Here is a 72,089-nt window from a genome sequence, read left to right as displayed (position 1 = left end):
AAGGCCAGGGAATCTCTTTCCCATCATTTTCCCTCACTGTGTATAGTGGAACTAAGTAGCTGGACACTGTTTGTCTATTTATTTATTTATTTATTTATTTATTTATTTATTTATTTATTTATTTATTTATTTATTTAGCATAATTAAGTTCATATATTGACATCACATTTGTACAATACCATTTTGACTTTGCACCTAGTGTCATACAATAAGTAAAATGTGTTGCCATTGGTTGTGAAGATTTCACACAGCAATTAAAATCTGAAAGAGCTTCCTAAAGTTTTCAGGAACTACATTAATAAACATCACGTTAAACGTTAAACGAATAGAAAAAGCTACATAGCATAGACATATAAGACGACAGATACTTTTTGTTAATACAATTGTTTTGATAATATTCAGGTGGAAATTATATAACAACTATTCGTTCTAGGACAGGTGAGCCAAAAAAGATTTTACACTCTCTTGGTTTTTTTTGAATAAAGGGAAAGAAGAATGTTCTGTAAGTAGCAAGAACAACAGTTCTTCCACAGAGAACAATAATCAATAAACTGCACCACGATCATCTTTGCTCCTACACTCCATATTAAATCTCCTCTGCTCATAAAAGAAGCATTAAGATGCACATCTTAAAGTATTTAGACAAACCAGGACTAAGCAGTATATTCAGGTCAAAAACAGATCTCTTACCCAAGACATAACCTCAGTTAAGTATGGAAATAGAAGCATTGAGATATTGGGCTCAGCAAATGGTGTTGTGACTGAAGGATATGTGAATGGAACAATGTACCAGGGTATGTTACTGAAGAATTTATTCTAATCTGCTAAGAAACTGAATCTTTTGAGAAGATGGATATCACACCAAGATGACCACAATCATACAGCCAAAATAACTCAAGAAAGCCTTTCACTGGCCAGCTTATCTCCTGATCATCCAACATTTAATCCATTAGACGGACCTTTGTAACATTGTGAAATTGGGAGCATTTTGCTTACAGGAATAGACCAAAATTGAACCATAATGCTTTGCAATAGATTACTAATATTGGTAAATTTTGGTGTCTATACAATTTTTTCCTTTAAATCCCATTTTACTAAAATACAACAAAATCTATTAAACATTAAACAGGATCGATTTATACTGTTTTAAGTGTTTGATCCTTTTTCTTTTACATCTAACAAGATAAGAATCAAACACTTAAAACTATAAATCGATCATGTTTAATGCAAATGTAATCTTTATTTAAGTGCACACATTCCTGCCATTTTCTGGAACACAGCACACAGCACTACTCATAACAATAATGAGACAAGGCAAAAGAAAATTCATGAAACTTTTATGTGTAACTTTAAGTCTGCTAAGTAGATAAATGTAAGGATTTGTGAAAGGCTTGTTGGCTCCGGCACCCACAAAGCAAAAAGTTTTCTTATACTTGATTGGCAAGAATGTCCTCACAATGCAAACTTGACACTACCTGGCAAAGTGAGCCCTGACCGGGCCTAAACATAACATCTCTAGATACAACAATGCATTATTTGGAGCTCTAAGTCAAACTGCCTGTGTTCCTTTCAGTGACAAAGTCCTCAGATTAAACTTGCTTGCTGCAAGTGAAGAAATGTCTGAACTAAGGTTTACAATCAATGCTAATATTTTATATACTGGCGTTATGTAATAAATTAGATAACATGAATGAACTAATTCAACATCACACCATAAGTATGAATGCATTAAGTACTGTTACTGTTTACTGTTGTGGTGTTCTTACTTTTTTAGTCAAAAGTTACATTTATATTTGCAGATAATAATTTAAAACGTTTTCTGCAGAACTTTATTTACTTCTTTTCACTTCAAATAGCCATCAACTATATCACTTAGCCAGGGCTGCCCCAACATTTGCATACAAATGTGCCACTTTGATGATACAAGAATAAATAGCACAAGCTTGAACAAATCACAGGGACAAACATAGTTTGCAATAATTTTGTACTCACCTTCCACTAACAGCATGATGGTATTTTTGTCACTATGAATAAAGTTGTGAAGAAACTTTTTATAGTCTTAGAAAAGTTAGAATTTCATGAATTGTATCAAGGAATGAAGCACACACCTCATATGAGCTATATGTTTTCTAAGATACTAAGATAACATAGAGATCACAGAATACAGCCAGAAGAGCAGCAGACGAGGCTCACAACTAACCACAAGCAAAAAGGAAGCTGTCACTATGGCAACAGATGAAATGGAGTCACTGAAAGCATTAAGAATACAGAACTGAAAGGTCAAACCGTACACAACAAAAGTAAGCAATGTTCAAAGCATAGTAAAATGATCGCATACAGAATCATATAGAATGTAAATGTGAAATTAAAAACAAATCGTGACTGCGTTCTTAAAACAAAAACGAAAATAATGTGTCACATGGTTTTACTTTAGTCATTTCAAAACTGTATAAAAGACAATGAAAAGCTGACAGTGGACCTTAAGGAACACAGTTTTATTAATCATAATGCAAGAATATATTTTTGAAACTGATAATTAATTATATAACACAAAAATATTTGGTTACGGTTGTGGAAATATTTTAATAAATACTGTAGCTTCTCTATGAATTGTTAAACTTTACCATTGAAGGTTATGTGTTAAACTAAAATCTATATGAAATTCCCCAATCTGTAATTTAACATGATTGGTGTATGATTGTTTGAATGAATATGTGTGTATTTATTCTATTTATTAATAACCAGCTTTTTACAAGTTATAAAACAGAACCCCCTTTTTTCCCTGCACTGTTGTCTTTAGCTGTAGTGTGCTATAATAGATGAGCAGTGATGCAATGCCTTGTAAATGTGAATGCTTGGAGGGGGTTCAATTCAAATGAATCATGCCGGCTGGCCTATACAGCATTATATATTAAGTGGTTTTGTTTGAATAATTATTTCCCACACAGGTGGAGTTGGCAGCCAGAGTGTGGTGACTTGGAAAATGCATTTTGATGAGGTTTGGATTGAATAAGCAGGGGGAGACTGAAAGCCCTTTAATTAATGTAGCTCTCAGTTAGGCTGCTTATGTGTTTCCTGTGTCCACCCCGTTCAGAGATGGTCCCGGTCCATGAGCTGATGATGGCTTTTTAGACTTTTAGACTACCAATTCTTCCTTTGACCAAAGTAGGCTTAATGGAATGAACAAGCATGCCAGCATTCTAATGAAGAATGGTCACGCTCACTTATTAGCCTAGGAGGTTACTTCACTTACCTTGAGGCTTATATAATAAATGCACTTTATGCATGAATACTGATGGACCAATTAAGATTTAAACCTGATCTGTGTATTTTAATAATGTGATGAGGTAAAGGCTATGAAAATAATTAGCATACGTTATGTTTACAACTATAATGCTCGTTAATCTCTAACTGATGACAACTTGTATCTTATAAATAAAAGTATAAAAAAAAGAAAAGTATTTCTGTATTTCCGCTCCCAAGAATTTCACTCACCATGGCACATGTGCTGTGGTGATGTAACAATAAAGGTGACTTGACTTGACTTGACTTGACTTGACTTGACTTGACTTGAAAGTGAAAATGGCTAAAACTGATTAGTAACTAACCAAACTCTAATCACTGAACACATTGAGTTTGTCTGGTATTCTTTAATTGACAATCATAAATCAAAATATTGTTTATGTAAATACAAAATATTCTAATATCCAAAATAAGTTTGTGGAAATGTGGTCATTACCCCTTTTGTGGGCCTTTTCCAAACTGTTGACACAAAGTTTTTTATGCACAATTGCATAGGGTGTTTTTTTGTTTGTTTGTTTGTTTGTTTTGCTGTAACATTACATTTTCTCTTTAGTGGAACTTAAGGAACTAAACATTTTCCAGCATGACAATGCTCTAGTCTACAAAGTGTGGTCATGGTTAAAAATTAGTTTATGCATTTAATTACTGTAACTCACTGCCAAAGAAGCTAACCATGGCTCTGGTTCTAACAGGTACCTTGATCTATAATGTGTCACATCATATTTCATTTGTACATAGAGATATTTTTTATTAATTATAGCTCATTTAAGCACAATAACTGCTTGTTTTTACTGTTTACTAATATTTGTTCAATCTTAGTTTAATTACCATTTCACAATTATATACAGATTTTTTTAAAATGAATATTACTGTACCTAACCGGTACACACACGCACGCACGCAGACATGCACGCACACGCACACACACACACACACACACACACACACACACACACACACACACACACACACACACACACACACACACACACACACACAGAGAGAGAGAGAGAGAACATGATTGTGGTTAAATTACCAGTAACAGTCATGACACTTGGCAGTATTTGGAAGCACAAATAACCCATTAAAACCTCCGATGGAAAAAAAAAAACATTTGCACTGCCAGACATTGTAAAGGAACTGGAAATTAATGGTATAGAAATAGCTAAATACATAGAATATAGCCAATCCCTAATTTAGGTTAAAAGACATTGGACACCAGCTGTCATGGAGTTAGTACAAGGAGCACTGGCACTTCTGCTTGGTTCTCAGTGGTTTCTTGTTCGCCGATCCCCATGTTATTCATGTTTCACACAAGATATTAGATGTTCATCTAGGAGGTATTCTGCTCATATTTATGAATTTCAACAAATGTCTATCACAAAGATATAAGATTCAAGGGAATAATGGTTTGCAATTGGGTAGGAATAGAAAGAAAAAAGAGACAAAGTTAGTCAAATCCTTCTATTCAAATCCTCTTATGCCACATCTGCCCCGGAAATGTAAACCACTTACAGCACATTTATAATGTAGAGCAGTGTGGTACATCTCTTAAAATTCTTAAGACTGTTAACTGGTTCATGTTCAGAAAGCCAGAGTGACACAGCAGGAAATGAACTGAGATATAAAGAAAAAAGACACATTAGCTCATTAGCTTCCTACCAGCAGCAAATCCTCCCCGTGAAACTTACTTTGCTGTGATGTACTGTACGTGTGGTCGGCATGTCACAGAGATGTGCATTCTTACAGGTGAAGGGTTATTGGTGCAATTCTGTCTCTTTTTTGCCTTCCTGTGTTGCAAGATCCTCACTCTGTCAGCTACTACAGTGTGTTCAGCTAAGTAGAGGATAAAAGTGATGGTACACAGTGTGTGATGCACTTCTCCTGAATGGAGATTGTTTCGTTCCAGAATCTATGGAAAGCTCTCACAGGGTCTTACTTTTGTGTATAATGCCACTTCTCCGTGAACTAAACAGCGTCTAACAAATGTAAGTCATTGAAAAAGCTAGAATGGTCCAGTATAAGCCCTCTATGTGCCCACTATCTGTGAACATTAACACAAAATAACATTTTTGCACAGAGCTGTAAAACAAGAAAACATTTGCATGCATGAGCAAAGTATTCATCTTTTTTTTCTAACTGAGAAGAAGAATGTAGACCTAGGAAGTTTTCAGCAAACCTGCAGACTTTTATCAAATTTCTAAACATATCACACTGCTGTTTACATGGGCAAATATATATATATATTTTTTTATAAAAAATACCAATCTCTACATTTTTTACATTTAACCTAAAGATAGACACTTCTATTTCCCCATGGTGTTAGTTCTCAGGTTTTCGGCCTCAAAAGACAACCCATAACTTTTAAAAGCATCAATTAGTAGATATGTATGTAAACAAGACTGCAGAGACCAAAAAGAGTACCATAAGGTACAACATTATCTCTCAACTTGCCCTGATTATTGGACATGCAGCAGAAGCCTAGTTCTGAAAACCAGCAGACTACCAGTGATGTGACCATTTTGCTGTTTATGCCAAAACAAACCCAATATGGTCTTGAATCCAGACAGCACAGCATACCACTATTTCTCCACAATCTGTGACATGTCAGACAGGCTCTGTGAAGAGTTAGGGCTTTCCAGGATCTTTGCTCTTTGGAAGACCAAATCCTCTTAAATTAAATGATCTTAAATCTGTAGGGAGGATGATCGTAGACAGAAGTGCAGAGTTGACAGGGTGTCATTCACAATCCAGTTACTCTCTCTGGCTTGAGAGATAAATGTAAATCTGTATATCTATAGGGCCAACGAGTCATTCAAATGACTCAACTGCAAATAGTGCATTGTAATACAGAATATAATTATTACATATATAATGTAATTATATAATAATATAATTATATATTATACAAAGTGGGCTTGGAGCACCTGTTGTGATTAACCCATAATTTAAGAAGTACTCACAGTATTTTTGTTGAAATGCTGCTTTCATTTTTGTTGGCAGACTTAGATTCTTCTGCTGTGTCTTCATTGGGTCTTTCATCCTTTTCACAGCACATTTGTTTTTTTTTACTCATTATTTCTAGGGTTAGCTTGTAAGCTTAATTTATTCGTGCATGAAATTAAAACCGTGACAGATTTTTCTATATAAAACACCCTGCAGACTGCGATAATCAGTAACATGGGAATAAATGAAAAATGTAATTTTTTAAAACATTTTATTATTTCTGTGCGGCTCGGTAACAAATTTGCATGTTTCCTGTTAAAGTCCATTGAATCCTTATGACTTCTTCCCAATAGAGGAAAATGATTTTAATATGCTCTTCTTTTGCAAAGGCATTCTTAAAGATTAAAGGTTGAAAAACAATAAATATAAGCTATGTGTGAACATTTTTTGAATAGATTTTGTATAAAATTTTATATATTTTTTTAGATTTTATATAAAAAATGTTAATTTTTCTAATGTTTGAACACTTTCGGGACACACTGTAGTTTCATAAAATGTTTATAGAGCTGCATACATGGGATTTTCTGTACTTTGTGTGAGTGTTATCTCACAGGCAGTGTGAGAGGATGGGCTCCATCTCGTATCAGGATTACTGCTCATATTTTTATTAAAATGATTACTATTGAGGTCTTTTGTCCCTGTTTGTTGTCTGATTAAGTTCTGACTTATGAAAAACTCATCAGATGGCAGAGCAAGCTCTCTTAGGATAAGAGATGTTTATGAGACTGAGGGCAAAGAGGAAAAGGTTTGCTCTATTTAAGTATATGCAAGCCTGTGGTAATGCTCTCTGCATAGATCAGATATTCTACTTACAAGATAAACCATCATGGCTGTGACACATACATAAACAGAAGTGTATGACAGTGTCTCTCACCTCATCACACACTTTTGACATTTTATTTTTTTCTAGCTAAACAGTAAATTATGCAGAATGAAGAACATAATTCAGCTTTATACAGTATGTCATGACGCCTGAGATAGGCACAGGCTCCCCGTGACCCGAGAAGTTCGGATAAGCGGTAGAAAATGAATGAATGAATGAATGAATGACAGTATGTCATTTAAAAAAGGTTTAGTGAAAATATTCATTCCTTGCTGATCTGAGGATTTCATATGATCACAAAACATATGCAGAACCGCAAAAGCTTTCATAATTTCTATCGGTTTCATTTTGTAAAGTGCCCTTTTCTGATCTTTATCTCTTGTGATTCCTCCTTGCTCTGATTGCTTAAAACCTGGTTTGCTCGCTTCTCATAAAAATATTAGAACTTGCAATATAAAAAAGACAGTGGTGGTATTATCATCTTATAACAAGGATTCAGAGACAAATGAAAAATGTCATGTATAATCTTCTTTGACCAAAATTACCAAGTGCAAGTGGTGCATGTTCTTAAATCTGTGTCCTGATCCCAGATTTTACTGTGTTAAGCCTCAAGAGGGATCTGGATGCTCATAAATCCACGGTCCTGATTGTGTCCTAGAGAAGATTGGACACAAAGCAACACACTCGTTTTTACCTACTAGAGATAGGGACAGCACATAAACATTGGATAATTATTGTCTGTTCTCATCCATCTTAAATACACAGTGTATGATTATACATATGCACACACACACATACACACACACCATTTCAGTAGATAGATTGATCTGCAAATAAGCCCTAGAAAAAAAAAGAACATTTTCAAAGCAGACACTCAGATTGTTAGGGATGAGAATGCTCTAGTGCTCACTTCCTCTTATCATTTGAATCAAGGCCAACATGGAATTATACATGAGAAGAACATAAATATCATGCGAAAAATTGTAAGAGCAAGAAAACGCAGAGGAGCACAATGGGGCTCAAGTATATCTATTCACCAAACCGTCAAGGATGAGAATGAATAAGGAAATAAAAAGAGCGGCAGATTATAACTGCCAACCTTCATTTATTTTTGTTAATCCTAAAGCAAGCATTCATCAATGAATACACAGAGCTTGATGAATAACATTGCTGTGCATATTACTTTATTGTATTTCAGAAATATAAGTAGGAAATGTTCATTTATGATTCCTGCTTTTTGTACTAAATGTCATGATAATCACATCTCACTTCTCATTCTTATGATTGTTCACACTGTTTCATGTATTTGTTTATAACCTCATATCATGGAAGAAATGAGTAAATACTGTCTAACAGTATTCTCCATACTATGCTCCATTTGAATTGTAATCTGTTTATCTCTATTAGAATATAGTGCAACAAATTAAAACAGGTTTGAATTGCATGTTTGTTTTTTAATGGAGCGGTGCTTTAAATGTACCTTGTTTTAAAGATTTAAAAAGACTTTTCTGGTTCTTATGATTTATTAAATAAGTATTAAAACCTGACTTCAATTTCTGTTTTAAACAAACAGCCCCATATTTGAAAGCATTCCAAATTTCTGACTAATTTACAAATACCTTTCACTGAAGAATTAAAAAGAATGAAAGCATTTTACAAACTGTTTTTCAGGTAAATGTTTATTGACTGTCTTCTATGACTATGATTATACTTCCATCATAAGTGAATTACAAATAAATGTGTTTTCTGTCCACGGGGAAAACTGTGGTAATTGCTCATACAGTACATTATAGACACAACAGAGATAATTGGGAAAACCACTGGAGTATTCTATTAATAAATGTCATGGTCCCACATTATCCAGTCTTCAGTGACAATTAAAAACACTACAAACTGATATATATTTTAATTATACCCCTATTTTTGTCATGCTAATTTTCGTCAAATTATTAACATACAGTATGATATGCATCGATTTTGAGTGTTCTTTGTATTGTAATGCCACATTGTTGCTATCTAAAATACTCTTCTGCAATTAAAGGGAAGTGATGATAGATGTCCATATAACTTTCTGAAGGGTAATGAAAGATATTTTCATCTGCTTTGCAAGGATGGAGTCATTTTAGGACTAGTAATAGCTATACAAGACATCATCATTAAAAGGACATCAATAATCTAATCCCAGCGAGCAGAGAAATATCTACATTTATCAAAAAGACGTAATTGTCACTATTAATTGGATGTTTATATTTTTGCCAGAGGGGAAGCCTGATGACCTGAAGAAATATGGATGTACAGTACAAAAGCTGTAAAATACCAATAAAAATTAATTAATTAATGACAAACAAGGAATATCATGGTCAAACATAGACCGTAGAACATGGGGCAAGTTATGCTAATGCAGTCTTGCCCACCAATGGATGACTCTGTTCCTTCTGTGCCCATTAGCACTGCTATTTCTGCTATTTGTGATAGATAGGTAAAAACTTTTTGATCGCTATTTTGCATCAATTCAAATCAGATTTATTGTAACTGATTGAACTGTAACTGAAGCAAATAAAGCAATAGGCCAACTGAGTCAGTAAATGTGATATAAAGCTTTTGAAATACAATGAAAAGCATTCAATGTTTTAAGGCAGTGTACAGTGTGGGGTCAGAGAGCAAAGTGCTCTACAGGTGACCACTTGATGGTGCTGTCAAGCAGTCAATAACTGTGAACTCTGGCTCTGACTTTTGAAAGCCAAGGATATTTAGCCTTATTTTAAGTTTAAACTGTTATTATATTGGTTCATATCCTCTTAGGCTCACAATAAACAATGAATCCGAGCATTTACAGTATATGGCTTTGTCAATTTCTACTTTTATAACTATAAATAAATGAGATACAGATGACAGTGTGAAGCAAACAGTTTAGGCAGATGTAAAGACTAAATTAAATTCTAATTTCACAATGTGAGTACATGCTGATATGTAATTATGTGCCGTTATCTACTGTAGCATATCAGTTTATAAATATATTTTTCATATTCATCTTTTGTAAGCACTTTGAGCTGCGTAGGCTCACAGGAAATCATGGAACCTATCCCATAAATACTAGGCATGAGGTGGGAACACACCCTGGAATCCACCTACTAGACTATTTTTGAAAGATGGGAGGAAAACCAACAACTTGGATAAAATTTACAAAACTTAAACAGCAGAACAAAATAACATCTGTAGACAAAAACTGTTGAAAAACACACAAAGTTTGCCAGAAGATCCTAGCCAGGAATCTTATGGTTAGAGTTTGGTGTGAGCAGATTCCCAGAAGCCCATTTTCCCCACACAAAATATACTTATGGTACTCAAAGAACCCCCAACTACAAGCAACTTGAACAAATCTTCTTATTCTTCTGGTTGTACATTATTCTAAAGATTATATGACTGTTATTAACTGGTCAAATGAATTAAATAATAATAATAATAATAATAATAATAACAATAATAATGACAATAACAATAATATTAATAATAATAAGAAGAATACTATTGATAATAGTAATAACTGTAATAATAATAATAATAATAATAATAATAATAATAAGAAGAAGAAGAAGAAGAAGAAGAAGAAGAAGAAGAAGAAGAAGAAGAAGAAAATAAACTAGATTTGTAAAGTTCGTCACGGCAAACTTTGATGTTGGCTTTGACAGTGCAAGAATTCGCAAAGGCCGGTGCATTTTGGAGGCGAGTGGACAGAAAGATTGTGAAAGCTACTGGACCGCTAGGGTGCCAATACTTTTGGAGGTGAGCAGACATGAGCATGTGACGTGATCGGAATACCCGTGAGGTAGTTCCCCTCATTGTGCTGAGTGTTTTGATGTCACATGTCCATGTTGTGCAAATTTTTAATTTTCACGTGACCTCACGTGACGTCACGTGACGTGAGCAGAATACCCGTGGGGCAGTTCCCCTCATTGTGCTGAGTGTTTTGATATGTCACATGTCCATGTTGTGCAAATTTTTGATTTCGCTTGTTTTGGAAGCGGGGCTACACGTGACGTCACGTTTTGTCGAGTGACGTCACCAGAATACCCGGTGGGGTGCCAATACTTTGGGCAAAAAGTGGCTACTGAGGGTTTGGGCATTTCATGTCAATACTGCAGTCATTATGGGATTCTGCTTATTATACTGCATAGAACAGTACATGCAATTCTTAATGTTGGATGTATTGTGTGTGTGAGAGCTTAGAGGACTTTTCGGAATTCCCTATTCAAGTCTATGGGATGTTCGAACGTCGACTACGGGAAAACCAAAAATTCCGTCGGAACTCCGAAATAAAAACTTTGTCCCGAGTAAGGTCCTAAAGAACCTGTCCGAGTTCGGTGTAAATCGCTTGAAAACTTGCCGAGTTATAAACCTAAACACTTTATAATGGAAGTCTATGGGAAAAAAGGCCATTTTGAGCTTCCGAACTGGGAATGCCGGAATTCCGATCGCTTAGAAAAATAGAAGCAACAAACTTCAGACCAGGGTCAACGACATATCCGAATTTGGTGCATGTGGCTCGAACGCCCTGGGCCGCATTTTTTAAAATAAATTTTTGTCTAATAATAATAATAATAATAATAATAATAATAATAATAATAATAATAATAATAAGCTTATAACGGAAATCAGAATGTTGGCTTCTACAAAGCCAACATAATAACCTTCAAACTATTATAAACAATCTAAAAATGAAACAAACTGCAATTTTATTTCAACTAGGAAACACAAACATTGATTCAATAAATAAATGATGTTTAATGATAACTTGATGTTCCATGTGCCCGGTATATACACAGTTGTAAAACATTTTCAGTCTCTAATTTGAGAAAGTTTGAGAATCCACGAGTTACTCGATCTTAACTTGATTTGTGTGATTCAGATCACTGCCAAGATGTAAACCAATAACATCACATGATTTCCATTCATACGCGCTGTTTGTCAGTAATAAACTCCAATCACAGGTCTCAGTTTGAAGATATTTCCGCCAATCAGAGAGCTCCATCACATACTCCCTCCCCTTCGCGAGACTCTGACCCGATGAAGAGCTTGGCCCTCTCTATGGGAGAAAGATCATTTTCACAATCTGCACAGTTGTTTATTTCACACCGGGAACCTTTATTCATGCCAGACTTTCAATAATTTCATGTTTGGGGCGGTGAGTTATTTAGGGGCGCCAAAAACTAGCCCTAAAATGCCAAAGAATTCACGCTGTGAAACACCGAAAACGGAATTAATGGCTCTCCTGTAAAGTCATATTTGTTTGATTGTTTTTTTAAAGAAGCGAATTGAAGAAATTGGGATAAAATATCCAGAGGTTATAAACAGAAGACGGAACGGAGCCCGTATATCAGTGGTATTTTATAAGGTAAGTAACGTTAGCTAGCTGAGTATGACTCATTAGCTCGCTTGTTAGCTTGTTAGCTAGCTGGCTCTGTCAGTTTATTTAGCGCTGATGCTAATACGGCCTGGTTTTCAGCATTACCTCAAACAGGTTAGCCAGTTAGCTGTAGCGCTAACACACACACACACTCGCTAACTGGTGGTTATATGGAGTGTGTAATAACGTTAGCAAGACGGGGTGTTGTGTAACAACGGATATCGAACGAGTCGCTTGTTTGTCATTTTCTTTGTTTTTAATTCACCGTTTTGTGGATCTACATATAAATATCTAACGTCGCGTGAAATAAGACACGATATTCTACTTTGCTTGAGGTGTTTCGTCGCTTTTGTTGTAAAGCGCCCGTCAGAAATTATTCCACTGCTCAAGGAGTGTTTATCGGGACTGTTTAGTAATAAACTGCGCCTGTTTCTAGAACAATCCGAATCACTTAAAACGCTGTATCGGGTTGATTTTTTGTGTATTTTACACCGACGCGTTTGGTGCCCTGGTACTTAGCTAGTTAGCTGCTTGGTACACATTATATTATACACTACACGATATTTGACTTGAGGTAGATTGCTCACTTTAGCTGTTTTCCACCGGTTGCACTGTAAAGTTATTAAACGTGTATTATTACACGTGTATTTAAAACGATATTTAGTAAAATAGTCTACGTGAGAATTTACCGTCCTTATGATGTGTCCAGGCCTCCGAGGCCTTAACTCAGACACGCACTGTTTTTATACACTACAGTGTGTAATGTACCAGTGTGTAGACGTTTATTTACCTTTTTTGTTATTTAACTGTGACACTTTAATCAATTTAATTTAAACATAGGAACTCTTTGTTTATTCAGCTGTATATACGTTTGACTTTTGTTATGATTAAACAACATTCAAGACCATTAAGTTACATTTTCTTTTATTTCTATTTTTTTTTTAATTCTGTGTTCATGACGTTTATAATCTTTTATACGATTTAATCAATAAACACACAAGTAGAGGCTTAATGCACTGGTTTTATTTTATCCCCCCCCCCCAGGTATATCCACCTTTTTTAATCGTGCACCAGTCAATTTTATGAATATAAATATTTACTTTTTTGTAGTCATTAAAATAATGTTTTATATTGTTATTAGTTAGCTGAATGTAGCCCTATTTGTCAAGGTAGAGCAATAAAATGAGTTTGCTGTGTCTTCTAACAGGTGATAAAATGGATTAACACTTACACTTAACATTAACATATTTAATATGGTCGTGTGCAATTTCTTGAACATAGCACTTGCTGACAAGCATGTTCTTATCTGTGGTGTGTGATAGGATTGCTGAGTCCACTCTGATTGTGTGTCTTCAGACTTAGCCTGCTTATTTAGTGTACAATGTGACTTGGGTCAATAACGTCCAATATGTTAACACATCCAAAAAGAACATCTTTGATTTGACATGTTGGTTAAGCTGTAAGAAACGTGTGATCGGTTTCGAGCATGATAGCACAAACAACTGAAAAGAGAGGGACAAGGCAATGTTAGCAGCTAGTAACAGAGTTAATTTTTCCTTTCAATCAATTTATGATAAATATAAAATATGATGGTTAAAATGGCGGGGAGGGTCCTGAGAGGTTCAACAGAAAAGCTTTTACCCTCTTATTGGGCAATTTTGACAATGCTGTCTGAGTGGGAGGGATGGCATGTTCTATCCCCATGTAAATCAAATGTTATCTAGCTAATCAAGGGTGTCTGAGCATGTGCAAGAGGGCAGATAGTGCTTTCCCCCAAGGGTGTTGCTCTGCTCTGTGATGCAGCATGAGCAACAGTTTGAAAACATGTTGCTGACCGGGAGGAGGCATGTTCTAGCTGTACTAAGAAAATGAAATAGGCTATAAGTAGAGGAAGTAGACTTTAGCCTTATCTGGATGGGATTCCATTTATTTGGGGTGTTGAGGTAACTTCCAGTTTTACAGGTGTTCCTCTGTGACTATTTCTATCTGGATCAGCTATGTATGGGAAATTTTCCTGTCCTCCTCAGAGAAAATTACAGGCAGAATTTCCTTTTTTTTTTCTTTCACCAGACTCAGAGGTCACCTGATTATTTTAGAACTGCTTCATTACGTGTGTCCGTAATTTTCTATGCCGGTGTCACCTCACTTTTTTTTTTTTTTTGGGTGGGTGGGTGGGGGTGTTTAAGTACTGCCATGTGCCATGGTTTGTTACGAAGTGCATGCGTCAGGCACTCCAGAGATGGAGTCTTGCTGAATCATGGACAAAAAAATAAATGCATCGTGTAAACTGTATAAAGATTGTTTCTAATTATTGCTGGAATGTTGATTCTCACTAAGTGAAAAGTCAGTATCTCTATTCTACTGTTGTGAAGAGTATGGTCACTGAGATGATGTTTTTAGAAATTGAAAGTTATTTCAGTGTTGCTATTACCAATAACATCCCCGCCCAGATAAACTAATCAAGTACGAAAAGGGTTTTTGTCATTGCTGTTCGGCTAAATTAGCACCTTAACCCCTGAATAAATATGTGGCAAGGCTATCACCTTGGTAACAGAAATTGTGATCAAATGTAATTGTTAGGTGTGTTTAATTTCAGTTTAAAAATAGAAATCCATATCAGAATGAACTTTTGTGTAAAATGTCATGTACAATAAAATTGGCATTAAAATGGCTTTTAAATGAATTGTTATAGTTTTAATCATACTCGACTTAAAATGTATTCATCGGGACATTTTACTGCCACATTCAGAATCGTTATTGTGCCAAAAACATTTCTTTCTGTAGCTGAATCTCAAAACTTTAGCAATTGTGTTATTGCCTAGTTAGAATGCCTAAGTAGTGAATAGGAAAACTAAACGATGACGTATCATGAAGCGTAGGCCAAATATATGTGCTGTTTACAATAATGCTAGGAGAAAAAAAAAAACATTTATTGGTTTAGAATATGATTTGTATTTGTTTATGGTAGCAGGTTTATATTTGACACCATGTTGCTGCCAGTATTGCAGCTGTTTTTTTTTTTTGTATTTACTGTCTTTATTGGCTCACACGTCTGTATTTGTACTTTGTATTTGCTTTATTATATAATTTTTTTTTAATCTCAATTGCTCTTTTGAATATCTTATTTATCTTAAGCCCTACGATATAGTTTGCATTGTTTACGTTGATTACATTTTAGCTATTTTATTTAAATGGAAACCTCTTGGTACTTTCTGCTCACAAAGAGTATAAGCATGCATTTGTTGAAGCACTTTTTTCATTATTTGAGTAATGATATTATAGTGTTCAATTTGAATAAACTAATTTCTAATTTGTTTTTGTAGGCTGTGAAAATAAATTTAAACAGAGCAGATATTACCTAAATACGCAAAGCTTTTTCCCTAAAATGTATTTCATTCATCTTTAGTAACTGTTTGTCCTAATCAGGGTCAAGGTGGAGCCCTAGAACACTGGGTGTGAGGTGGGAATACACCCTGACACACTAATCCATTGCAGGGCTCTTCACGCACATACGCATTTACATACAGTGCCTTGAAAAAATATTAATACCCACTGAACTTTTCCACAGTTTGTCATGTTACAACCACAGACCCAAATGTGATTTATTGGGATTTTGTGTGATTGAAAGTGGAAGTGGAAGGAGAATGATGTGTTCAAATATTTATCAGAAAACCGTGGTGTGCATTTGGCAGTTGGTTCCACTGGATTTTAGTTTGGGGTATGAAAGTAAAGTGGGCTGAATACAAATGCATGCCACAATACGTTTTATTTTGTGCTTGTAAAGTGAATAATGTGAGAGTTTGAAAAGTATGAATACTTTTTTGCAAGGCACTGTATTCCTACATGCCTCAGAGGAAGTTAGTGTGACTCCAAACAGGCTATAACATATGCTCAGGACCAAACAATGCTATCAGTATTACTGAGTATATAGGCTATTTCATTGGCTGTTTGTGGTGCACACGTTCGAACATCGGCAGGAGGCCGTTTATACACATTGATATTCCGGTCATTCATTTAATACTACAATTAAAAATGTCAACATTTTGTCACAGATTAGGACTGTGTTGTTTGGTAGTATTGTATTATGCTCTCTTGGGGGCTTTTTACACCTGGTCACTTCTTCATGCATTTTCTGTGATCAGATAGCTATCCAATCGTAAAAAGACAAGGTGTAAATGCCCTCCGAAACGTATTTCGAGATGGATATAAATTCCATCGTTCAAACCACTTCAGGAGGTGGTCTGGGACGCATTTCAGATGAAACTGGACAGGTGTAAATGAATGTGGTTGTTCAAGCCACATACGTCAGCGCTATACTCCTCCCAAACGGAAGTACGTCACTCGCAACTGACTCACGAGTCGTTCATCGTGCCAGAATCAAACAGTAACTGCTGTTTTTGGTAGCATAACCGTCGATTGCATTCTGAAAACCGCATACACCAAAGCGTGTTCCATTTCAATTACCCCGGAAATGAGATGAAAATATATTTGCATGTTGGGAGGGAGTAGAAAGATCGGCTTGATATCCGATTTGCCAAAACGCATTTATGTGGCCTACAGTCAATTGAACAGTTTTAACAAATCAGATAGCTATCGGATCAGAAAAAACACATGAAGTGACCAGGAGTAAAAAGGCCCCAAGACTCTGAACTAAATTACTTTCGGAAATTAAAGTGTTTAGATTTCCAGACAACAAAAGTCAATGTCTATGGACAAAAATCAATCTAAAAGAAATTGGCAGTAAACATGTACTAACATGAAATGATTGTCCTTTACTTTTATTAACAAGTGTATTTATAAAAGCATTATGGTGCATGAAAATTTTGCGGTAAAACACAAAACCGCGTTGATGCATTTTAATGTTTGATTATAAAACTGGATGGAACTGCTGAAACCAACCAAAGCTTTCAGAATACATTTTTATTTGTTTATTTTAGTTGTTCGGATATTTGGTTCATTTAAGTAAAAAAAAGTTAGTGACTGATAGTCCAAATACTTTTGACAAATTAAAAAGATTAAGTAGTGAAGGACTGTCTATAAGTAATAAAATTTTCCTTTGAAGATAATGGGATTACTTATAGAATGAGAGTGATGGAAAATGTGGGAACTTTATCATATAGAGTGAACAAACTCTACACAATGATAAGCCTCACAATACAACTACACCTACTGTTTGTTATTCTGTCCTGTCTGACACTGACCATGATGTGAAACTTATGACCTCTAAAGCAGTCAGTGGTGATTTTTAATCTGCTGACTGGCGGTGCATGCTAATGGATGGGGGTTGTTGAAGTGTCAGCATTCTGTATCAGTGAGTTATCTTAGATCAGTGCCTAGAAAGGGCACGTACAAGGTTTGAGCGTTAGTAATAATAGTAGCTTATTGTATAGGAAAATTACAAATGGTTCTCACCCTTGATGTTGGTGAATATCATTAGGAGGATGAATTAACGAAATTCCCTCCCATTGCAGATCTTGAGTGTTGGCATGCCATTGTTCAAGTCTCCATATTTATTAGTGTCAGTGAGCTGCATCTAAGTCTGCTCAGTTGTTTACAATTAGTTGTGTTTTTAGCTAAAATGACCTTAGTCATGGTGAAAAATATGGCAACAAATTTGTGTTCAGGAGTTCCTTGGATAACTTATCATCTCTCTTAGTTATGTCACCAGGGACTCTTAAATCACATGTCTATTTGTCATTGTTTAAATGCATCACCTGATCCTTCTGGGCACCCCCACCTTAATTTATACCATAGAAACCTTTGTTTCTCCATAAAGGGGTCTTGGACTGCATTGAAAACCCTTTGGCTGTCGAATCTGCTGCTGTCATAAACACGTAACATTGCAGCCTCTGTTGCCTCACGTTAGCTATCAAATAGACAGAAGAACATGGCAATCCTGACATGAACAAAAACAAAGGCTTATTTTTGGCATGGCACACTGCTGAGCTAGACTGATCTGCCTTCTTGCTTTTTTCCCGGCACCCATTATGCCTACACTAACCCTGAGTCAAGAACCTGAATAACTGGTATAGGTTTTGTTGTGGGAGAGGAAAAAAATGTAGACTGTCTGAGATGGTTAGGGGGAACCCTGCTTTAGGCACATATTTTAAAAACATTTTATTTCTGTAATGCTCAAGAATCCCCCTGCTTGGTTAAAAAAAATAAAATAAATTAAACCTTAGTCAGAAGTCAGACCTCGAGGATCATGGCCCTGGCCCTCATAGGATATGGAAACTTGTCCTGGTCTTCAAAGCAGGTATCCTTCAGAATGTAATTTTGTAGTCAAAAAAGTAGTCATGATCCATATTAATGATGTCTGCAAGCACTGGATCTGATTTGTGACCAGGAGGTGAACAGGACATTTTTGAACAGTCAATTTATGAAAGGTATTTAATAATTTAGGAATATGATGGTAACAAATAAGTGGCAAAAAAGTTTTACTTCTCTAAGGTGCATCGCAAAATTTCCGTTTAATATTAATTAGTATTAGGCATTAGCCCCAGAAGTAATGGCATTGCAGGTCATATTTTGGGAACTCAACGGTCACAAAGCATGTCCGACAGCAGCAGGTGATGATAATTTTTGTTTAATTTAACCTAATAATCTAAAGCACAATCTATGCCTCTTGGTTGACCAGCGGCAGGATCATGCGCTCTCATTGCTGTGGCTCACGTTCAATTCCTGGACATGGAGCTAACCCAAACACTAAAGAACTAAAGCTCAGTGCTGGTTCTGAGCCTGGATAAAACGTGGCTTCCGGAAGGGCATCCGGTGTAAAACCTGTGCCAAATCAAATATATGGACCTGATTATCCGCTGTGGCAACCCTGAACAGGGCGCACAAAAACATTTAAAGCCGAATCTACCATTAAACAATCTTTTTTTTTTTTTTTAAATATCAATAACATCCCCATGAACTGTGAAATTGAAAAAAAAAAAAAAATTTCGGTGTTAAACTTTAATAATGGGGGAAAAATATATATCTTCTTACTTACTTTGATCTTGCAGTTTTCTGATTTGTTCACAATGCAAAATAAATGTAATAATTTCATCATTTATTTGTCTTGTCTTAGTATCATCTTCTTAAACCTGTATTAAGACTCATCACCTGTCGTGGCTTTAGGGTATTATCTCGTGGCTAGTAAATAGTAGTAGTTGCAGTACAAATATGTTGTTACTCTGTTACCCTCTACCTGAAAGTAACTTCAGTTATGAGTTCTGTTTGCTGTTGGGTTGTCCCAAGTTTACTTCAACAAGAGACAAACTCTCCAACTGTTTTTCCATTATAGCTTTATTGCAATCACTAATGGACAGCTGAATCTTTTGAATGTCATTATTAATTTAGCAGAAATATAACATTCACTGCAGTCTGAGAAAGCTGCCTAATGGATAGAAGTTTAGCAAAAATGATCTTTAGTCTGAAAGAAATGCCTTCTGGTGGTCAGTGGAAGGATCCTTCACCCTTATTGCCCTGGGTTTGATTCTAAAACAGGGAGCTAACCCATCTACTGAAGAACTAACTCTCAATGCTGATCCCAACCTCGGATAAAGGGAGGGTTGCGTCAGGAAGGGCATTCAGTGTAAATCCTGTGCCAAATCAAATATATAGACCAGATGACCCGCTGTGGCGACCCCGAACAGGGAGCAGCAGAAATAACATCATCTTTAGTCTAAAACAGTTGAAGGTATTAAGCTAGTAGAAACTGGGGACAGGCATGTAAAAAACATTGAGCGTGTATCTGCTGTGCAGTGTATGACTTGTAAAGTAAACCGAATATCTATTGGGAAAAAAACACAGAGTTTAATTCAGCATGTGTCTAAACTGTGTCCACAATTCCCACTGGCTTCCACCTGATGAGTGGCAAAACCACTTTGTCCCTAATAAATAGGGTTGGGTATCAAAAGAAATTTTCTGGTTCTGGTTCCAGTTCTGCCTTACGATTCCCGGTTCTGATTCCGATTCCATAATAAAAGAAATGTGACAAATAATGCACAATACTTAAACAATTCCATTTGTGTTTATTAATCACTCTTTAAATATTTTAAACAGAGCATTTCAATTCATATCAATTTAAATTTAAACAAATCCAGCATCAAATTTAACATCCAGAATTACAACTTAACAAAACAGTTAGCATTTTTTCTGAAGAAAAATAAACGTCAGCTTTCTCTGGTAGAAGACGATATCTTTCCTGGCTTATTGTATCTCCAGCTGTGGAGAAAACCCTCTCAGAGGGGGTAGATTTGCGTCATTGTTGTAGCTTTGTAAATGAATCCACACTTTAGACTTTTTTTTAGACATGTTTAACACAAAGCGTACCTCAGCACAGCAGTGCGAGTGACTGATTTCTGTGGTAAGCTGTGTTAATTTGTTTGCGTGACTGTAAACAGTGTAAACAATTAATATTCATGAGGTAAGACGTGGCTATTTAAAGTAACCGTTCCCAGCGCTTTGCCAGTCATCGCATCGGAACTGCGTTTGTAGCCAAAACTTAAAAATTCCGCGCGGTTCCGGTTCCTGTTAAAAAACCCTACTGATAAACCACCATTTTAGAGTGCAGAGGTTTGGAGTGGCCTGATTTGGGTTTTCAAATTATGCTTTTGCGATGAAACTTTAATCAAATGGCAATTTGTCTTAATTTACTAAATTAGCTTTTATAGCTCAGTCACCAAGAGTGTCGGTTTGTACAGACATGGAAGAGAAAAAAACACATTTCACAGCACTGAGTCATTCACACATTTACTGTGACACAGAGTTAAAAATATTGCACAGTGACGAGACGTGTTACCGTGATGTGCTGACAAAAGCTTGGAACGACTTGATAATTTCATAACTCACATAGATTTCAACTATTTCAGTGCCTATCAAGTCAGGCAGTTTTAATATCATTAGGAAAATTAGTGGTATCTGAATCTTAATGATTGACAAAGGTTTGCTTTATCTTGCAATGTGCTTCTTTTTAGTTTATTTTGTATTCTGTATTAACCATAATAAACTGCTCTTTTGACTTCTTAGCAACAAATCCCCATTCTTCGATATGTTTTAGCTTCCCTTGTGTATGCTGCCAAACAGATGTGATTGTCTAGTGCTTTAAAAACACGAACAGAGATTTAAATTATGAAAATGAAAGTGTTATTATACAATAATTCAGTGAGTGGTTACTTCATTTTATAAATGTTTTTAATAATAGCAAAGTTACAGCTACTAATATAATACTAATATAACTTGTTTCTTAAACGTGTTCTGTATATCTGGATAAATCCTCCAGCTATAGGTGGCACTATAGGATGGGGGCATTTTGTACACAATTTTATAAGACTTCCACTGCCTTTTTGTCTTAAATTGAAATAAGTAAGCATTTCTGTTTTGAGTTTCTATGAAGATTGCTGCTAGTAGAGCTTTAGGGGCCTTTTACACCTGGTCACTTCATGCGTTGTCTGTGATCGGATAGTGATCCGATGGTAAAAAGACCAGGTCGAAATGCCTTTCGAAACGTTTTCGAGACGGATATAAATTCCATCGTCCAAACCACTTCAGGAGGTGGTCTTGGACGCATTTCAGATGAAACTGGACAGGTGTAATAAATGTAGTTCAAGCCACATCAGCGCTATACTCCTCCCAAACGGAAGTACGTCACTCACAAGTGACTCACAAGTCATACAGTTAAACATGTGCACTGCTGCCGCCAGCGAAAATGCAGCAAACAGTAGCATAACCGTCGTAACCAGTTTTTTCGTCGTCTTTTTGATTGCATTCTGAAAACGGCATACACCAAAGCATGTTCGATTTCAATTACCCCGGAAATGAGAGAAAATGTATTTACATTTTGGGCGGGAGTAGAAAGATCGGATTGATATCCGATTTGCCAAGACGCATTTATGTGGCCTAATGTAAATGGAACAGTTTTAACAAATCAGATAGCTACGGATCTGAGAAAACACATGAAGTGACCCAGGAGTGAAAGGCCCTAAGAGAGTAATCAACAGCTATTCTTAGAAGAGAATGAGGTGCTTTTTATTTCATTTTAATTAATTGATTGATTGATTGATTAAAATGTTTTTAAATCAAGAAAGCTGTGAAATAAGGTGTACCTGCTGACTCCTGGTAGCTGATGTATTTCATGCTTCTGACCTGCGTGTCCGACAATTTTCCAGTAGCTAACGATTAAGATTTATATATTATTTACTTTATTGACAACAGTTTCAAATGGAGTGAATGTCTGAGTTGGGAGTCTTTCCAAATTAGCCCTAGCCATAGTGTTTTGTAAGTAAAACTTCCACTTCCCCTTTTCACCGATAGTGTTTCTTGGCAGCTTGTTTGCACAGGGGACCTACATTTCTGGTTTCACTCTGTGGTTTGCACTTCATGACTGGTCAGTGACAACAGTTTCAGGGGCAGAAGGTCGAGGGTTTCATGGTTTCGAGCATGATAGATAGCTGGGTGAGTGCTTTGTGTGTAGTAGTAGCCTTTTGCACTTATGAGTGTGGACCTGGAAATTCTTGTGCAAGGTGTAGTAAGTAGCATTGGGTGTAAAGGCTGGCCTGTGGCTGTGAGCTGTGTTTACTCAGCCGATTGGAGCTGTACAGATATAGCCTCTCCATAAAGGGCCTTGTTCATCTTTTGTTTTGATGCCTAGGTGATTCAACACATCATGTCATGTGCTTCCTGGAGGTGTGGCCTGGAGTGAAATCATCAATGACTGTGTGAGGACATGTGTGAGGACATGTATTCAAATCTGGCCAATGTGTACACATAATCAAAAGTATTTTGCATTTCAGGAAAATGATAATCAGAAGTATGTATTGTGAAATTAGCTTTTTAGCTTGTTGCAATATATGCTGACATGTAATGAAATGCATATGCCGTATGTTAGTTTGTTGTACACTATGTACTTTAGGCATATAGTGAGTTGCAGTACAATGTAAAATTTATTTGCATTGCCTGTTGTAGAAAGAAGCTCCCCACAAACAATGAGCAACATATAAGAGGAAAGAGATTATTTAAGACTGCTGTTTAATAATGGGTGTATGGAGGTTGTCCAAATAAAACTGTCCATTTGTACAAGACCACACTTTTTTGTATATTTGAATGTAAAGAGACCCGTAATTTAAAATTGAAAAAATTCAGATAGGCAACTTGATGCAAACTTAAATGATTGACAGATTCATGATTGTTCTGAACTTTCAGCAATGAACAATGGTCAGCATGGGCACTATGACCAGGTAGACAAGTTCTTCTGTGTGACTGGACCAGTCGGGCTCTGTGTGCATTAATGAAATTTCAGTGCACATGATCCTGTCCCTGGTTCACTGGTCGGCCTTTCTTGGACCACTGCAAACTGGGACCACTCATGGCCTGCCGTTTTAGAAATGCTCTGATGGAGTATTACAAATTGAATCTTTTCAAAGTCTCGAGCCTTAAACTTGCCCGATTTCCCTGTGTCTAACACACAAAACACAAAGAAAGATATAAACACTACATGGAGTGTGCTATAGTATCTGTTAATTTGCTCTATATGGCCAAAGCTATGTGGGCACCTGATCATTAAACCCCTCCACCTACCTTCCCCCAAGCTTGTGCCAAACCATTGGAGGTACACATTTGTATAGAATTTTTTCATATGCGGTAGCATTACAATATTTCTTCACTGGAGCAAAGAGGACCAGTGGTTATCTCAAGAATAAGTGGTTACATGTTTATGGCTTGATATGGATAACTCAAATTAGTTTAACCATCAGATGAACTGATTTTGGAACTGGAACCAAACAAGGATCAATCTTGGAGAAGGTCAAATGTCAGTTGTCATTGGCCATTTTTGGGCATACATATTAGTTAAATGAAAGACTAGATTTTTTTTGGGCTTAAGCATCCACGTTGCTTTACAGTATTTGTTTATTTATAAACTAAAATTATTTTTAGGTATTGCCCATCCCTAGTGCATCATTTTTCCCCCATCGGACGGCTGCAAATTTGTAAACCAATCTGCATTTGTAGGGGTTATATATAGTATGGCCAGCTAAACAGGTGGCCAAGCAGACAGCCTTGGCAGTCCCAGCCATGACGATGCACAACAATCTCCATCTTCTCTAGAGAACTAGCCTCACACATGTCCTTCTGCACTTAGCAGCCTTTTTTGGGTGCATACCATACCATGCCTGGTGTGTTTACATGTTAAAGAGCAAATAAACAGCAGCAGCAACGAACCAGAGACTCCCCACTACTCCTGTCCAATTCTGGGCTTGTCCTTGGAGACTGCAGCCATTGAATGTAGATGTTAGTTAATAACTTGGATCTCCTGTATACTTTTCAGTAGAGCTTGATCCTGCTGATCACTTTAATTTTTTTGCTGAAACACTCAGCTACACTTACTTTGTACAGCAATGCTTCCGAAGAGGCAAACTGAGGCGGGTCGGTGCCAAAGAGACTTCTATATAAGAACTCCATATAGAGATCAGATTATAAAACATTTTTGGCTGCTGTGTCAGTACCTAGAGCGGTGATTGCATAGCTCATACTCCAGCGTCAAGCCCATTTACCTAATGGCTTAGTAATATATTTCAGTAGCTATTTGCGGAGGCATGTAATGGACTTAGGGTTTATGTTTGCTCAAAGCAGCTTAAAAGTACTCTAATCTTTAATACCAACTTTAGGTGGTGGATCAAACTCATGAGCAAAAAATAAACACAACAAAAAACCCATGATCATAGTGAATTAATTACAGCTTTGGACTAGTGTTAGCAACTTTTGTTTAGCAATGCTGTTTTTAATTTCCAATGCAATTGAGCATTAGTTGGCATCAGTATTTCTAAATACAAGATGTATTAATTCAGGTTTTAATGTCATGGTAAAGAATTTGGTTTTGACGTTTGCTTTTACCTTAAGCAAGCGTCATTGTTAATATCAAAGCATAAATGTTTTAAATTGTACATTATGAAATTAATTCTTTCATGAAGGACATTGATGTATAAAGGCAAAATCATTATCTAAGCTTGTCTAAGGCATCAGAATATTGAAATCTTGTCACTGTATGTTCTTGTGTATTGCTTATAAAGAGCAGTGAGCTTTTACAGTCATGTGGAGCAACAAAAGGCATGACTGTTATTTAATGAGCTTATAACTGTGTAATAAAAATATATGTTCGTCATCGGTCAGGTGTCCACAAATTTTTGCCCATGTACTGTAGTATACTGTATTATTTGTGCACACTTTACTGTTTCACTATTAGCCAGTCAAGGTATCTATAAATGTTTTATCCAGCTAATTTGAGAGTAAAATGTCTAGACGAAACCACGAAAGGTCATAAGTTATTTTATTATAAGCTAGTGTTATTTTGAATTTAATAAAGATTTGCGGGTTTCTGATTAGAAAATATCCTAAGACTTTCACTTACTCCATTTAGACTTTTTTAAACAGCCTTTTTAAATTAAAAAAATATATATTCTATTATATCAATTTAAAAATGACGTTGAAAGGTTTTATGCGCAGTGTCGCACATTTGTTTGCTTTCAGTTAGCTTCTTTAGACATGTTGGTCTTTGAAATGTTCATCTAGATTAACTTTCTTTTTTTTAGCTGCCGTCTGAGAGGTATAATAACTAATTCATGCACATTGATCCTGTTAATAACATTCCTTCCAAATGCTACTGATTTCTAAACCGATTTGATTTACTTAGGAGGAAGTTAAATTGAAGCATCATTACTAGTTTGCAAAGTTTTTTCTCGATCCAGCATGTATGGAAGGCCTATGTAATGCTTGATGGTCGATGAAGCAAAGCACTGCCTCCTTTGACATTCAGTTCTGTTGTTTTGTTAAGGAACTGGAAATAAGTAATGTCGAAGTACAATTTTTAGCAGCTTATTGAGCAATACTACAATTTATTTGTTTGCATGACTTGTCATTAAATGAATTGTTGAATTTAAAAAAAAAAAATATTCTGTATCTTTTCCTTTGCAGCTCGTGTCCTTAAGCCATGGGGGCATTTTTGGACAAGCCAAAAACAGAGAAGCACAATGCCCATGGTGCAGGTAATGGTCTGCGCTTTGGTCTGAGCAGCATGCAGGGCTGGCGGGTGGAGATGGAGGACGCTCACACAGCAGTAGTGGGCCTCCCCCATGGCCTGGATGACTGGTCCTTCTTTGCCGTTTATGACGGTCATGCTGGTTCACGTGTGGCCAACTACTGCTCAAAACACCTATTAGAGCACATTATCAGCAGCACCGAGGACTTCAAGCCTGGTCGTGACTCAGTAGAGGGCGTAAAGACCGGAATTCGCTCCGGCTTTCTGAAGATTGATGAGTATATGCGCAACTTTTCTGAGCTGCGTAACGGTATGGACCGTAGTGGCTCAACGGCAGTGGGTGTGCTGCTCTCACCCGAGCACCTCTATTTCATCAACTGTGGCGATTCTCGTGCTGTGTTATGCCGTGCTGCTCAGGTGCGTTTCTCTACTCAGGATCACAAGCCCTGCAACCCCCGTGAGAAAGAGCGCATCCAGAACGCTGGTGGCTCCGTTATGATCCAGCGTGTCAACGGCTCTCTTGCAGTGTCACGTGCCCTTGGTGACTACGACTACAAGTGTGTTGACGGAAAGGGACCCACAGAGCAACTGGTGTCACCTGAGCCAGAGGTGTTCGAGATTCCTCGTGTTCCAGATGAGGACGAGTTTGTGGTGCTGGCTTGTGACGGTATCTGGGATGTCATGAGCAACGAGGAGCTGTGTCAGTTTGTGCGCTCTCGCCTGGAAGTGTGCGAAGACCTAGAGAAAGTCTGCAACTCTGTGGTGGACACATGTCTACACAAAGTAAGTGTGTGCGCACGCATGCATTTGCATGGTTGTGTATATACGTGTGTATTGTATGAAGAAGTCTCCTCTATCATTTCCTAAAAATAGGTCGTCATTCTAGCCATTGTTCCCTGTGCAAGGTGAAGCTTTATTTTCTTCCTATGATTCGTTTAGGAAAATCTATATCTGTAATATTTTGGTTAGTGTCTATCTAAATAGATTGCATGAGTCAATAGATGCAACTGAGATTTACAGAAGTGTGTGTGTGTATATATATACACTTGGTGCATTTTTTTTTTTTTCCTCTCACCTCTCTCTCTCTTTCTCTTTCTTCTCTCTCTCTGATTATTTCTATCCAGGGAAGTCGTGACAACATGAGTGTTGTGCTAGTGTGTTTGCCCAATGCACCCAAGGTATCGGAGGAGGCAGTGAGAAGAGAGGCAGAGCTGGACAAGTTTCTGGAGTCTCGGGTTGAGGGTAAGAGAAACTCGTCACTCTTTTCTCATCAACATGTTACTAGAGGTGAACAATTTTGCAGGTTACCTTTAAATAATCTTAAGGTGGAACAAATTTTTATTTTTTCACCACTCTGTATGTGATTGGTTATGAGTGTCACTTGGTGCCACCTAAATGTTCTTTTCCATGAAAATTGGAAGGGTAGCTCTGACATAATCTGTTTTTGACTGATCCATTAGCTTGTTTAATTATACATGACTAATTTAACAGCTGGTCTCCAGTCTCTAGAGGCAAGTCTTTTAAACATGACTGATCACCAAGACATCTATGATTAAAGTAGGGACGTCGGAACAGATATTTTGAAGGGCTGGTTAACTGTTTAAGAAGCTTATACAAAGCACTGCAATATTAAGTCATGTTTCTGCATGAAGTCATTGAGATTATACGTAAAAGGTTATTATTGTATGGCAGTATTTTGTTGCATGGAGCAGTACTGTGGTATTTTGCATGTTTTTACAGTGGATATAAAGTCTACACACTTTTATTTTTGAAAATATAAAGACAGAACTAACATTAAATGTCAGACTTGTTGCATCTTTAGTGTGATCTTCCAACAATCCAAAAATGTGGGGCATAAGTCTGCACACCCTTTCATAAATGGAGCTTTCAACTCCGAGTTAACCAGCCACAAAGATCGCAAAATGGCGAAACAAATTCTGTCCTCTCTCAAAAAGCTGAAATTGAAGAGAAATTTCACATTCTAACATGACAATGACCTAAAGCACACATCAAAATCAATTAGGACATGGCTTAAGAAAAGTGCTGGAATGGCCCAAAAAGATCCATAAATGATTCCCCTCACAATTTTAGGGGGGGTTTTTTTTGCAAAGAAGAGGGGAATAAAATTCCAAAGTCTAGATAGTCGAATTGAATAGAGATTATTCACAAGACTGGACTCTGTAATAAAGACAAAACCTTTGTTTCTGCAAATTCAGCATCTTAAGAGTGCTTGGTGTTCCTTTTATGTAGAGAGTCTAATAATGAAGCCTGTGAGATAAGAGTCTTAAACATCAAACGACACCAAATAAGAAATGAAATGTGGCATACTCCAACTGCTTAAAATTAAGTCTTTATTTGAAAAGTAAAATTCATTGTATGTAAATCTTATTATAAACATGCATTACGATTGTGGACATAAAATTCTTTCATATGATCTCACAGCATATGCACTGGCTTATTGCTACTTGTGCCATCACAAACAGAAGAAACTGCTATAAACAACTGCACTTAATTAAGCCACATATGTCTTCTCTTTCCTCTACCAATTTGCTGAAACTAATGATTTTAAAGTAAATAAAACCCGCAATGACATTCCACATTTTGCTTTTGTTTCACTTTTAAAATTGAAACATTCAATGCAAGAGCAAAATTGCTATTATTGAGTTTTGCTTATTGCCCCTTTGTAGGCCATGTAAGCCATAGCATATTATATATTGTAATATTCTGTCAGAATGATGCATGAAAGATGATTACCTTGTAAGGCACATCAGTGAGCTGCTGGTGCTCATATTACAGCTACAGACACACGAGCACGTAAAAAAAAAAAAAATAAGGAAAATACATAGTTTTAGAAATTTCCCTCCACTAAAATAAGCCCTAACCTTTTGTATAGTAATTTAGCCTCCAGCATAATTCTTCATCAAACAGGTATTATAAAACTTTCTCTGGTACTTGGTGTAAATGAGTGATGATTTAAAAAATCACTTTATTTGCCTGAACCATTTCTTTCTCCTAACTGATTTTTAAATAAAAGCTTTAAATTTTTTTTTTTACTTAAAAGTTTAACTTAAAAGAAACGCCTGCTGGATGTGGATTTTGTGATTCTGCCATCAGTGTTTCATGGGTTCACAGATGTTGTAGGTAAAGATTCTGGAGACATTAGTGTATGTTTGTGACTGTTCTGCTATTATCAGTATTCTGACATCTGGTAACACAACACTGGAAACATGTTAACTTCAAGTGCTGTGTCTTCAGGAATGAATGATTAGAATGTTTTGAGTGTGCATTTGGGTGTGTTTTTCTTGAGTGTATAAAATGATTTATTAATGTGTGTCACTGACTGTGACTGTCTGTAACCTACTTGTTGCCTGTCTTACTCTTCAGAGATAATGGAGAAGTCAGGAGAGGAAGGCCTCCCAGACCTGGCTTGTATCATGCGCAGCCTCTCAGCTGAGAACATCCCAAACTTGCCACCAGGAGGTGGTCTTGCGAGCAAGTAGGAGAACTTAATTTAAATATTACTGTTGCTCAGTATTATGCTGTCATGCTACAGCTTTTCCATGTCAGTGTTGTATAGTCTTGTATTTGCTAAGTGCTAGTAATTTAGCACATTTTCTTTTAAGGCCTCTTATCATTTTCAATGCTAATGAAGCCCTATTTATTTTTCACTTCTCAGACGCAGTGTAATTGAGGCCGTGTACAACAGGCTTAACCCACATAGAGAAGATGATGGGGTGAGTAGCTCCTTTAATACATCATTTTAAAACACTTAAAATACATCAGTATTGTATTTAGGCGCTTTAGACTTGGCTGTTAGTCCAGATATTCTATCTGTCAAATTCAGAAATGATCTGTAAAGCTCATGCATATGAATTTACACTTGCATTGAGGATTTGGTGATGGGATGTTTTAGAAATAGATGCAAGCGAAATGAGGAAAGTCGATTGTATACTCTCTTCAAGGAATGTCAAATCAAAATAGCGTGAATTGAAATGTCCTCCCTATCAGTCCTTTGTCATTTTCTTGTCTCTTGCTTTATTTCAGTATTCTCATGTTGCTTGTAAATGTGTTGTTCGTGTATTTCATCTGTCAGATACTTGGTTTAAATTCAGAATGCCAGGAAATTTTTGTTGCCTGAGAGTTTGAGAGTTTGTTCTTTGCTATTGATCAGAGGCTTGCACATGTTTTGTTCAGTACATTTCCTTGCACTCCTACACTTGCACACATATTGCAGCTCTCAGCTTTCTCAGATTTTGGTCTGCCCCTTCTTTTATTTTATTTATTTTTTATTATTTTTGTTTATTTTTATTTATTTTGCTGAACTCTATTCTGAGTCATTTAATATGAGCCAAGATGAGGGCAGTGTAAGATCTCGGGCAGGTGGCCTGTGCTAATCAGGTCCAGTTATTTTAACCTGCTCTCTCCACTGACGCTGGCGTCTTGCACCAGGACGACCAGGGAGGTGCGGCTGGTGAGGATGAAAAGAGCAGCGCTGCTGCCCATCTCCTGGAGGTACTCCGACAGTTCCGCCTCAGCCACCGGGGCGAGTATCGCCACGTCCTGGAACAAGCCCTCTCCACCTACCGGCTGTCCAGTGCTCAGGAAGAGCGTTCTTCTCACCCACCATCCGCTGCCAGCGAGTCTCTAAACTCTGAGGACAGCGCAGAGGAGGCCATGCCAACAGCACTAGACGACTTGACCAATCCGCCTGTCGCATGACCCTTGATACCAGTTTAGCCATTTTCAGACCCCTAATTTCCTCCTTCCTCCCTGGCTCAGAGCACTAGTCAGCTTCCTGAATACCCAATGGCATGGTTCCCTTCCAGCACAGTTCCAGTGCAGGTTTTTGGTTAATTATTTGTTTGTATTCGAGTATTAATGAGGAGAGAGAATTTGGTGGCCCGGAATCAGGGTCACTCATTTTTCAACAGGAATATCAATAAAAGGAAAGGTTAGATCTTTATTCTTGCAACTGAAAACCTGCCCAGTTACTGTAAATGATATCCTTGGCATATTCCAGCACTGTCTACAAGTCAGCACTTTTCTGATGTGTAGCACTTAGAATTGATCTAAACTTGACCTGGTGGAATCTATACTTAGCCATAAGTGAAATTTCAGTGGTGCCATGGAATTAACCCTTCGATAAAATAAATACCCTCTCCACATTTTTAAATGTGTTATTTCTGTGTTTACACTATTGGACAACATTAAAATTGATTATACAACCTGGAGTTTGCCAAGGATGTTGGTCGCCTCTTGCGTTCATGCACAACAGCACATGCAGCTTGCCATGCACTGCATGTGTATGTTGCATTTTGGTTGTAGGAAGTGTGTTTCTGTGTTAGAAATTATCTTTTGCATCACTGTGATGCCATGATAAGAGTTCTGTTTGTTTAGCAAACGATGGATAGGGTTTTGAACAGTATATCAGCGACTTAAGAGTCGAGTATGTGTCTTGTTTCATTGTCTCCATCTGTTCATAATCAAAGCCTTACATTTGCTTGCTGTTGTCTCTGAGTGTTTGGGGAGGAAGCAGGATTCACAAGGGAGTTGCCAGTAAAAGCACTCAATTGTAAATGCAGTCACTTGTTAAAGTTCTAAATAGAATAATAATGGAACAACCTTCTCTTTTTATTTATAAACATTTGTCATGACTCAAACACTGACGAGGACCTTTAGACGAAGATGAGCTTTGTAATCACATCACAATCCTCAGGTTAATGAACAGACCATTACTATTACAAAGATACCGGTCTTTTGCATATTTTGCACATAAATGCTTATCTGTCAGTATGTGAACTGGATACAAGTTTAATTATCTTGACCAAAGATGATCTTGTTATTTTTCTCCCATGTAAAAGGGATGAGGAAATAATTTTGACATGTCTATTAATTGTGACTTTTGAGTTAATTGCATACTGAATTAAATGTATAAACCATGCTGTAGGTCTCCAAAAAAGTAAGATTAACTGCATGTGTAATACATTTTTCCTCCTTTAATCCTTTGACCAAGCCTCAGTAATCAGTACATTTATCTTTATGGTTGTAGTTTGTGCATATATATATATATGGTTTTGTTTGATTCTGCAGTTGTTTTCTAAATAAATTCCATTGAACAATTATCTGTTTTCTTTTCTCTGGTTGTTTGCTTTTTTTGGGGGGGGGATACAAAAACAATGACACTGTAAATAGTAAGTCATTGTGAAATTTTTTGCAATATATTAGCAACAGATTTTTTTTATTTTTAAGGTTTAATTTGGCAGGTAGGTATAGGAACTAATTACAGTAAAGAAACATTTGGATAGCTGACAAAACTATGATCAATGAAATTACTATACCACATTGTGCTTTACTTTAGCATATCACAGCTGTACACCACATGCATTTTATAGGGGATCATTTTTGTTTTCATTAAACTGTTTGTGTAATCAAGTCTGTTTCTCTTTCCACCTTGTTTCCACTGAAGCAGGTTCTGTCACGTTTCTGTGAGTTACCTAGTTGTATTGAAACTATGCCTGGGCAGTTTGAGGATTTTTGTTTCATAAAACAAATGTGCTAAAAAAAAATAAATAAATTATGGCCCCGATCTAGTAGTATTGTGACAAGTTGTTGTCTGGCAGAATGATCAGAGTGCTTTGAAATATGCCCCTTGCTTAAGTTGCATAACTTCCATTTTGCATTTCGTTATTAATAATTCTCTATTTTTTTTTCTCCCCTCTCCACATGCTTACCCTTACTGCTGTTTCCTTGCTCCTTCCTAGGCAGCTATTTCTTCAAAATATTTTTATTTTTCATACATCTTATTTTTCTCCTTTCTTGTTTTCTCCCTGTCACAGAGTGGAGGTGACCTGGATGACCCATGGTAGCCAGAGACACCCACGACTGCAGTCTTCACACGAGAATGTCCTCAGTTCACACAAAAAGAAAATCTTTGCTCACACGTTTTGGTTTTGATTCCAAGAGATACATAGGAAATATTCAAAGCCTGGAACGGAAACACAAATGCATCAAAACACTTCTTTCGACAATGAGGAATCTACAGAAATGGCAAGGTTTTTCTTTTTTTCCTTTTTTTTTCCTTTTTTTTTTTTTTTTTAAAATAAAGAACTGCACCATGGTATGGTAGAGAGGAGTAATTTCACTTTTTGTTCCATGATTTTTCCCCCCCGTCCCACTGTAAGTAAGAGTGATGAGGAGACTGTGGATTTGTGGCTTCTTGAACTGTAGGAGAGACTCTGGACTTGTTGGCTGGTGGAGAGACTGCAGCACCAGTGAAAGCTCTGAGAGGGAGAGGCGAGGCGTTTGGACCTCTGTCAATGATACAGGGTGCTCTAGCATGATGAGCTTCCCCTGCACTCCACCTGTCTCTGTCTCATACATGGCTCTCTTCCTTATTCTACGCATGCACAGCTTTCCAGAGATGTGACCGATAGGCATTACTTATTTCCGAGTGTTCACCATGTTCAGCCACCAAATGCCACCAACTCTACTTAAACCCTGCATTTATACTCTTCTCTGATTTTTCTCATTCGTCATCCTGCTGCTTTGGATATCCTTATATATCTTTTTGTGTTTTGTTAGCAGTTATATTTTGTCAGATGCTAGTTTTGGTGCTTGCAGTAAAACAAAGAGTAGTAGCACTCATTAGAACAAGTTTTAATTAGGAAATGTGCACTCGAGGGAAAATGAACTACTGTAGGGAGTGTAAATACGGTGAGCTTTTGGTTGGCCTTGTGCGCTGACCTTCCACTTCCTGTGGCACTCACTACGAAACCGAGCTTAACAATCCAGTTCTAAAGGACCCTCACCCGAATCCATAATTTTTAGCATATTCTGCAGCCTTTGATTTTAAATTTGTTTTAATAAGTGAAATCTATTTTTGTGCAGTAGATGATTTAGTACAATTGGGGATCCAGAAGAACTGGCTTCAGAACCTATCTTTTAAAGCCTCCAGATCTTTTATTTTTTCTTGTCCTCTTATTCCTCTACATGTGGTCCTGACTTGTGGCTTGCCTTCTGTTTTTTTCCTCCTAAAAACAATGTATTATGTAGAACCATTTAACACAAAACATTTTAACTTAATTTTTGAAACAATTCTGCATTTAAAAGCTTTTTATTAAAGCTTTTTCATTATGATCTATGGTATAATTGGTATTTTTTTGCAGTTAGAGTTGGTTGCTGGGGAATAGCATGATTTTGAATAAAGTAATTAAGACTGTTGAGGTTGGTAATGTATTTCTAAAGGAAAACTGCTGAACTGCATGCATGCATATAATATTGTGATGTTTGCCAAGACAACAGCGAGCAAACACTACTCCAGTAGCACTGCAATAGGTACTGGAATTATTCACGGGTGACTGTTTTCCTCGCTCCTTGCCCCTTTTTTCTTGCACCCCTAGTTCTGTCTGGCAGTGGGTTGGCGGTTATTTAAATTAACAGTATTTTTGGTTTCCCATCTTAATCTACGTCTGTAAGAATGTCTGGAAGATTTTTGGCATTAAGGGGATTGCTTGCAGGACACTTGGCTATAGATAGATGTACCCCTTTGTTTACACATTGACACAAATTGCATGTTTAGTGTTGAGCAACTTCTGTGTTGCTCATGCCTTTCATGCACAAATGTCAAGGTAGCTTTTATATTTATATGGAAAACAAATTAAAGGAAAAATCGATGGTTCTCTTGTACTGTGGAGGGCATGTTTTTTGGTATATGATACTGGGTGGAGTGCTTAATTCAGGAAAGACTTCAGAAAATGCTCCCATCCACAGGGCATGAGGATGACTCACTTTTTGAGTATGAATTATGTTAATATTTTGTGCTCTGACCTTCAGAGTGTCTCAACCCAGAGATCTCGGCCCAGTTGCACACATATGGGTGACTAGAATCATGTGATCTGTCATTCTGCTCCCGTCATCAAAACACTCATTGAGGTAATATATTTTCTATAAAATGGCGTTCATCTCTCCAGGACAACTTTAGAGATTCTGAGAATTTGTGCTGAAGTCTGTTGAAGTTGTTCTGGCAGATTGTAGTGGCTTAAACTCTCTAAAACACATTTTTAAGTGTTAATTTTTCTTTAATTAGTCTGTGTGAAAATCTGGCTAATCTTAATACACACTTGTCATATATATATGATCATTTGACAGAAATTTTTGTCCACACTAGAGAAACTATAACTTTCATTCGAGGCCTTTCTTTTAAAAAAAAAAAATACTAAATAAATAAAAATTCTCCTTCCTACTGATTTTTCACTGACCTCACCTGATCTGGTGTGCAGCTTTAAAATGTGTTGTTCAATTTAAGATTGTGTGTGTATGCATATGTGTGTGTGTGTGTGTGTGTGTGTGTGTGTGTGTGTGTGTGTGTGTGTGTATATAATATATATATATATATATATATACACACACACATATATATATATATATATATATATATATATATATATATATATATATATATATATATATATATATATATATATACACATATATATATATATATATATATATATATACACATATACACGTGTGTGTGTGTGTGTGTGTATGAATGTGTGTGTGTGTGTGTGTGTGTATATTTGCAGTTTAATTTCCCTCTGGTACAAATAAATTGTAGCCATATGCTGGAAAGCTTAATTTTATGATGGTTAGAAGTAGAAAATTAATTTACTAATTGAATTGAAATGACAAACAATGATATATTTTCTGCTGTGGGTGCTCATGGATATGCACAATTTTTTTTTTTTTTTTTGTATATCTACAATGATTGATGAATAGATTGATTAACTGTTGCGACAGATTTTATTTATTTAGAAGATATAGCTTTAAGAGATGTGTTTTGCAAGAGAGAGGTTTGAGAGGAGCTAGAAGGGGGAGATTGTGATGCAGGGCTGTCTCGCTTTCTCAGTCTTTTAAACTCTTGCACTATTTCTCGCTCCCACATTCTCTCTTCCTCTCTCGCTCTAGCTCTCTGATGTTCTCTATCCACCTGCTAACATCCATGTAATTATAGTCCCCAGTACAATGTTGTGTTTCATTAGGATACAGTGAACATGATCTGTTATCAATAAAGGATTGTTAAAGGTTTGTTAATACTATGACTGCCTTTTTCTTCCCCTTCCCCTTCCTAAAATCCTTTCAAAAATGGACTTCTATGTTGGAACTGTGTGGTTTTGCAAGGTTTGCACGTTTTGACTTTTTGTCCTCTTAATTTACTTTCAGCTACATTTTGGAGTGTCTACAAGCTTTAGATGTCTTAGGCTTGATGGCTTTCCAGTGTGTTATATCCATTTTGAGACACAAGAGGGTACTGTAACTGCACTAAGATTTGTCATAGCTTTAATTACACTCATCAGGAGGAATGTGGCTGAGGAACCCAACCGTTCAGTCCTGTGTTTGAAGTTACTGCATTTTTTTTGTTGATTATTAGCAAAATCCTTTATGGTTTTTAGTGAAAAAATGGAAATCTGAGAAATTCCAGCAGCTCAAATGTTCTAAAAGTGCTGGTTCTTCTGAAATAGGCTTTTGAAAGTTGACCTCAGTGTCACCTATGAACAGTCAGTGTCTCTGGTCTTCTAACAGCGTACAGAAATGAGGACTTTGGATAATGGGCTTTGCTGTGATTTGTCACCCTGGTGAGCCATTACATCCACTCCTGAAGCAAGGTCTGGGCTTTTTACTTATTTCTTCCCGTTACAGCTCCTACAGTGCAAAGCTAAATCCTGCTAACAGTCAAACCAGTCTCTCCTTTAAAACAAACAAACAAAAAACTTCCCTCTCCTGGCAGTACGGTATTGTTTTCCTTGGATCAGGATGGTAAATGTGTGGATTAAAGTAATCCTCACTTCTCAGGCTAGAACAATAGGGGGGAATTGACTAGATTGCACACATCCTCAAGTTTGTGGATTGGGAGGATAAACTATTGAACACTGCATAATGCTTTGTTAAGGAGGAGAGTAAATGACAAGGGGTGGATGTGCTTACTGCTGATGAATAATTGTCACATGGTGACAATTGCTCCATTGCTCATGCATTTCTGTTCAGTTCTCATAGGATTCATCATTGTAAATTACCTGATCAAAAAAATATGGTTTTTATTTTTGAAGATTTGTCTGGCACTTTATTTCTGGTTTATGTATTCTGACCCTAAGCTCTCAGTTGAACAAGCCCTTATTTAGAAAAGCAAACATTTTCTCAATGTGCTGCAGATGTTCAGTGAAACAATCTGTTTACCTCAAACAAATGAGAGAAACTTATTCTCTGTGGATGTTTTTGAAACTGATTTTCATTCAAATTTCAGTGAGTGCTTCATGAACAAGGTGTAACTTTTTTATTTCGGCTTATTTAAGTAGATTTTACAGGTTTCAGAATCTGGCCTTTTGTGAGTGTGGAAGTGGCAGTGCTGGTTTGATTAGCAGGTATACCGAGCAGGGGGTAGGGATTTACTCCCCTTTCCAAAACCTTGGTTACACTGCAGAATTAAATGAGTTGCTGAAAGAATGCACACGGGTGGCACGGCTGTACGTCCTGGGGGCCGGAGCTTAAAGCACAGCCCGAGTGGCAGGATTATGGAGGAAATGAGAGGACAGAGCAGGGGACCTAAAGTCAGGTAATTCATCTCTAATTAAACACAAGAACTGACCTGCATGCATTCCTCTCCACCTTTTCTCTCATTATTTCTCTCCTAACATTATTCCCTGCATTCTCAAATGTCAGTGTTTTCTTTGTGATTACAGCATTACAATTTGTGATACGCTTTTTTTTTTTTTTTTTTTAATAATTATTTTAACTTACTTTGTACAATCTCAAGTGATTGGATGTCTTTGGCCCAAATCCTGTTATTGACCTCTAAATTAACACTTCATTTTAATTATGCAAGTGTATACAAATCACACTTCTCTGTGAAAGACGTCATCTCTGAACATTCCCTCCCTCTTAGCCACCAGCCCACCAGCCGACACTGTCCTGACATGGTGGCTCTTTGTGTTTGTGCACCAGGCCGAAAGGCCTGGCCACAGGAAGGAATTAAGGGAGGAGAGGAGGGGAGAAGTAATTATGTTTAGTCACTGAATTCTGGAGATCCTTGTGTTAATTATGCGATTCACTACAAAACACTGTCAAGTCGAGTGAAAAGAGCAGGAATGTCTGTGTGAACGGCTAAGAACATGACACCTCAGAGCCCCCAGGAGGCCATGGCAGGGCTTTGGGGTTCAGGACATCAGGTTAAGCCCTACATGTATAGCAGGCTTCAATTACAAGCCTGCCTATTAACATGCAGCTTTGTACCTCAGCATGTCTAGCTCTTCTGGTTTGTCAGCAATTTTGTTGTAATTATAAGTTCTTTTGTAATTCTTTGTGGAACAAATAAAGCCATGTGCACACACACAGTGTAATGTATATTAAAAAATACGTGTAAACTATTGAAGTTTAAAGGACATTTATAGAAGGTTTATATTTTTCAGAAAGCCTCCAGCAATTTTACTTCTCAAGTGTTAAATATGGGATCACAATGGTAAAAATTTTCTCATTCACATTTCCGTTGACAGAAGTACATTGCCCTGAGGAGAAATACTTCTGCTATCCTAATATCTCTCTCCAGATTATGGCTCCTCTTTTGTAACCAAGGAAAGCGAGTGGGCTAGGATCAGGTGCAGGATCCAGAGACTGCAGGCAATGCGACAGAGTGGAGTAAAATGCAGGACAGGAGAGGAAGAAGTCATTTACGGCCTGAGCATGTTTCATGCCTCAGAAACCTTGTTGAATTAAGTGGAGTAATCACAGCTTGAGGCCACATCTCCCTGCTTCTCTCTGTCTGTGTGTCTCTCTCTCTGCTGAGTGGAGCAGATTACTACTGCTGGATTAATGTGGTCTAGGACAACACACTAAACGTACCACCACACGTACTTTTTAAAGAATTTCACTGTATTGGTTCATCTCCAATGACCGATCTTTGCAATTAAGTTTTGGTGGGCTATCTTGATTTGTGTTTATAGAAATTGCTACGAATCATCCCTCAATCATTTTTTGACTGCACCCAGCTGAAGAGAGGAGAAACACAAGGTCAGGGGTATAAGAATAGTTTTGATTCAGATCAAGTGAAGCATTTAATTCTGGAGCTCCCCTCAGGCCACTTCAGTGAATACTCTTAATCCACTGTTGTAATGCACATTGCCCAATTGTGTATGTGCATTATCTGGACTCAATGTGTGCTCCTTTGGGCAGGCGTTGTTAAGCACAATGCAGCCTATCTTCTGTTAGCTGTTTGATTTAGACAGCGACAGTCGAGCGTTGAGACAAGGCCATTTATCTTATTTAAGGGGGGTGGGAGGTAGAGAGAGATTGCAGCAGCACTTGGGTGTCATTGGGAGTGTGGTGGATACGAGTCTAAGAGAGAATGGAATAGGATCTGTGAGAGGGGATGACTTTGAGCTGCTGCGGCTACTTGTGGTGGACCTTCAGAGATCGCTGCATGCATCTAGTGCAACATTGTAGATGGTAAATATGGCTGCATATCAAAAGAAAGGAAGCTGACGAATGCTGTGGATTCCCTTCAATAACATGACTGCACAAATACACCAAAGTGGTGTTGAGGTTTTAAACATACACAGTATTAAAAATCCTTGTATATTTACATGAATAAAAACAAATTAATTACACCAGCTTCCAATCAAGTGCCAGGGTTCACGGAGCATTTCTGTACATATGCATGTGTTAACATCATAAGGCTCTTTTGCTGGGTGGCACAAACCCTGCTAGCTGTTTGGAGAAGTAGTGTAACCTTATAGAATAATCTTATGTTGGTCTATGTAGAGCCCTAAAATGATGGCAAGTAATGATGGTCATGTATATGGCTAACAAGATTAGGCACATAAATTACTTTTAATATGTAATCAGTGATCGATAATCATTTGTGATGCTGTCAGATAATTCCCTCCTTAATTTTGCCATGGATATATTACCCATTATGATAATTGTTTTGACAAACTGCTCTTAATGTGCTAATATTGTCTATTAATTTTAGTATCAAAATAATTTTTATTTAACTTTTCAATATGCTTGTACCTTAATCCTGTATCGTTACAGAGCATTTTACCCCGTTGATCTTTATCCTTTCACTTGCTTGTCTGGTTTCTCCCAAGGTTTCTCCTTTATTCCATCTCTGGAAGTTTGTCCTGCCATATGTCTTGTTCATTAGGTATCTAGGTCTTTGTTGACTGTCAATTGTTCAAAATATCATCCAAATAACATCAAATAAATAGAATAGCATGCTTTGAAATTAAAAGTGAAAACAACCGTTGACCTTGATCTTGACTGAATTATCATGCAAAATAGATTTATATTCTGTGTGGCTGTTAAGCATGTTTTCTACAGCTAAAAGAGAAACCACCGAGCCACTGTATACCTTTAGACTTGTAGTGAAGGAAAGCAAGTAAGGAAGTCAGTGGAATGTGGTGTACCAGTGGGTGGCAGCAATCTCCACACTTTTCACGAGGCATCCTGCTGAAGCTGAAAGTTCAACTCTGAAACTATGTAATACTCTAATTCTTCATGAGTTCACAACAGCTCTGCTGCAGCTTTGAAGCCAGAGCAATCCGTTTTTTAGAACAAAAGCAAAAACAGTTACTTCTGAAGCGCTTGAGTCTCAACACAAAAGGCATAGGTGAAAGGTGAGTGTGCTGGCAGCAGTGGATGTGATTAACGTAATTTGTGTGTATATGTGAGTGCAGTAGTTCTGATGCATGTCTGACACTAATGACTGTAATAACGGGTAATGAGTGTAGCACAGAAGATGGCAACTAATGCGTAGGTGAATTGTAGCACTTGTACAAGGCCTAGTCTTAATACACTTTATTTATATCACTGCTTCGTGGATAATAGAAACAGATGAAAGGGTCTGTTCCCTTTTACATTTTTTCCTTCACCTTTTCATAATTCAAAAAACACACCTGATTTAAGTCTTTTGCTATCTACCTCATTGTATAATCATAGGCTTGGCTATGGTGATGTGCTTTTATAGGATTATCCCCGATTTTCTGATCAGATGTAGCTCATAATTTGAGTGGAAGATGTGTCTAGGCCTAGCTGGAGTTTCTGGGCTCAGATACTGGCCATAGATCAAGTATACGATACGGACCAGAGTCAGGATATTAGTTGTTATTTAATTACATAGAATTGTTACTAGAAACTCTGTGGGATAGATTGATCAGGCATATAATGTGCCCTTTTGGATATGTTTAAACTTCTTAGCTGTCTCCAAGAGCTTACCACCAGCCTGTTCATTATAATGCAATCATGACTGAAAGGTGTTCTCAATCAGTATTGTGGATTTAGAGATTATGCTATTATTATTGTTGCGACCCATTATTTTCAATGTAATTTGGTGATGAACTGGTCCATTTTCGTAGGTCACCCTGGCTAGGTTTGCAGCAGGTGTGTCCTCTCTAATGACAAAAAAAGACCATATTGATATAATTGCATCCTTTTTGTGATTAATTTCATATTGTAATGGGACAGGATTAAGCAAAGCTCCTTCAACCCTCATCATTGGCAGGGAGACCTACTGTACTGTTCAGTTAATAAAAGCCAGCCCACTCTGAGATTATTTAGACATCTTCTACCGGAATGATGCGGATTACTAAAGCAGAATCAGATCTCATCCCTGCCATGTACCTGGCTGATGTCTCATTTAGAGACTTGGGATAGTTTTAAAGTAGGGCTCGCCTCTGCTTTTCCTCTGAACAGATTGCTCTTGCCCTGGGGCGCCCTATGAATGTACAAAGCCATCTAGCCACTCGCTAAAAGCCTGGATTAGAGCCTCTGAATATTACATGCGAGTAATGGGGTTTTAATTTGGAGAGCACCAATATTGTTCATTATTCACCAGACTGTTTAACGCTTCTGATTGAGCTTATGCACTTTCTAGGCACTCAAACTATGTAAAAGAAAAAAAAAAACATTGAGATTGCACTGAAATCTCGACTTCTTATGAACAAAATATACCAGGTCCATTCCATTCCCCTTTCTGGATAGAATATAAAAGCTTGGCGAATTGTGACATAGTGGAGGCGTTAGTTGAAATGGCCCTTGACAGAACCTTATGTCAATTCTTGTTGGTGATTGTGCCTCATCTGGTTTTGTGCGCCGGCTTTTCTGCTGCCATTCGCCATTCATAGCGGTCTCTATGGCAGCTCTATTTGGAGAAATGCCCCCAGTAACTGACCCCGCCATTCAGCCTAAAGCTCTTTGCTATGCCCAGTGTTTCCCCATCACCCTGTATCTTCCCTGGCCTTTACTGTCTCAGCTGGTCCATTTTCCTGAGTGGAATTGAACTCGATTCCTGGCGGTCAGATTATACAGAAATGACGGCTAACCCCAGTTCTTTCATGCTCCAATCAAAAAGCCACCTTTACATTCACATTCTATAACCTCCTGATGACCCAGCACTGACAGTCCACACGTGTACATTGTATAGCTAATATTTATTTCAAACACTGATTAATCGTTGTCCTGGATTTGAGAAAAGACTTTCAACTTTATCATTTGTAGTTGGTTCAATCTGCAGTGTTTGAAATGCATTGTAATGTGTACACTGATGTGTTCAGTTTTAAATATGTGACCATCATTGTTGATGCTGTGTGCAAGACATTTTCTAAATGCATCATTTAGAAATCATTCCTGGTTGCTGTAATGTGGACAAAAAAGTAATGAAGGGCCATCCAATTAGAAATTGAAGCTGTCATGCAAAAAAAAAAAAAGTTCCCTGCATTGTTAAAATGATGTGGCAGTTGAAGCTCATCAAAAAGACTAAGCTTGAAGACATTACTCGGTTATTACTCTTAAGTGCCTCTTATGTTTTAAGAGCTGTGCTGTCCATCAATCTGCTATTATGTCTCCTGCTTAGCTGCTCATCTTATGGGTTTTACAGCAATTTCATAGGCGAGCACTTTAATACACGGCGAGGTTTCAATCCACTGACTTCTCCTGCAGTATCAATTGAAGTATATACAAACATGCACAGGTGCATTGAAGCAAGAGAACGTGGTTTTCAGGAGGAGATGGAAGACCGGTGAGGTCGCTTGCCTCACTACCGCTCTCTTTCTCTCGCTGTCTCAGTCTGTCTGATAGTGGAGAGTGGAGGATGAGCAGGTCTCGGCGGAGGGAATAAATACGTAAATGCAGGTTGTTCTCTAATCCACAGAGGTGCGAAAGCAGTGAGCCGTTAAATAAGCAGAGTGCTGAGCTGCTTTCCTCGCTCTCTGAATATTGACCAGAGACTTAAGATGATTAATGTACCACTTTAGAGCCAGAGGGGGATGGGAGAGGAATATGTTTGAGGAGGTTAATTGTTTTGTTTTGCTGATAACAGTCGCATGAAGTCAGAGATTATATACTAGATAGGCCCATTCACATATGACTGAGTACACTAACATAAAGGCAGTAGGAAAATTCACCAGTCATCAGCACACATGGGCCTCAATCTGAACACTTCTCTTGATCGCTAGAGAAGATGCCAAGATAGAGTTAGCGACTCGCTACATTCTTCAAGCAACGCTCTCAATTTTTGTAAATCCAGAGGACTGACTCTTACCAGCCAATCTCTGAGGAGCACACGTAGCAATGAGATGGTTTATAATTAAGTGCTGACAGGTGGGGTTAAGGGTCAGATGCAATCGGGACACAGGTAATTTACTGCTGGAAGTGATTTGAGTGTTTGTTTGTTTTTCATATTCACCACTGCAGGAGCAATTGCTTTTGAACTGGGAGGGAGGGCACACAAAGCTGCTGGATGTTGATTGCTGTGTGTGTGTGTGTGTGTGTGTGTGTGTGTGTGTGTGTGTGTGTTACAGATGACATGTACATATGGTCATTCACCAGCTTAAGGCTTTCTTTTCTTCCAAACACACAGAGTTATGTATTTTCGGACTAAGAATTTGAGCTAGTGAACTAACTCATACAGAGTGGCTACAGAATTACAGGAAACCTGTTAGCAATGTGCCTTTTTTTAAAGCTTAGCTATTTGAAAAATCGGACCCATTCAGCACTGAGGGCAAAAGAAGAGTGCTGTAATGCATTTGATAGAGAGCTCCAGTCTTTTATTCTCACCACCTTAAAATGCATATGGATTAAAAGATAGCAATTTGAGGCAGCTAAAAGTCACAGAAGGCCAAAAAGAGAAGGCTACTGTGCATAGAGCTCTGGTCTGTTAAAAAGCTGCATGCCGTAGGCAGTCGACTCGATAAACAGTTGCCCTTAAGAGGGTCAGGTAAATGCAACTCCATTACCCTTGTGTGAGGTGTTGGGAAATACCGTCGCCTTGGCCATGGATTCAAAAATCTAATAATAGTCAACCTTAGACTAAGAAACAAGTTAAATTGGATGTTACTCCATAGATACTAATGATGGCATGAGGGTATGACTCACAACGTGTGACCGAAAGCGATTGGTTTCAGAAATGCCTTTTACTATTTACTGTAAACATCATTTCCTTTACAACGGTATAAAGACTCACCTCAGGCATATGAATAAATGTTAGACTCTGCAGCTAGGTAAGTAAAAGCTGCCCTGCTCTCTATAGTGTGCTATACTATGACAATAGATTTCTGAAGCTCAGTCAATCTGGATCTAAAGGCTTTAAAATAAATCACATCCAAGTATAATGACCAATGTCAGGAAAGTTTGATATTTGATAACGAATAAACAGAATTTTTTTGAATAAAGGTTTTTTGTAATATTTTCTCTCAAAGTGTTTTATTCCGCATAGACTACAGAAATGAAAAATGTTCATTATTTAAAGAATGTAAAATATCTACAGCAAAAGAAAAATGAAGTCTTTTCTTTGTTGACTGTCTTACTTCCTGACTGACACTGGAGACTCCTTCCATAAAAGTATTGAAGAAACAACATAGTCGTCGCCATATAATCAGTTATAAATTATTTCTTGTTAAATAACAGCAGATTTTAAAAATCTTATTATCTTAGATCGTCTGCCATTTCAGCTCCTGTGAATGAATGTGAAGGTAGTATAAAGAAACTATACTGCAATTAGCAAATGACTGATTCACCAGCACTGTGGTATAAATCAGTGTATGTGACTACAAATTGTGACTTATGATAAATTGTGCACACGAGACTATGCTACAACACAAACAGGAAAATGGCAATAACACACTCGTGATTTTTATGCTAATGTCAAGAACTTTTGTACAATTATTTTGATTGCCCTGTATTATAAAGCTGATAACAAGAAACCATGCTTGTAATAAAAATTCAGTAAACAAACTATACAACATTTAACTATTAAGCCACTATAGCCACAAATGTCTTCCTTTTGAAAAAAAAATCTACCTTTAGATTCTATCTCTAAAAGGACAGATTGCATAGATTCAAAACTTTGACTGACTGACATTAACTGATCAATTTGTAAAAATAAACAATTATTGACTCTGTTGATCAGACAGTCGAATAAATGGGTTTTTGTTTTGGTAGTAATCACAAATATAGTTTTGTTAAAGATGCAGCAGGTTATGTTAAGAAAAAAATGTTGCTCTTTAAGGATTTTTTTTCTTTTAAGGCTTTTAAATATTTTTCTGATATAATTATAAACAATGCAGGTGGAAGATTCAGATAGTTGGACCTGTCAAGCAGAAGAGGCAGAAGTCTGTGGGGAATAGCAGCAAGGATAAGGTAAAGTGCCTCGGGGTCCCTGGGAGCCATTTTGAGTACTTTAAGAAATAAATTAAGTAGAACAAATCATTGTACAAAAAGCAAATTTTTGTTTTAAATCACAACGTGCATGTTTTTTTAATGTCATAACAAACTTTGTACCTTTTAATCTCTGCACACATTTCTAGAATCGTTTGTATATGTTTTTTCATCTTGTCCCTGCTTTACACACAGTGGTTTTCTTACCAAAGCTCTCTTTTTCCTCCTAGCGGCTCCTGCCTTCTGCTTTGAGCATTGCTTTATTATTAAAAACACAGATGGACATCAAGTTGCATACTACGATAACAATGCTTCTTGCAGTATTTTATTATTGATTATGCTAAAGAAATAATGTGTATTGTACAATAGAAGGAGCCATATGACAAAGTGGATTACTGTTAATATTGATTGTGCTTTTTTTTCTAAACTATGAAGAAAACGTCATTCTCTAGCACCGAATGTACAGCTGTAAATTAGTTTTTAATATGAACTATTAAAGTAAGTTCAGTGAAAGTGCTGGTGTGCTGAGTGCATGAGCTGTGTGGCAACATTCATCAGACAAAAGTCAAAAGTGGAGAATAAACGTAAAAGATGTTCTCGTCAAATCATCCTACGCTGTTGTTAAAAGGTAATTGGGGACAGTAATTACAGTAAGTGGAGGGTTAACAAGAAATTAACCTGAATGGAAAGGAAGAGAATGGAGGAGACAGGACATGACGGGACTTATGAATAAAACCTATCCCATTTGAATATGCTGATCTTTGCCCCTCTGTCATCAAATGTTCAGAATATAAGGATACACTCTGACCAAGCGGTCCAAGAAAATGTTTCTCTCTCGCTCTCTCTCTTTATCTCTTTCTCTTTCATTCTCTTTTATGGACAGAGAATGTGCATTGTGTGATCTGGCAACGCATTGTAAAATGTTTTGCCATTTAACCTTTTAAGAAGATTCGGACTGTTAAAATGAGTGGACATATTGTAGCAGTCATGAGCAATTGGAGGCTGCAGGCCTGGGGAATTTGTGTAGACTAGAGTGTGCTGTGTGATGATGGTGAGAGTGGAGGCATGTGAAAACGGGGACAGCTGGGCATATGGTGGCCGTCAGCTCTGGTACACCAAAGGATGTGTCTGTGTTTAGCACAGAGAGCTCCGGGCCTCACACACACTCACACCTCGCTGCTTTAACCCAAGCTGATGTGAACAATCCCTTTGGCTTCTCTCAGATGTCGTGTGTGTAGCTTATCAAAGCTGAAATGATTTCAGCCTGCCAGTGTTTGAGGATGTGCTTTGCCAAGCAGACTGGATGAAGTTTTTTAAAGGCTAAGCTTTTTTTCTCAACCAGGCAAAAAAAAAAAAAAAATTTACATTTTAACGCTACTTATATTTTATAAAGCTGACCACCCACTCTTTTTGTTGACCTTGATTTGAATGTTGTGTGTGGCGGATACTGTTTATAGCTCTACCTCTACGCCATCTGTAATCCAAATCACTCCAGACCTCTCGAAGCATTGTAAGTGTGTCTGAGGTAGGCAACGAGTGCCGTAATCACATATATGCAGTAAAGTTGTCTTCACCCATTTCCTCTCTCTGCTATCAGAGACTCATCCGCCAGTCACCTGTGCCATGTTAGAGGGCCTTTAATGTATCTGCTGGAGGTTATTGTGCCGTCGGCTTTAACACACAAACCGAGTCCAGTGGAGTGTGGAGCATCATCAGCTTCTGTGCAGGAAGGATAGGGCCAGAGTGCTGAAAAGCCTGCAGTTTTTCTTGGGTGTTACAGTAGCTTGTGCATGCACATTTCCCGAGTGGCAATCTTCCAGTCCTTTTTCCGCTCTGAATAAAGGTGATGAAATCCCTCTTGCTGCAGCTAATCTTGAGCTGACAGAGAGGGCTGCTATACAAGTCAGTCACTATCTGTTGTGAGAAGCAGTGGACGCCTCCTTGTAAGCCGCTTATGATATTGACTGCTTGCCTCCTCTCCTTTTCAGTGTGGCTCAGCTGCTGATGGGTGCGCACACACACATATACACACACACACTCATATCCTTAAAACCTTCCTCATGAGGCAATCTGTCCCCCAACCCTTCGACAGAGTGCCTCTGGAAGTTAAGAGGGCTGAGAGAGCTTGCTCTCTTCTCTTATGCTGTCAAGTGAACTGCATTGACTATTGATTAATGCTATCAGCTGGCAGTCAGCTGAGCACTCGGATAATTCGGCTTGTGTCAGAGGTGTTATTCTACTGTATTGATATTATCCTTACCGTTAAATCAAGTGGATACCTGTAACTCTAACCCTATCCATATTAACAGTGATGTCTTCTTTACAACCGTTGCTGTCACCACTGAATTGTTCCAACTGTATGCAAAGAAACGGGAAGAAGTCGAAATGTAAGGAACGTTGATGACTGTAGAAGAGGGGGTAGAGAAATTGTCAGCAGGGGAGAGATCGAGAGAAAGGCTGAGGATGTGCAAGGGGAGGGTGCTGACAGGACAAGAATAGGTTTATAAAACATAATCAATCCACTCTGGCCTGGGCTCAATTATCCCAATCAAGGTTAATTCTTTTGAACCATGGCACAGTTAAAGGGCACTAATACAAAAAAGTGTGAGTGCAGGCTATCGAAAGGATTCACAGAAGGAAAAGATGCACACAGGTGGAAGTCTGGAAATCAATTTCTTCTCTTCATAAGCCCTAGAATTAGCTTTTCACTTGCACTTCTATGCCACTTGTGGCCACATGTTGTCCTTCAACCAGGGACTGAGAAGAAGGTGAAAACCAGTCTATATAATATAATTGAGTTTTGATTGTAGGCAGGCCTTTAAAGCAATGTCACTTCTAGATGCCAATGTACTCCAGGTTTCTATACTTGCAATTTAAACATTTTTTTGTCATTTTGGACTCCCATGTAGTAATGTTAAGGTCATATAAGCAACACAAGGTCATATAGATATGAGGTGCATTCAAACACGAGTTATGCTTATGAAAATTGAAAAGGATACACTGGATCGTTTGTCATTGTGAAGAAATTGTACCAGTCAAGTGGACATTATCATAAACCTGTGGAATGTACCTTGACCATTTATTAAATGTGTGCAGATTTCAACTTCTCAAACTTCGCAAATGTATAATCAGATAGATAGAGAACTAAAAATGTAGATTTTTAAAATTAATAAAAGTCAGTAGTTAATGTCGGTCCCAAGCCCAGATAAAAATGGGAGGCTTGCGTCAGGAAGGGCAAAACCTGTGCCAAATCCAATATGCAGACCATGTGATCCGGTGTGTTGGCCCCGAACAGGGAGCAGCAGAAAGAACAAAAAAAATATTATGTTTTTCGGTTTAAAACTGTTATATTGCCTGCGTTGTATTTTCATAATCTGTGATTGAGAAGATTAACACTGATATATTAAAGACCAAAATGGAGAAATGCCATAGTACAAAGTTACGTGAAGGACATGAGGTAGGCAGGACAAGCAAGCCCATGGCAGAGTGACGGAACTGCATGATGGCTCTGACTGATAAACGCTAACCTGCAAATGAAAGGCTCTTCAGGCTCCATCATCCCCTGTCACAATGCAATTACTCTACAGGGCGATAGCAAGATAGAGGCTCCCAGGCTACCGGATAATAAAGCTATTGACTGATGTGAGTTAATGATTAGAATGAAGAAAAACAACAAAAGGGCAGATGTATGGGAAGACTATAGGGGGGATTTGTGACATTTTTAAAATATGTAATTTTTTGTGTCTTTTTGTTAGTATGATGATGTTTTTACTGTAAACACCAGCGCATTGGATTTAATTACATTTTACATTGAAATAATTATTAACTATATATTTTTATCCCAGGTCTCGATATATCTGTCTGGTGCTCTGAAGATTAGTGTACTCATTAGTGTCTTTTTGAGTGCTTTTGACATTGGACTGTTGGAACACCCCTTGTCCTTCCTGTGGTGCCTCCTTGTGGTGTATTTACACTCAGAGACAAGATTGCAGACATAAACGTGTTATTTAGTCTCCATTGTTTTCTTTGTAGATTAGGAGCACCTTCCCAGCATGTAGTTGGAAAGGGCTGGGCTCTGCTGCATGATTGGCTGTAGGGGGTGAGTGTGGGGAGAGGCTGGATTGGGCACCCTGCCGGGGGAACAAATACTGTTTCCCCCTCAGGAGTAATTTTAGTGTAGTGGGTGTGAATAATGAGTGATTATTAATCAGAGCCTGCCAGTGTGAGCACAGCCTCTTCACTCAAAGATCAGGGATTCCATACTCGAATATATAACCCCCTGCACATAAAGCATTTGGGAAAGATAGAACTTGTTTTAGAATAGTGTTTAGGAAAAAGAAACTGAATGCATGTATCTGGATTCAAAAATGCATCATGCAACTATTGTGTGAAGTAAAGAGTAACACTTTAAGTGGATGTTTGGGAAGACAAGTAATGTGCACGGCTGTCAGGTTGGTAGAGCTCGGTGCTCTTACAGTTGATGGAGATGGTGAGTGGCTGGTGCTAAAGGCCAGGACTGAAGTGCCATCTCAGGCCATCTGTGCTCTCTGCCACCTCTTTTGCTTTCACTCCCTGAGGAAAGATGTGGATCAGATGGTCCCTGCCACACAGGATATTGTATCACGTCATGTTGGACTGATGCACAGTGTTCAATAACATCTTTTTATGCATCACTGTGTAGTGGGACTAAATATAAAAGAAGCATGGCTGGAAGAACGCAGATAATTGCTCTGGAAATAGAGATTAGAAAAGTGGAAAGATTAGGATGTGTTCTTGTCTCTTTATGTGGAAGATTTCAAGGACTGTAAAAATGTGTAGACATGCGTGAATGCTTCCTATTTCAAAACACACACACACACACACACACACACACACAACAAACCACCCAAAAGGTTACAATACTCCCAGTTGACGAGGAAAACCGGTTTGTTTTGTTTGTTGCTTTTTTGTCCGTTTTTGCTACATTTGTATATATGAAAAATATAGATATGTTTAGCTTTATTTGTTACAGAATTGAACAAAGAATTTAGATTTTTTTTGTACTTAACTGAAAAGCGCTTATTACTTTTTTACCCTCCTGCATCTTTTATCTTGTTAGCACTTAAAAAGCACTTAAACACAACCAACCATAACCCTGATATTGATACAAAAAATTCTTTGCATACCTTGAAATGTATATAAAATGATGAAAAAAGAAATGATCTATCCACCATTCTTACAAACCCATTACCAATATGAAGAGGAAATATTTCAAGTATCTGTCATTGACATTTTATTCCTGTTTATCTTTTAATATTATTGAAAATATATTGAATACAATGATTTTTAAGCTTGTATACATTATAAGCACACAGAAACGTAAGAATCTTTTACTGTAACAATTTCTTCCATTACTTCCATTTTATTTATTTTTTTAATTTATTATTATTATTATTTTATTAGATTATTAGATTACCAATACCACTTCAAATTAAACTAGATTTGTAAAGTTCGTCACAACAAACTTTGATGTTGGCTTTGACGATGCAAGTATTTGCAAAGGCCGGTGCTTTTTGGAGGTGAGTGGACATAAGGGTTAGTGTTACTTTTGGAGGCAAGCGGACAGAAAGCTAGGGTGCCAAAACATTTGGAGGTAAGTGGAGACGAGCATGTGACGTCATCCGAATACTCTTGAGGTCGTTCCCCACACTGGACTTAGTGTTTTGATATGTCACATATCCATGTTGTGCAATTTTTTTGATTTTGCATATATTGGGGGTGGGGCTGCAGCACAACTGAAAGGCCAGTCGGTACACTAATTTAAAACTTTGTTCAGAGTATCACCCTAAAGGAGCTGGACGAGTTTGGTGTATATAGTTCGAAAGCTTGCCGAGTTATAAACCTCCAAAGTTTATAATGGGAGTCTATGGGGAAAAGGCCATTTTGAGACCTTTGAGAACTTTGATGGTACTGGAAGTACCGGTACTCGGATCGCTTAGAAAAGTAATAGCATAAAACTTCAGACCAGGGTCTACAACATATCTGAATTTGGTGCATGTGGCTCGAAAGGAGGATTTACTCTTGATAAATTTTTGTCTAAGCTTAAATAGGAAAACAGAATGTTGGCTTCTACAAAGCCAACATAAATATGACCTGTAGGTATAACAGTGGTCCAGTCTTAAGGCTGTCTCAACTGTGAACTGGACAGTAGATGAAGTGCACTTACATTTCTTTTACACCCAAATATAATTCAACAAATTAAGTATTCAACATAATAAATAAACATCAAAATAGGTACTCGGACCCATCTAACCCAATCACTTCTGCATGGACACACATACTATTAAATGTTTAATCACCAAGTGATGAGTGATTAGAATAAGCATCTCTAAGCAGAGCCATATGATTTTAGCTGAGTAATTTAGCAAATGTGCCACTCTCCCATTTTTCCAGACGATCACTTGGGTTTCATTGTCCAGATGAGTTGAACATGGGAGAGATTAGAGCAGATTATAGCGAGACTAGAGGACATTGGGTTGGACAGAAGTGACATGATGGCTATATCTGCCCTTCCCCTGTCAAAACCACAAAACACACCACTTCAAGACTGGTCAAGGAGTAATGTCCTAGTAATGAATATTTTGTGTTTATATATTTCTGTGTGTATGGCACACATGAACAACCCAAGTCCATTTATTTGTTGAAGCACCTTTTGAATGACATGAAATGTGTTTGTAAACTTTCTTGCAAAATATTTTAGATTGGAAAAAAATACAAGTGCATCTCCTGTGCAAAGCCTGTTTCAGGTCACCCCACAGATGTCTGGCATAAGAAGAGCAGCTCTAAATGATGGTGCTACTACCACCATGCTGCACCGTGGGTATGGTATTCTTGTGGTGTTTTTTTTTTTTCCTTTTTGCATTGAACATGTGTTTTGGAATTATTTATTGAAATATACCTTTTGGTATTTGGTTCATCAGACTAACACATTTTGCCACATGGGGTGACCATAACACATTTTGCCACATTTTGCCTTGATAGTTTGCGGAGAAATATGGATTCTGTATGGATACCCCTCCCCATAGCCCAGACATGTGAAGAATATGACAGACTGTTGTCACATGCAGAGTAATTATTCGTTGTTGGATATTGCTTAAGTATTGTTGATGTAGGTCTCTTGGCAGCCTCCATGGTAAGTTTTGTGTTGTCCTTTTTATAAATAGAGGGATGTCCCTTTCTTGGTGATGTCATTGTGGTGCTCATCAGTGGTGACATTCCACTGACATCTTTCAACAAGTGGGCATGGATTCAGCAGTTGGAAGAATCCAAAAATTTGTGAGGTAAATCCTAGAGAAATAGCTGATCTTTAATTAGGGATAATCAGAATAATGACTGAAGGATACAAGAAAATAACCATATTATATTTTTAAATGAGTTAACTATTAGACTTAGTAGATGTAGGGCATCAGCTCTACAAATCAACAGAAAAAGCGGTTATTACAGAAATAATCATGTTTTTGAAAAAAAAAAAGTGTTAATTTACTGTAGTGTGGCTTTCATGTAATTAAAAGTTCTTCTTTTATGTATTTCTACTTAAAATATTTAAGGCATGCTATAAAATCTAGGCAGTATTTATTATGAAACATCTTTCACAGTCATAAGAAATGTGCCCTGACCGCAAAATGAGAGTTTTTAAATTATTGGTGAATGAAAGAACTTTTTTCCTTTTCAAATTCCAAAACTCTTTTTCACATGACCGGTTAAATTTTTTTTTAACATGACACCTGGTCTCTTTTTCAGCTACCCCAAGAGCCAGGATTTTGATGATTAAGATAAATAATGCAACGACCAGATTAATAGAGCATAATGCTTTAATATTTTTCATATGCAATTTGGATTTATTGTCCTTATCTGTCTGATGCCTTTGGCTAATCTAAGCAGAGCCCCCTCAGCTCCCAGGGTGAAAGATAAGGCATGGCTGTGCTTAGTGCAGAGCAGGGGGAAAACATTAACCACTGAACGAGATTATTGTTTATCTGCACAGGGTCGGACTATTCACTTTGATAAAGAGACAAGTTTGACTGTGAAAATAAGGAGAAAATTGAATACTCTATGGGGATGTGGTTCATTTGTAACCCCTTTTTGACTGCAAGCGGTCTCACACACACACACACACACACACACACACACACACACACGTTCACTAGGTTGGAAAACAGGAGGAGCGGGTGACTGCATCCTCATTTACCTAGTCATTTTTTTTTCACTTTGAAATTAGCTTCACAGATTGAATGTATTTGTGTGTGTTCTGGAGAAAAGACCGTGTCCTTCACATGTTTGAGGATTCAATGTGTTATGGAAATCTATGTAGACAACATTAGATAGAAAACCTGTTTCCAGTCCAGAGGTTATGGCAAATATAACAAAGACCTGTTCAGATGGCCTGGATTTTTGTGGTAAATGATGGATAGTTGTATATATCACTGGTACAGTGGACATGAGAGACAGCTGTGGTACAGCAGAGGAGCCAGATGTGACACATAAACACAGATGTGTACCCTCTGTGTTTATCAGTCTCTAATTAAAAATAATATTAATGATAGTATTAAAATAGGGAAAATGTGGTACTTAAGGCTAATCTTTTTAATAGTATGTGTGTCCGTACTTGATTGGCCCAAATTTGAAAAATTAACAGCTTTTGTTTTTATTAAATTTTATTTAAATTTATTTTTGGAAATTGTAACATTTCAAAGCAAAAACACAATATATTTTGTTTATTTTGGCCCATTGCATTTATTTATCAAAGAAAATGATTTGATTTATTAATTCAAAGAATATCAGTTTCCTTTGGTTACCTGTGTAAAATTTATTTGGAGTTATTGGCAGATAATGTTTCTTCAACAATTTTTATTTGTATGTTTGTTTACTAGTCTTTTATTATTATTATTATTATTATTATTATTATTATTATTGTTGTTGTTGTTGTTGTTGTTGTTGTTGTTGAGGCATATTAAAGTTTATATATTACATATATTATGCAATATGTGTATTATTGTAATGCTATAATTTTAATAATTAATTAATTAATTAATTTAATAATTCTTCTGTAAGTGATATTGGCCAATGCAAGTTTTACAACTGTCTAACAATTACAAATGCATTGATAAACCTTACTTGCCATTTTACTTTAGTAAACCTTCCTTGGAATCTTGCCATAGTATACAGTGTGTGTTTTTGTCAGTCGTTGTTTTCTTGATGGTTGCACTGTAATTCAAATGTGTTTTCGATGTAGAAACTCCAATGTATTTCTACACTTCACAAACACAAAAAACAACAGCTTTTGAGTGAGCTGATACGCAACTGCCTCTCATTCCTGATCACTTCTCTCTTTTCAAAGTAAGCGGCATTACAAGATTTGGCAATACAATGGAGGGAGGGGAAAGTGCAGGCTGGGACTTGTAAGAGTGTGAGAGAGTCCGTGTTCAAATCGCCAGCTCTGAATAGGCTGAAACTGAATACCGTCAAGCACAGTACCGATGGATATTTTTGTGACACTTGGCACAATTTGTGGCACTTAGGTTGCATCAAAAACTCCAGATTAACTGGCCAGCTAGGGTTTCCCTCCAATTAGAATACAGGATCAGTAAGTCAGGTGGAGTTACCCTCCAATTAAGAGCTAGGATCAGGCAAGCAGGTCAGGTTTCAGCCTAAATTAAAGTGTAGGATTAAGTGCCCAGGTAGAGTTACCTGCTCTCCACTCCAGATTTGAGAAGCTTCGCTCAGGTCATGCAGCGTTCAGTTAGTGGTCTTAGTCAAGCTGTCACACCTCTCTGTCCATCTCTTTTCACCTACTTGCCAACACATATTCATCACTTTGCTTGCTCTATCCATTCATTTATAGAAAAGATAAAAAGGTGGAAACTAGATCCTTAGCAGCAGGAAGTAGAGCGTGTGGAAGGTCTGAGGTTTGGTATGTATATGTATATGGGTGAACTGGAATGGGCAGGTGAGGATTAGTCTCTGATTGAATCGTTCCCTTTATCTTCCTTTAGACTGTGTTGAGCACAATGTTCTGCCGGTTAAGATGGAGCTGATTCTGTTTGTTCCAGGAAGACTGCAAAATGACATACATTGAAAATATCTTATAATATAGTGATTTTTCTCTGTGTGTGTGTGTGTGTGTGTGTGTGTGTGTGTGTGTGTGTGTGTGTGTGTGTGTGTGTATTGGCATATATATATATATATATATATATATATATATATATATATATATATATATATATATATATATATATATATATATGTATATGTGTGTGTGTGTATATATTGTTTCTTTCTAGAAAAAAAAATATATGTATGCATATGTGTATGTGTATATATATATATATGTATGTGTGTATATATATATATGTATGTATATATATATATATATGTGTGTGTGTGTTTTTTTCTAGAAAGAAACAAAATGAGTATTAAGGTTTCTTAAAATACTCAATATAACTAGAAACTGCCTTTACATCACAATCCATTTACAAAAGATGGAATATCAAATATGAAATAATTTAGAGGGAAACTGACAAAAATACAAAGCTTCATTAAACTGGTTGCAAAAAGTTCCACGAATATTAGATCTCCATGGAGCACTATACAGGTCATCATCAACAAAAAAAGAAAATGGAGCATGGTGACATCCTGCAAAAATATATAAAAAAGAACAACATAATACTTAGTATGAAGTTTACCAAGAGACCTGCAGCAACATTAAAGGAGCTTCAGTAAAATAAGACTGATTACTCTGCATATGCCAACAGCCTCTTGTATTCTTTGTTTTTCTGGGCCATGGGGCAAGGTAACTAGAAAGACACCACATTTCTCTAAAAATTATGCTCACCCAAACTGACTAATTAATTCACACCAAACCATGTAGCAATTGTGTAAGTCTAATTCCATAATGTATAATAATTTGTGTAATTCCAAAATGTATACTCATGGGGCAGCATGGTGGTGGCAGCATCATGCTTTGGAGTTATGTTTCTTTAGCTGGCTTTTATCATGGTGTAGGGAATTATGAACAGCTACAAACAGCAGTTGATTTTACTGCAAAACCTTCAGGTGTCTGCTAGTAAACTGAATTGAATGAATTTCACATTTCAGCAAAACAATGACCCAAAGCATACAACCAACTCAACAAAGGAATGACTCAAAAGATTGATGTTTTTGAATGAGCTAGCCAGAGCCCAGACCTGAATGCAACTAAAAATCGGCGGGGTGAACTGAAGCAGACTGTGCATATGCAGGGGATGCTTTTACAATTTGATGGATTCTGAATACATTTGCAAGAAAGAGTGCTAAAATATTGGCAAGTCATGATATGCCAAAAAGACTAATAAGTAGAGTAATAAAATCAGAAGGCGCTTCAACACAGTATTAGTTCTGGGGTATGCAACCAGTTTGTTATATTTCATTTTTTTTCCCTATTTTTCCTAAAATTGTTTTCATTACTTTTCACTTAATTTTTATACAATTACATTTCATAGTGAGGTTGAAAAAAGTTCTGAAATTATTGATCAATTCGATATCGTTCATTATTATATGATTACGTATTTTCTATTATATATTATTATTTTGAAATTAAATGACTACATTTAAAACAATTTCTACTTCTCTGCTTTTACATAAAGCAAGCACCTGCTTCCTCCGCAACATCATATGCTTTGCTGTTTTAATACCACTTATTTCAATCCTTGAGTGTATTTCATTAGCTGTAAGCTGGGAGCCAGTTAGCGATTGGGCTTCTCCTGGGCACTGAGTGCCATATGAGGGATTGGTTATGAGTGGAAAAGCAGCCGGGGTGACCTGCACTCCACAGCCTCCTCTATTCAGCTCGACTGGGACCCAGTTATCCTCTTATCCCTCTAGTCTCAGTGGAGAGAGCAGGCAGCATGGAGTACGAGGAGAACTGATAATGCTAGCACCCCCTTCCCAACCCATCGTAATCTTTTTCTTATACAAATGCTTTCAAAGAGAGCCATGAATTTTAATATCGCCCCCTCTACCCTCCTCATTCGTCCTTCTAGCATACCTTTATGCCAGTTTTTTTCTGTGTTTCACTCCTACTCAAATATGTTTTTTAAACATTTTCAGGTATCCTATTATTCCTCCTCCTGTAAACTAACACAATTTCCCACCTTCATGATGCCATTATATCATTGCATTCCCTTGCTTGAATAATTACCCGAGACACAGTCGTCTGTTATCATTTGGGGTTTGAAGGACACATCAGGGGTCCCTGTTTCACAGGCTCTGAATCAGCGGTGACCCTGTTCATGCCATGTGGAGCCACTGTGAGAGCAAAGGCCTCGCTAATCACAGCTTGTTACAAGGCTGCTAATTGAACAAGCTCTGCCCTTTTTTTCTGAATCCTGAAAACATCATTTAGCTCTGCTGTTTGAGTCACGAACAAAAAACATTAGTGATTCCAAAGAAGCACTAGCCACCATCGAAAGCTCACAGGGCTCGTCATGGCATTACTGCATTCATATATAAGTATGTAGTGGCACAGTACTGCAGTATGTGTGAATGAAGGATTGTTGGCTTTGTTTAAACTGTATGATATTTTGTAATGGCTGAAGTGGCTACTGCAATGTGTGTGTGTGTGGGAGAGAAGGAAATGGAGAAAGAGTGGCGTGTCTTTTCTGCTCTCCTCCATCTTGACACAGCACACTCAGCCTAATCACACATAATTGGATGGGAGGAGTAAAGGGCTGCTGAAGCCTTTGTGTGCAAAGGGCAAGTGGTCAAGTTAATGGGGCCCTCATTCTGAGTAGATGGAGATCTCTCTCTCTCTCTCTCTCTCTCTCTCTCTCTCTCTCTCTCTCTCTCTCTCTCTCTCTCTCTCTCTCTCTCTCTTTCTCTCTCTCAGTGTGTGTGTGTGTTTCTCCTGTTTTTTATGCAGTGATTAAATTGTAAAAGAGGATTTAAGAGAAAAGAGTTCAAACAGTGGACTCACCAGCACACTTATTCTTACATGATTTTTTTTTTCTAATTATTAATTCAATCTTCACATTGTTACAGATGTTACAGATTTCACTCCCTAAATCAGTTATTAGTTATTTAATCGTTATTTTTTCTATGTATAGTATCTTAATTTCTGTAGTAATTCCTAAAATTATTTCTTTAATTTGATTGTAAGGTCAATATTAAACAATTTAAGTATTCTGTGTATGAGAAATGAAAGAATGGCTGGATCAGTTAAAGCCCTGATGAAATATGCTATATCATTGTTTTAAATTCGCTCTGGCCAAAATAATTGTGCTTTAATGATTTCTTAGTGGACTGGGTACACCCAGTTCACCAGTTCATTCAGCTGTTAAAAGTCATTTATCCTTATAATAATCCATTTTAGAAGTGATCATCCTACCATATACTGAGCCCTTCAGTTAAATTACTCTAGATATTGTAAATTCAGATGTACTGCCATATCTAAAGACATCTATCAACTACTTCTCAACACTGTCAGCAGTGTGTGGTTATTGATTTTAGTAGATGTTCTCTACTTCTCTCTTTATAAGGTTTATGTTGCTGTTTAGCACATCATCTATAGACAGATATCAGTTCATCCGCTGTCTATATTTCACCTCACATGGACTTTAGTGATACATTTTATTACATGCTGAAGATAAAGTCAATTTGAGATGTTGAGACTAAAGTAGAATGTCCAGATAATCTCTCACCACACTGGTTTGCTTTCTTTTAAAGAAGATCCATATACATTATAAACAAAAGACATCTTAAGTTGCATACTAATATGGTCATATAACTTTATAACTGTTTTTTGTTATTATTATCCTCTTAAATATGGGACAGTATCCTTTTTTATTCCCTCTTTCTTTTGTGAATAGTTATGCAAGTATCTTTTTTTCCCCTAGGAGCATCTTGTTGTTTCTAAAGTGTTCATTTTCCACTTGTCTAGATATTCTGTTTTATTAAACTTTGCCTTAACTTAAATCTGTCTACCATGTCATACAATCCAAACTCTTTGGCTGGGTATACTCTAAATATCACCAACAACATCATGATGTTCCATTCTTTCTTAGTTGAGGTCATTTCGGTACTGGCATAAGGCATATCTAAGTACCGTAACGCTGCTGTGTGTGTTGTAGCTCTTCCCAGCATGCAGTAACTGGGTGAGGATAAACAGAATGATAATGCTGTCAGACGTTGTTATTCTTTCTGGCTAATTTTCCCCCCGTCTTGGCTTTAATTCAGATGTCAAAATGGAGCCTGTCACATTGTGTCCTCCCAGTCCTTCGGCTTCCACATTCTCTAGTTACGCTCGCGCTTCCTTTCTTTCATCTTTCCATTCATCGGAGGGAGGAAGGGAAAATGTCACTCTTTTAGTGCTGTCCTCCAGCGCTTGTCATCTTAACAGCATCGGAGTGACATCTGCCCCCGCCGGGAGAGTTCCCTCGGTGACAAGCACCCGTTACGATGCCTCTGTCTGATTGGATAATGAACTGTAAAATTCCCCATCAGTCAATCAGTCCAGCTTTATTATTGTAGCTGTGACACCCAACACAATCGAATTGTCACTGATTGTGTTATGATTTACACAAAGGCACTTGCTTTTAAATTCCTTAAACAGACGCGAGGAATATAAGGCTTAAGGTCTGGCCGTGAACCATGGATTTATGAAAGGTTTGTACAAAAAGAGCTCCCTAATTTGCAACATCTCAGATCATGTACTGGACTCAGGACTCTGACCCATGCTGGTTCCAACAATCAGTAGCATCTTAAAGGAGATCATGTTGTACAATGTCCTGTTCTCCCCGGCTCCTCTCTACAACAATACCCTGACTGAGCCTTTCACTACGGCCATGCTTGGCACAAAAGCACAACGGAAATTGGGGTAACTTTGGGGAGGGCTTAGTGGGCTACTCAATAAAGACAGGGGCCTCTTGGGTCAGGATGGTGGTTAATTTAAAAGCAGGAAGTCATTGTCCTAAGAGGCAAAACAGTTGGGTAGGACATTTCTGAATGGGATGGCTCCTTTTTGACGTTGTTTGTATTCTGGTTGTATCAGACCTCTGTCTCTTTGTTTGAGGAAATGAGGTATGTTGACCTCCCTGGTTTGATTAGATACTTCCTCTGACCACACAGGGGTGAAATGTTACCATTTCTGCACCAACCATTCAAGTACTTTGTAGATGTGCAAAAAAAAAAAGTCATAAATTTATCCTCAGGTTTATTTAATTATCATGTTGTCCATTGTTAAAACAGTTAAAACATTTTTTTATGTTTTATTTTTATTACATTATTCTTTTTTCTTTACCAAACCGATTTTCCTTTATGTCTACGTTTGTTAGATTTGGTTCTATATAAATCGAATCCATAGCGATCATTTTTAATTCCTATTAATTTTGTTTACTCAGCCTTGCACTTTGTGCTCTTTTGTGTTTGTGTTCATTCTGTTATAGATTGTGCTCTTGGTGCTATCACCTTTTGTCTGAATGGGGCAAATATTTAGCAGCACCTCAGCATGGATGAATTGGGACTCAATTGGGGCTAAATTGGGGCAGATGGTTGCAGAGCAGCACTGATGGTAAACAGAGACTGTATTGGGGCCGCCATGTTTGCCTGGCAGGTGAGAGAGGTGCTCTTGTGTTAAGTGGGCCATTGCAGTGAGGGGCCCACACGCTGCCGGAGAATGCCTAAATTCTGCTCTCCACCATCAGGCTTTGTCAAGCTTGCCTTTCTCAGGGCCCCAGAATCAGGTCCCCCCCCCCCCCCCCACACACACACACACACAGGACCCCCCCACCATCACCCAGTACGCGCTTCACATCCTCCCCCTGGCATGCTTGTAAGCGCAAATTTGAAGTGGTTCATTACAGACAGCCTCCTCTCTCTAGGTTCTGGATGGATTCCCAGCACTCCAGATCTGTAACAGGAGGTCTGCCTGAGAAAGAATGGCAGGGAGTTGTGAAAGGAAAACGTGGCTCAGAAAGGTCTTGTCGGCACTTCCTTCAGCAAATTAGCAGCTCTCTGAGGGTACAAGTACAACTTCATTGACCTGGCCAATTCTGGAAAATGTCCCACGCTGTCCTCCCCCATGGCAGCCCATCACTGTTCTTCTGACAACATACCCCAGTTACTTCACCAATTAAGGAGAGAAATAGAGCAGCTATGAAAGCATGGTGCTGTGCGGTTACGCACGGCCCTAACAGAGGAATTTCTTCATGCAGGTTATTCTGTTTTTACACAAGTCTACATTCCATCTCACATGAAATCTTTGTTTATTCATGATTCCGTATTTAAGGGTCCTGTAAATCTTTTGATAACCTTACCATTTTGTCAGCACCCTCATTCACCTTTTCAAATGATCATTTGGATGCACATGAATCAGAGACATACCCCCCTTCCCCATCTTAGTCAAGGGCATCTTGTGAAAGCCTTCCTAACTGCTATCTTTTGCTCTGATTATTCAATCAGGAACAGATAAAGTAATCTAACCTTGGACCAAAACACCACTGGCATTCCTGCATTTAGAATCCTAATGTTCCATTACTATTATAGTCAAACAAAATTCTATACATTGTAATTTAGCATTTATTATGCCAGAAAAGTCTGTCTGAAATTAAAGCCCTTTCAGGTGTCGGTTTGACCTTCTCAAAATTGCTTTGTGCTGAAGAACTTTATTTTTTTTAAAAATGCTAGAAAGAAACCATTACATATGCTAGGAATTCAGCATTTCATGTTCAGTTTAAAGTAGCTTTTTCTAATAGAGTGTTAACACAAATATTTTGTCTTTTATTTAGTAGAAATCTGTTGTCAGGATAGACCTTTGGGCTAGAGATGAGGAAGGCTGCATTCACTTCAAAAGCGTGAAATTTGTTCTGCATGTAAGTCTACGCTTATTGTATAAGGGGGTTGGGTATATCCATGTACCATAAAATGGGATTTTACACCACATCAAGATTCAATGGCTGATGAGCTTCTAGGGTGGAATGCGAGTGAGAATGCGTTATACCCTACAACCAACTGATTGTCAATTTTCTTACATAGTAAACCTTATGTCCATGCTAATGTCAACCTGACAGACAACATTATTATTGGGCAATTTGTCTGGCTGCATTTCTGTTCGAGGTTTCTCTGTAAGTGTGTGTGTCAGGGCCTGATAGTTTCCCATTGCTGTGTGAATCCGGCAGGCTTCTAGAGTATCTTATCTTTTAATGCCTTCAACTGATCTTCCAATTATCCATGCCACCTAATAGCCTGGTTTTGGGAGGTGTGTGTGTTTCTGGTGGTTTTGGGGAGGCTGAGGGTGAAGAGTAGCAGAAGGGGTCTAGACTGATGAGGCTAGGTTTTAGGGTTCAGGCTTTAAGTGATAGTTCTGCTTGAGAGAATAGCTAAGGGTTTATTGTGTAAGGGGCATGGGCTGTATTCAGGTTGCCTTGTCTCAGGGCTTGCTGATAACACCATCTCAGCCCTTGAGTCTCCATTCTGCTATGTATATTAACAATGCTTATCTGCACCCAGATAAAGCATGTGCCAATTGCCTTTCAGAGGAATTAGCTCCTCATCCCTGGCTAACCAGTGGTGATTAACCTTTTCGTTGGCCAGTATCCTCGCCGCTGCCTCTCGGCTCAGATTAGACTAGACATCATTACTAGAAGTAAGACTGGTGAAATGAGCTGCTCTGCCTTTCTCTGATACTCCACAGGAAATCTATGTGCATTAGAACAGTATGGATATCTGACAGTACTGTGTATTTCTGGCTGCAGTGAAACTTTATTCCAAATAAGCAGATAGTCATATGCAATTTATGAACTGTCAATCACTGGCAGTTTATTCCTGTTGAGACTTCTCTCTCCAATAGCCATTTAATCCATTAACCAGCACCCCTCCTAACCACTACCCATTATTCCACAAATATCATAATACGTTTTTCCACACACCCAAGACACATACACAAATCAATTATTTCCTTACAAAGACTTGAAAGTACTTAGCAAGATGCCTGAAGGAAAAGCTCTGGGTTATATCAAATTGAACCTCTCATTTGATTTCTTTTTTGGCACACGCACAGTCTCCGAGCACAATTAGCCAGAGCTAAGCACGTTTGTTTGGCCTGCTTTAATCCAGCCGGGCATATCTGTGTTATTACAGAATAAACCAGCATGCAAATACTATTGTTGGAGGTTTTAGGGGCGTCAATAGGACGAAGGCAGTGAGTAGGCTGGGTGGGCTGACTCAATCTGCTGTGGGCAGGAGATAAAGACTGGCGTTCAGGCACACTTTCCCATCATTAGCAAGACGCAAATAAAGAAAAGAAACACAGAGCTGACATGTGTAGTTAATTGTTAACGTTATTACTGTCGTATTGTTCTTTAGCTCTCACTGGGACGTGCATCTGTGGCTAGATGTACAATCTGGCTGATCCTGGGAAATGCCAAGTGTATTCCAAAAACAAAGAAAAAAAAATCTATTTTGACTGTCTCCAGTTGGCTATACTTTCAGTGTCTATTGTCTCTAATTTTGAAGTTTTCTGTGTTGTAACTCACATAGTATTCTGGTGTGTTTAATGTTCACCTAGATTTTTCTGAGTAAATGAAAATGTCCATTTGTAGTAGTTCATTCAATGCAGTAGTTAAGGCTCAGGTTTAGTTGGTGGAAAAACAATGGTTCCAACAATTAGTCATTTTCTGCTACTGCACCTGAACATCATCTGCTCCCTGGTGTGCAGGCATTGAGTGTGTCAGACACTCTTAATGCAGCCAGATTATTATTAAACTTTGCTTCTCTCTATCCGCTGTCAACTGAAAGTCAATATATGCTGTGTCATTCCCCTATGACATAGCCTATTATATCATTGCAATAATCTCATTTATGTCCCTTTATGCAGGGACAAATATGTTGGTTGACCAGCTTGTAGTGATAAATATGTGGCCTTGGGATGTATTATATCCTTACACAACAAAAATAAGCCAACAATTGCATATTTTAAATATTAAAGATAACAGTATAATAATACAGGTCAGTGAGGGGAAAACACATCAAGGTATACTTGTATAAAAGCCTTTGGGTAAAGAAATGACCATTTGTTTGCTTCTATGACTAAAGCATTAGGGTTTTGATGGCTCTTCACTTTTCATATTAATTGTGTATGAGTGACACAGAAACAAAGTAATGTGGATTATTTTCCTGGGCAGGTGAACACTGAAGACCTTTCTGTCTTTTCTATTAATTTCACTCCTTGTGCTAGAATATGTTCTGTAGCCCAAAACCACTGACTTGTTGGGGGTTTGAGGGGAAAACGTCTGGGAAGTTGCTGACTTCATTTGGAAGGGATTTAGAACACTCAGCCGAGACAAGAGTGCAATCAAACATACGCAGACACACCAAAGCCTTGCTTCTCAACCAATACATTTTAGCTGCTGAGCAAGTCAGACGATGACCTGGGGGTTTTTGACTTTGGTAAACTTGTAATAACATCCTATTGGACTTGTTTGGATAATCAAAGTGTGTGTTCTCATACCACCTCCAGCCCTTGGGCACCTGCTGGCTGTAGTTTCTGCTTACTCTTCCAGCAGCACAGATAACACAGTGGTCAGTGAGCACACCATTAGCATAACTAAAGCAGTCTCATTCAGGACTAATTGATTCAGAGGCGTATTTGCTTCAGCTGTGAGGCATTAAGTGCTGATCTGTTTACACTGGCTGAATAAGAACTGCTTCACACAGCCATGAATTACTGCTCAGTTCAGTTGAAAAAAGCGTTCTTGAATTTTTACTGTATATGTAGGTGTTTTTATTATGTTGTGCACTGTATAAAGTAGAATTACCACAGAGTGTCTCATACAGTATGACTGCAAGCCAGCTTTCACTTCTTACCCATATTTTCCACATCTGTGTCTGGAATGGCTGCAGTATCCTCATTAGTTCTGGTATGTTGCATGAACATACTTCACATCACATCTTCAAAATTAATATGATGCTCACTTCACCCAATCAGTAATGTTAGCAATCTGCCCACATCATGGCTGAATCAAGTGAAATGGTTACCATATTAGTGCTTTTTCCTGATAACACTTAGCTGTTATTACATCTATTCCTTCTCCATATCTTGGACAGATTTCCCCCATGACCACTTTGTGATGTCTCCTGCAATTCAGTGTTTCTTGTTTTCTCTCCCTTTCTGACCAGTACAGAGGGTGCAATGGACTGTGAATAGCAAGACAAGACAGCTCCCTGGTGAGTCGCCTGTTATCGTCTCTTTGTCCTGGAACAGTCAGACATGATGAGTCAATCTCTGACACCACACACCCCTTACTCTGTCCGATGGCTAACATTTCTCACTGAGCATGTGGACTTTTCATTCAGTCTAATAAGCCTGAATGGGGATAGCAAATAAAATTGAAGGATGGAAGCAGCAATTAAAAGATATGGGAAAGAGCTTAATGAAGGCAGATTACTTTATTGTGCATTTCAGATCTTTGACAAGGTCCTTTTTTGTGTCATCTCTATTTGTTCAAAAACCTAAAGACATAGTGTGGCATAAACTCATTTGCTCAAAAAAAGAAAGAAAAGAAATCCATCTCCTAATATCTGAAATTCACAGTGTGATATGTGAGAGGTTAGAAGCTGAATGTGCTAAATGTGAGGTTAATAGTCATAACAAGGTCATTCTAAAACTTTTTGCAGCTAATACAGAACTGAAGGAAATAAACGACTGTGATCAAACTGACAAAGTGACAAGAATCACCACGGTCATTGTAAACATCAGGGCTGACAATTTACAATCACCCTTCTTCCTTCACCTCCTGCCTTGTTTTCTTGTTGCCTCATAAATAACTCAATCAAGCCACTCTGCTTGGCTTTCATACCAGGAGGCTGAAAGGGGGTAAAATTGTCATCAGGCTTAAAAAAAACATGGTTTATTCAAAATCACACTGTTAAGGATGCAAAGGGCTTTTCGCTTCGTGTGGTAATGATTTTCAAATGTGTTCCTCACTTCAGGAGCGAGAGGCTGGAGTGAGGGCCTTACAGCTGTTTTCTGGAGATAATTGATTTTGGAATAGACCAGAGATGAGAGCGGACAGGCGGGGGTGATGGCTCGCTGCAGTGGGGTCCAACCAATTTCCGCAGGCCTTGTCCCTTTAATTACTGTGGTGCTAGAGCACGGGATGCGCCCACTCTCCCATCCAGGTAAATTAAAGCCACTTGCTCAACCAACCCTGCTGCATCTCCCTTCACCCAGTGGCCTGATGAATTTTTCATGGATTGGCCTCTCTCCTTCCCTGGTCTGCTGCTGTGGCTGGAGGCAGTGCTGTTGGTGCCTTTTCCTGTGCCCTCTTAGAGCTTTCCATCTGACAGCTTATAAGAAAAGTGTTGCACAGATATGGATAAATCAATGAACGTTGATTTGCTGTTGATCTTTTTTTTTATTCTTAAACTGTATGGATTCTTAAGTCGTAAATGAGCAAAAATGGCCTACAGATCTGTCATAGAAATAAGAGCAACTACATCCTCAGATCCATTAAGTGATAATTTGTACTAATTTCATTATTAGGCTCTCAAGAGGCTAAAATTGATGTATTTTAAGTGGACAAGATGCTTCTTTTTTTTTTTTTACTCTTTGGACCCCTTATTAACCCTAACCTCTCATCTCCTAGTTGTACCCATCATGCCTCCCCTTGACTCCCTGAACAATAGGAGCAGAGAAGTGCATCTTATGGAAAGCGACATGTGGCGTTGTGTTCTGCAGGGTTAACACCCCCGCCGAGGAAGATGACAGGATCTCTGTGGCCCTGAATATGTATCAAACTGCCACAAGTCACATTCCAAACCAGCTTCAACCAGACACTTTTATTAAGAGTCCTGCCTGCAGAGCAGTTAGGCCCCCATTATAATATTATAATAGTCTATTAATGCTGTTACAACACTTGCTGTGTCTATTGCATTGTTTGCATCCTACAAATGTCGGAGTTTGTTTGTCTTTGTGTTGATTTGACCTTCTGCAGCTGTGACTTGAAGTGAGTTGAATCTTCAGCTTCAAGAACAATATAACTGACAACTCTGACAGGTATCAAACACCAAGTAAGGGTGGAAATGCAATGAGATGTTGATCGATAGGCTTTATACAATTCAACGGGTTGCACTTTATATTTCATTTTGTTAGTATACTATATTCCATATAGCTACAATATCAATAAAAATCCACCACAGCTTTATTATCTTCAGGTCTACAGTTTCTCTTATTGGTTTACAAACTGAGAAACAGTAACATACCATAATCAGTTGGGTGCAGAAGTTTGCACACCCTGTGGCTTTTGGGTGAAATAGAATGTAAATCTAAATTTTCCTTGGATAAAAATAAGATTCCAAGAATGAAGATTCTGCAACAATCCAAAACAAAAGATTTAGTGTTGTGAGGCAATGATAAGAGAAAACACTATGTGTACAAGACAAAATAAAAAATATCACAATCAGCCAGTGTGATGTGAATTGACTGTTGTGGTATTAATATTGAAACCTACACTAATTGATCTTATTGACTTTAACTGATCTTATAATGATAATAAATGCAGATTTGTAAAACCCTACCTTGTGTAAGTTAAAATTCTTTTTGAGTTTTTCTCATTTTGTATGGAAATATATTGCAAACATTTGCACTCATCTCCACATTATAATTATAAATTATAAAACTAATTATAAACTCATAAAAGAAGAATGTTGTCAAGTTCAGGGCTAATGACTTTTATGGATGAAGTCGATTATTTTGCCATAATAATTTGTGAGTTTAACAGACCTTCAGATTTTGTCCATTGGTGGTGTTTCCTTCAAGGTAAAAAAAAAAAAATCATTGGAGGTCTGCTTTATTCTGTCTGTCCTCTCATTTCTAGATAAAAGACAGGCTGATAAACAATGAGCATACCATCATAATCTATCACTATTTAATAAGACCAGGAGTGTGGTATCAGGGCAAGGCTATCTTCAGCGTTCCAAAAGCAGCTTGTTTGATGAGTGCATTTCCATGTTGGTCGATTCTGTGGTTTCCCAGCACTCTGCTCTCCAGTCTGCCATGTGCTTCCAAACATTTCTCCATTTCTAACCCTTCTTACACACCCTCAAAAAAACTCCAGGAACTCACAGTAATAAGGATATGATACCAAGGGGGGATTAGATACCCAGGTTGGTATTTTTACACTTGATTACCTTCAACAACTTAAAATGTAATAAAAAAAATCGTAGGATTTCATCTTCTGCACTGAACTTCAGGTGAAGCTTGATATCTGGTTGATTAAAGAATGAAGCATTAAGAATGCTCATGAACCACGAATGATTGAGTTTTTGAGCATAATAGACCTACTTAGAGAAATTTCCCCATTGTGGGATGAATAAAGGTGTCTTATCTTACCTTAAACTCTGAACATGATGTGACTGTTATATCATACCAAAAGGGTGCAAACAGAAACAGATTGTAGCAGTGGGTGGAGCAGCACACTTTAAAAAAAAGTACCGGCAACTCTCACTGCAGGTATTGCCTGTTACATCTACTTGTTAGAAATTTCTGTGCTCAACTCTCTTTACTGAGTGCTTGCTGCTTTACTTAATTGAATCTTTGAGTAACATTATGCCTTTCTTTGTTTTTTGTGACTCTTTCAGCAGTGGAAATACACAAGAATAGAATAGTGAGCGAAAAGGGGAATATGACCTTCAGCCAAAGCATGCTCATTTTCATAGCCTGCATTCTAGCACCCTCCTGGACAGTGAAGCTTCTCCTGAATGAATCATGGTCATGGTCAAAGCATGTTGAATTGCAAAACATTGTGTTTGACCTAATATCTAATGGCATTCATCATGCATCACCTTTTTCTGCACTTTTGGATAAAGGAACTAAATCAATGAGTTGCGTGTAAATAGTTGGAAGGAAATGTGATCATCAGTCAATCAGGAAATCTCATTATTGACATATTATTTATGGATTTAGTACAATACACTTAACTAGCATTAATGGTTTAAGCATTAGCATAACTGTCTCAGGTGCCTATTAAATTTCATTGGCCAGGTTTCTTTAAAAACATTGTACACTTCCATGGTTTCTGTGTACGTGTTCTTTTTATGCTTAATGATTTGCAGCATCTCTCACCCAGAAAAGCTGTTTTTAATTTGTCACCTCGATCTCCTGCTCTTTGCTGTATGCCTATGGTCCGAGGTCTTTCAAAATCCTCAATTAGCCCTTGTGCTAGCATTCCATACGCGTAGCACAATTGTTCTGTGGTTTGGTATTGAAAGTCTGTGCCAATTCACTCCACTCTTCTTTCTGTGGCTGAGGCTAGTGTTTTTCTGTCTTTTCTCTTGCAGAAACGCTTGGTCCCATCTGCATTATAAAAGGAAGAAAGGTTGACAATCACAGTTCATCACTCCCAGAAATCCAAGGAATGATTGACAATTTCACAGGCAGAGCAAATTACAGTGAAGATTTGTGTTCAGAATTAGACCTTGGATATCGCTTTAGATGACCTTGAGAAAACATTGGCTCAATGGCTGAAAAAAGTTTTAATCTGACTTTATAAATTCCAAAGCCTGATGAAAATACAGTTTATAACAATACTTTATATAGTCAGGTTATATAGTCACATTAGGTCAAAGGTTATGTCAGTGTTATCTAAGTGTTGGTGTGTAATTCCAATCAGCAGTGATGGCATAAGAAAGGGTCACCTTTTTAATCCACTTATATACTGATTGAGAACATTTGAAAAGATTGTATAAGTTTGTTAACAGTGGTATTTTTGAATTGTACATGGATGACATGGTGGATTACAGATGGTATTGCACTGAGTTATAAAGAAAAAGAAAGGAGAAAGAAGTGATGAATAGAGAAGGAAGTACAGATTTCTGAGCACTAACTAAGAAACAAGAAGGGAATGGTTACAACGCATGAATGTGCAATACAGACACCTGAAACTTCCACAGAGATGCACAGACAGCTTTACACGATATAGGCGAGATGTTATCTCCCTGATAATGTCTGCTTTAGAAATCAGTGATGTGGAAAAACACACCTTGGGCAAAAAGAGCATTTTAACGACAACATGTTAATTTTGCACCAACCTTGCTGGGCAGGTTTATGCCACAGTGTGTGATTTCCACAGTCACTGCTCTTCCCTTGGACAGAGTGGACTTTACAAAGGACTGTAATTGAATATAAATTTTATCCAACTCCTGTATGAGTGCTGACCGATTGACTGCTTCCGAAAACGACATAAAATAGGGTTGCATTGATATGATTCTATCGAACATCACATTGGCCTTGAAGCAGATGGTTGTATTCATAATCTGTGAAATCGGGAAAATGAATTTGATATCATGAGGACTATTTCAGTTAAAACATACAAGACACAGATATTTTTTTAAATCAAATTATCTCACTCAGTTGTCTGCATAAACAAGCATCAATATAAATTTCATCCTGTAAGAGAAATAGATCATCATCTTTACTAGTTAATGAGGTTCTTGTAAGTACACCTTATAAATATTTAAAAATGGACTTGTGTGTAGGTTCATGACTTTAGACAATTAGAGCTACATATAAATTTTTCATTCAGTGGCCATGTGCTGTCTTTATACCTGACTTAACTGTTCACACGTAAATATTATCCTGACATGTCCAGTGATATCAGGCATCTACACATCTGCTCCAATATTGATTACTAATGCACCATACAGCATTCTAATTTGATATACAAGTTTCTAAAATGATCAGCTGTTTTAGCCTTTGTTTTTTATTTAGACTACATAATAAAATATCTACAAATAAAATATAAAATATCTAGTATGTATGTTAAAAAGAG

At 37.6% G+C, this 72,089-nt stretch overlaps 1 protein-coding gene and 1 long non-coding RNA gene across 4 annotated transcripts; both read left to right on the top strand.

The window, feature by feature from the left end:
* Positions 1-12,158: 12,158 nt before the first annotated feature.
* Positions 12,159-34,773, top strand: ppm1bb (protein phosphatase, Mg2+/Mn2+ dependent, 1Bb). 2 transcript variants are annotated; one of them, XM_027163109.2, is made up of 7 exons: positions 12,160-12,314; positions 12,438-12,524; positions 26,490-27,336; positions 27,678-27,795; positions 29,938-30,049; positions 30,230-30,287; positions 31,003-32,675. In XM_027163109.2, exons 3-7 carry the CDS (start codon positions 26,506-26,508, stop codon positions 31,270-31,272), a joined length of 1,389 nt encoding a protein of 462 aa, XP_027018910.1. In that variant the 5' UTR covers positions 12,160-12,314; positions 12,438-12,524; positions 26,490-26,505; the 3' UTR covers positions 31,273-32,675. The 2 variants fall into 2 exon arrangements, with proteins under 2 accessions (XP_027018911.1, XP_027018910.1); XM_027163110.2 differs by lacking the exon at positions 31,003-32,675 and adding an exon at positions 33,390-34,773 and having other exon boundaries at positions 12,159-12,524.
* A 1,274-nt stretch (positions 34,774-36,047) lies between these two features.
* On the top strand, positions 36,048-68,812 carry LOC113653511. 2 transcript variants are annotated; one of them, XR_007143741.1, is made up of 5 exons: positions 36,048-41,219; positions 46,164-46,236; positions 66,444-66,486; positions 67,252-67,440; positions 67,908-68,812. It is a non-coding gene; the product is annotated as an uncharacterized LOC113653511 (long non-coding RNA). The 2 variants fall into 2 exon arrangements; XR_003443112.2 differs by lacking the exons at positions 36,048-41,219; positions 46,164-46,236 and adding an exon at positions 65,423-66,179 and having other exon boundaries at positions 67,908-68,811.
* Positions 68,813-72,089: the final 3,277 nt, after the last annotated feature.

The sequence above is a fragment of the Tachysurus fulvidraco genome, chromosome 8 (assembly GCF_022655615.1).
Source record: "Tachysurus fulvidraco isolate hzauxx_2018 chromosome 8, HZAU_PFXX_2.0, whole genome shotgun sequence".
Taxonomy (NCBI): Eukaryota; Metazoa; Chordata; class Actinopteri; order Siluriformes; family Bagridae; genus Tachysurus; species Tachysurus fulvidraco.
The sequence above is the reverse complement of the archived record's forward strand: the minus strand, read 5'-3'. Positions and strand labels throughout refer to the sequence as shown.

Bases quoted from the DNA above. Each gene is read 5' to 3' on its own strand.
- ppm1bb (XM_027163109.2), top strand. From the start codon at position 26,506: ATGGGGGCATTTTTGGACAAGCCAAAAACAGAGAAGCACAATGCCCAT. The intron at 27,337-27,677 runs GTAAGTGTGTGC...ATTTCTATCCAG, and splicing joins TGGACACATGTCTACACAAA to GGAAGTCGTGACAACATGAG. The intron at 30,288-31,002 runs GTGAGTAGCTCC...GTCTTGCACCAG, and splicing joins CACATAGAGAAGATGATGGG to GACGACCAGGGAGGTGCGGC.